Source organism: Candoia aspera, chromosome 1 (assembly GCF_035149785.1).
Source record: "Candoia aspera isolate rCanAsp1 chromosome 1, rCanAsp1.hap2, whole genome shotgun sequence".
In the NCBI taxonomy this organism is placed as follows: domain Eukaryota; kingdom Metazoa; phylum Chordata; class Lepidosauria; order Squamata; family Boidae; genus Candoia; species Candoia aspera.
In genome coordinates this window covers 87,767,932-87,840,020 of record NC_086153.1, presented here as the reverse complement: position 1 = coordinate 87,840,020, position 72,089 = coordinate 87,767,932, and the positions used below count along the sequence as shown (strand labels likewise).

The following is a 72,089-nucleotide window of genomic DNA, read 5'->3' as shown; positions in this document are numbered from 1 at the left end:
TGGTGTCTGGACTATTAATGAGGTTTTGTGCTGTGCTTCCCCTACTTTTCTCCAAATGACTGACAGAGCAGCAGGAAGAAAACTCAGGCTGGATCTGGCTTTCTCTTCTTTTGGTTTGACAACCTGAAGATGGATTTTAAAAATGGGAAAGGTACCAAAGAAAGCACATCCTAATTCTTCAGATTCTATTTCTAGGAAGCATAAGTTGAATTGGAACAAAAGTGGGTATCAACTCCCAGGAAATTTGAACTGAAGGGAACCTGTGCAAACGCTCCCTGTATATTCTTAAAAAGAGTTCCCAAGGGTGAGGGATCTTAAGAGATTTGGGAAGAAGGACTCAAGCAATTGCAGGGATGAGGAGAGAAGAAGAAAGTCCAATTGGATAAGCAGAAATTTCTTCATGGGTCATTGGGTTTTGCTCTGACATCTTTGATTTCCTGTCAGACAGAAATTAATTGGAATTTTCCATTGGTTTTGTAATACTGCCCTCTTTTAGGTGTTTCCATTATTGATTCCAACCAACCCTATAGTGGGCCTTAGAAGAAGGGGCCTTAGAAAAATGATCAAGAGTAGGAGGGTTTTTTGGTATTAATTTAAATATTTAAATAATATATTACAGTGAAATGGAACCAGTCTCATAAAGTTGATATTAGCTGTTATCCAGACCTACTAAATCTGGAGCAGTCTGTTTTTTTGTTGGGTCAACTAGGAATAAGTAGCTTATCAAATTACTGTGACATTGGAGTTCAGACGCAAGATTTTCCCTTTTGTCTGGATGAATATCTAGATCAAAGTGAAAACTGCAGAAAATGTGGCTGATCTGGTAAGTATTTAAACATTTCTTCAAAACTGAAGAACTGAAAATGTATTCATAGCAATGCTTTTAAAAAATTACCTTGTTTTTTAAAATTTTTATAGCATGTGTGTGTGTGTGTGTGAGGTCTAAGTAACCACATATTCTTTAACTTTTTCTCTTAACTAACTGAAGATGCCAAATAATTGTTCACCCAAAAGTTACAAATTGTTCACCCAAAAGTTACAAATAGTTTCCCCCCAGTTCTTTGTTTCCAAGATGATAGTTTGTTCCTGCAAATTTGTAACAGCCTGCAAAGACCAATGTCTGAAAGAGGAGTTTCTGTCATTATAGCTAATGGCTGTTATGCTTAGTTTGTTATTATTCATTTACATCAGGTTGTTTGCAGCTCTTTGAGGTAGTTAAAAGAGTGATAGCCATTCAGAGTTGCCTTTCTCAGAATCATTAATTTTCTGTTCCAGGAAGGCATTAACATTTTAATGCAATTTGTTCCTTTGATTTATGACCACAGCTAAAAATCTGCTTCCCTTCCCTTCCCTTCCCTTCCCTTCCCTTCCCTTCCCTTCCCTTCCCTTCCCTTCCTCCTCTTAGGATTTGCATCTAAAAATGGTATCTGTTGATATGGTGAAAACTGTGGGATCATTATCTGGAGTGGCTCGGATTGTTTGCGTTCCAACCGAACCATGCACCAACAGGGATGCTTCATGCTTCTCATTATGGGGGATGCTCTGAGCATGCAGTGCTGGTACACTTGAAATCTTTGAAAACACTGCCAGCAGTTGGCAGCAACGGGAACTGCCTGAATGGTTCGATTTGATTGTGGTGTGGTTTAAATCCAATAAATAAACAAACAAACTTCAGATCTGAAATGGAACCCTCTCAGGCACACCACTGATTCCTGTCCTTGGCTTTAAATGCCCAGATTACAACACTTTGGTAAAAAGCTACAACTGGTCACACTGCCATTTCTGTGAAATTATTAAAAGCAGAGAGGCCACTCAGGCTCTGAAAAATTTATGCCACTCTACTTCCCTAATCAACAATTCTGAAAAGCATCTCACTTCCTTTTCCACTAGCTGCTCCTTCCCTTCACATCTTGTCACCCTCTTTTGCTCTCCTTCCTGCATCTCTCTCTTCCTCCAGGTCTTTCCTCAGAGTCTGATGTCTTGCACAGCTGTGTCTTGCAAGGTTCACTCCTACACCTTCCTAAGTTTCCTCCTCCCTGAACTTTCCTACTCTGCCCTGGTTACTCCTGTCCTAATAGGTTTAATCCTAGCCAAATGAATCCTTTCCCTTTTCTTCAGTGAAACTGGATGGAGAGCTCCTTTTTGTCCTTTTTTTTGGTGGTGACAGTTTCATTTCCTCAGTAGTCTGGATATCTCAGATCATCATGTAGCATCATAGCAGCTTGGGCAACTACAGTAGTAACAGGGACTTCTTGACAGAGACTACACCTTTTAGTTTGTTTGACAAAACTTGTTCGCTGACACCTGAAAAGAGGCTCCTCCTGGAAAGAACATAACTTCATGAATGGGAATTCTTAGATAGAGGTATAACCATTATTCCTAATAGCACATCTTTGGCCCCACATTCTAATGCCACAGTCCTATTGTTGACTGCTAGTAATAGTCTTCGTTTTGTTTTGGGTTTCCTACTTATTTGTCTGAGGTTTATTAGCTCTTCATATTTAGTTTTCTATCATAATAGAAGTAACCTTTGCAGTATCAATGCACCACAAAGGTGAATAACAGCCAGTGGTGAAGTGTTGGGGTGGGAGTAGGAGACCCAAGTTCAAGTCCACCTTCAGCCTTGGAAGCTCCCTGGGTGGCTTTGGGCCAAGCAGTCTCTCTCAGCCCATTCTACCTCACAGGGTTGTTGTGGGGAAGAATAGGAGAAGGCAGCACTAAGTAAGTCACTTTGAGCTTCTGAATTAAAGGCGGGAGATAAATCTAATAAAGAAGTAAAAAACCCAACCAACCAGCCAAAACCAGAGAATAATTCCGGAGAAGAATAGCTGTCTCTCCTCCATGAAGTGTTTTGACCTAAGCACAGGATACTTTTGTTATTATGCTGAGAGTCTGGCTGTCTATAAAATACATTTGCTATCAATACACAGAACAAAAAAGAAAGAGAATGAAAGTCCCTATTACTAGTGGCCACATAATTTTTGTCAACATCCTGCTTTTTTCTTACATTCTTATAGCAGCAGCTATACTATTCATCACATGGATTATGACTGGGGACAGCAGACTGGGAATATAATTTTCTTCTGAGGCCTATATTATGTTTCAGGAATGACTGTCCTTCTTTCTGGCATTCAGCACCATTACAATAAAGTGCTGCCTCTGATTTCTTGCCTCAGGAAGGAAACAAAATAAAGATATGATCTGAAGGCAGGCTCCTAGTCTAATTTAAGTCAGTGTTGGGTTTCGACCTTTTCACCATACTCAGGGTCAATGGCTTCAAGAGGACCTCTTAGGAAGGGCTACTGTTGTAGCAGTAAATTCTCTCCACACATGGCCATTTCTTTTGTTCGGTGTTCTGAGCAAGGACATGATGCCGAAGACTGCGTATAATGTAAATCCATGGAAAAGCCCATCATGCTCTGGGAGTAAACAGTCTTGGTGATGGGCACCACATGTCCTGCAATGGCAATCCTTTGGCTTCTCTTGATTTGAAACCTACTCCTTTGGCAGAAACTGTGGTGAATGCCCAGCCTGAGTCAAGACAAATGCCACCCAAACACAATGACCACAGGAGTCTTCATTCCATTCTCAACTTTGGGAAAGATCTCATCCATTCTCAGGTGACACACAGACATCACCAAAAACAAACAAAGAACAAACCCCAAACATGGAGATTGTCTCTACCATTGGCCACTTCGTAGGGGCCACTACAGTTTTCAGATATTTAAAGGATTGTCATATAAAGGAGAGAGTGGGCTCATTCTCTGTTGCCCCAGGGGCCGGGCTAGCACTAACGGGGAGAAATTACAGGGAAGTTAATTCAGGTTAAATATTAGGAGGAATTTCCTGATGGTAAGAGCTGGGAGCTAGTGGGATAGCTTGCCCCATGAAGTGGCATGTTCCCCTTCACTGGAGGTCTTCAGACAGTCTGGATAGCCATCTGTCCAAAATGATTCAGCAGATCTTGCACTGAACAGAGGGTTGCACTGGATGACCTCTGAGGTGCCTTACAATGTTATGATTCTTTTATCTATCTTACCTGCTACATCCATATGTTTTCAGTGTGAAAAATAAAAGACACTTTCCCCAGTGAAGCATTTTCTTAAAAAGTGTTGCCAATGTTATGAACAAAAGCTATTCATCCACCTTCGATTTTTGTGGGTTTTGTTTTTCCTTTTAGTTCTCATAATGTTTCAGTCTTTCTTCTTTTTCTTTGTATTTCAGGAAAAGTTCAGCCATTAACTGTATTGCTCAGAAACAAATCTCACTGGGTTGGGTTAAACTTATTCCAAGTAAGCTCACAGAATGGTAGCCCAGAGGCATTCTGCCTTTGCAATACACAGATGCATAAATATACATTTGGCTAGACTGACCCTTCTCTGAACTTGTCAATAAGAGTCAGAACCCTTCAGTGAATTTCTCATTCTTTTCAGGTGGTATGATTGGTTCTACATCAGCAGACCTGGTTCACTTGAGTGAAAATAGTCGTGTGGTTAAAAAAAAAATCACGTTTCCAAGATTGATGTGTAAGGCCAGGCTTTTCATGAAACATAATACTGTACGTGTAGGCAGAGAAGGAAACTAAAAGCAATGTTGTGGTATCTTTTTTTAAATAGATACCTTAAAAAAAAAAGATATAGCCAGATAGGTGTTAAGGTAGCAGGCTAGAAAATGGGAGACTGTGAGTCTAGTCCCGCCTTAGGCACTAAGCCAGCAGGGTGACTTTGGGTCAGTCTCTGTCTCTTAGCCCTAGGAAGGAGGCAATGGCAAACCACTTCTGAAATCTTGCCAAGAAAACTGCAGGGACCAGTGCAGGCAGTCGCCAGGAGTTAACGCTGACTCGAGCGCCCCTCCTCCCCAAAAAAGCACAGAGAGGCATTGCAAACACAAAGAATGATAAGAAAATGTTAATTCTGGAAATGATATTGTTATAGAAATACAGCTGGATCTTTCCAACATAATCCTGTGCACACCTAAGAGGTAAATCCCATTGAATTCAAAGAGATTTTCTCCAGGGTAACTGTGCACAGGATTGTAGCCATGTAACACTCCACTACACATACACACATAGAAGCAAAGCCTGCTAAGCTCAGTAGGATTTATTGTTAAGTAAGTATATCCTTCCAAGGAAATCTGCTCCCATGAAAAACCAGTGCCGACAAATTGTATGTTTTATGCCATTTCAAGAACGGCAAAAATGCTGAAGTTAAGCACATAAGGATATTCATCACATTAGGGCCTGGATATAAGCCAAGGCTAATAACAAAGCTTGGAGGTAAAAGCCATTTGCTTTGACTGCATGCTAGGATAGGATTTTGCAATGTATTAAGGTCTCGCCAATCAGTGCATAATGATTAGCTATAGAGAAGTATGCAGCCATTTCATAAGCATGAATGGCCTGGTGGCCTCTCATTTCACTAGAATGAAGAATTGATTTGGTGGGTGTGATCTTTAGCGGCTCATCTGTAGTTTTGGCAAATGGTACCGCAAATTCTTCACAGCTGTCTACGGAAAAGTTCAAAGGCAAGCCAAGGCTTTTTGGATTTAACTTCATGGGGAAAATGGGGGAGGGAAGAGAGAGAGATTTCACAGGATGAACCTCTGTCAAAATGCGCTTTTTCTTCAGGAGCACTTCAAAGCACACCACCGTGAGTTCTGCACATATGCAGCAGGAGAGTAAAGTGCTTTCGAAGTGCTCCAAGGTTACTTGGAAACATGTTGAGCCATTCAGATCATATGTGGTTTAAACATACAATTACTCCGTCCTGTTTTTCCAATGGTAGAATGCATGTTTTGCATGAAGAAGCTCTCAGGTTCATTCTTCAGCTAGGATCAGGACAATTCCCACTAGAGACCCTGCCTGGTTCACTACAGCTAACCCCCACCCCCATCTTCTTGGTCCTTTCCCTGCTCTGCTTTCTCAGGCACAGACTGATGGGCACAACCATTGGGTGTATTTATTCTCTAGAGCTAATCTGCTCTCAAGGCACGCATTGTGCAAATTATTTAACATTGCCTGAGTTAAAAGGTGGAATAAAACAGTTCTACAAAATAAATATCCTTGGACTAAATACATTCTCCCTCACTATATCCCATGCTAGTGGCACTCCACCACTGGAAGCTTCTGACTACACTGAGGTGGATTTTCACTGGGCAGTGTGCTTGTGCAAGGGAGATTTAGTATTAAACTGATCTTCAACTAATAGTAGAACCTCAAGGGTAGAATTATACTGTTAATTCAGGTTTGTAATAAAAACACGAATCAACTCCTGGCTGTCCCTTTAAAATGTTATCTATTTTTAATGTTTCACAATGTTTAATCAATGCCTATTTTATTTAGTGTCAAAATTTCATTAATTTTTTATTTGAACGATACGCTTCTTCCCCTAGTAGATTGAATGGAAAAGGATAGAAACATTAGACATGGGTTATGCTTCCTAAGGAATTGCAGTGTCCAAAACTGAAAAGCAAAGATCATCTTTCAGAGTGAATAATATTTGCAGTTTTAAAGTCTGCTTCATTTCCCCTAGGAAATTTCATTTTTTAACACTGGCTTGAGGGCTACCATCCAAGAAGCAGGAAACATCTGGTGATCATGCTGAGAGCACATGGTCATCATATGAGAAATGAACTTACAACCCACGGCAGGTTTCTTTGTCCAAAGACTTCTGCAAGTTTGGGCACAAGGTCTTTCCCAGATTTATTTGTCAGAATTTCCTATTGGCTGTTGCACAACAGTTAGTAAAACAGAACCATGGCCAGCATTTCTTCCATTGTTTTATGGAGACTGGTATTTTCTGCCTTTGATGAGGGAAGCAATATGCCACAAGTGACATTAAATGACATTTGTTACCTGAGCCCAGTGCCTCTTTTGCTGCAGAAGCTATTACGTTTCTGTTTTAAGAGAGATTTGCTACTCACATTATGTATGCTCAGATCATTAGTTACATCATGAATTAACTTTAGTGAGACTGACATGATAATATCCTATAATATGTTCTTAGAAGTAAGTCTCATCAAACTGGCAGCTTTAGTCATGATTAACGTTCTCTGGATTGTATCCACTCTATGCAAAAGCTCTGAACAGGAAGAATAAACAAAAATTAAGCTCATGGTCTTTACTTTTTTATTTCATAAGCTCTAGCCAATTGCACATTTCCAGGGTGGTGGTCTAAGCATATTTGAGAATCTTAAATCTGAAAAACTTTAAAAAACAACAACAGTGTTTTATATGCACCCACTGCATTTCCCCATTTCTAGTGTCAATGCAAATTTCATGCAAATTTTCACATTAAAATGAATCTGAATATCTTGCTATTGGTACTTATTAAATTGCAGTCTGTAACTATAATGTGTTATTTTGAATAATTTAAAACATTACTTTTCCCCTTAAATGCTAGGTTGTTTCCCAAATGGATGAAAAATCTGAGATCTATGGCACCATGCCCAAATGTCATTGTTCAATGGCATATTTGTATATTTTTATGGTTAGACAGAACTAAAAAGAACTCCCAAATTCAACCCATTTTCTTTTATTATTATTTTTTAAAATTGTGGATAAACATACACATAGCACAAATTCTTACTTTAATATCATATGTGAGTAATCTGGCCAGAATGTGCCAAATGTGTCTATCAAATAGAATGTCATAATTGTAAAGTTATTTACTCATTGTATAGCCTTGCTGACCCAATTAATTCAGGAGCTATTAACAAATAATATAAATTAATTGAAGCCTTATGTAATTGTGCCTTATAGTGGTGATAATTAAACCACATGGGCTCATCATAACGATTGGTAGGGGGGTTGTTGCAGTTGGAATCTAATGAGATTGATCATGGATGTTCTCAGAGATAACTTTAGCATACCTCATTACCTCATGAAACAGTTTGGTCCTCCTACCTGGTTGTTTAAATAGCAACAGAATTGCCTTCTTACAGGGAAGGCAAAGCGTTCCATATTCATCCATATTCTCCATTACTATGGAGAATGTACTTGTGTTGTTACCATTCACTGAACTTCATTAATGATGTGATGATGCGATCAGACTGTCATCTGTCTTGAGATGAACTGGATGGAGATGGAGATGGAGAAACATAGTTTAAATAAGAAAGTTTACCATATCTCCTTACCTGCAGTAGATATGAAAAGGGAGTGCCTTTTTCAGCCAATTATAACTGTTGGGGGTTTTCTTAGATTTTTTTTCTGAAGCAAGACAGACCTTTTTCTGAAGCAAGACAGAAGCTGAGCAGGGAAAATGTGTTTCACACATCCATCTTAAAACAAACAAGCACTTCAGTGAACCAAAATCAAAGTCAACATCAGAGTACTTCATTTTGGTCATTGACCAGACTAGAGTAATACAGCAGAATAAAATTGATAAGATTAGATAAGATTAATGAGACAAAATAAGGATAAGAGTAAAATAGGACAAATAAAGGTGTGTGTGTGTGTGTGTGTGTGTGTATAATCAAATCAAACTATTTCTGGTAAGGTCCTAATGGATCTTGCCAGCTATTAAACTGAATTTGGTGATAGTATAAGGGAACACATCACTCTGATCAGCTATGAGGTAACTAAGGTAAAAAGAGTCAGGGCACACTATGATTTCCATTAATAAAGGTATAATAAGTTTGTGTTGCTACTTGTGGTAAGACTGACAATAGAAAAGTAGTGGGCTGTTGTTTCAATAGCTCCTGATTTGCAGTGACAGAGGGGTTTGTTACATAGAATCTTCTGGAACCTCCCTTTCAGAATGGCAGTTTGCAAATTCCCACGACTGTATCAGAGGTGTTAGGTAGGGCTGCATCCAGGCTTTGCTATTTTTTAATTTATATATTGACTCATTGATCGCTCACCTAGACAACATAGATTACCATCCACCTAAAGTGGCAAACAAACATCGTGGAATACTGCTATAAGCAGATGCTGCAGTAATACTCTCTGAGAAAAGCATTACACATTCTTCTTTCCTATTGTGACAAACAACTCCTTTAGTGGACCCAAGAATTCAGTAAAAGCATAGCAAGGGAATGCTTGACAAGAGAAAAATACACAATCAAATACATTTGGAAACAGTGCATATGAGAGTAAAATATTGAAGAAATATGGATAATATAGCTCTTTGGGGATATTACCTTTTGTATATTAGTAATGAAAGAAAGTGTTGATGTGTAGATGGACATTTAAATCAACAAAGATTTCACTGGCATGTTGCTATACTCTTATTATTTATTTTATTTATTAAACAAATTTATACACCACCCATCTCACTGTGCCAGTGACTCTGAGTGACTTACAAGTAAAAACAAAAAATAAGATCTGTACAAAAATATACAAAGTTAAAAGACGGGGAGAGTGTCCTCAAGCAGCCAACCACCCCCAGGGCTGCCTACCACTATTGGATCCCCATGCTAGTTGGCAGAGCCAGGTCCTACCACTCTTCTGGAAAGCCAGAAGAGTGAGAGCCAACCTCACCTCAGGGGGCAAGATATTCCACAGGGCAGGGGAAACAGTAAAAAAGGCTCTCCTCCTAGACATCCCCCCCCCAGTTGAAATTCTTTAGCCAACAGGGTCCATAGCATGCCTTCCCTGCCAGACTGGGTAGGTTGGGTCAATGTAATAGGGACGAGACCATTCCTCACGTAACCTGGGCCCATGCCATGAAGGGCTTTAACTTCATAACTTCATCTACCTTGTAATTTTGTGATGGCCACATGTATCTTCTCCTTCTTCTCCGATTCCTCTTTCATCAAATCCCTATCATATGCTTTAAAAGACTTTCCTCTTCTCCTTGCCACTCTACATGCTTCCCACCAGCTCTCAGAACACTGACTAATGTCCTTACCTATTTCAAATCCTCAATCAGGAGCATCCCTTATTTTAGAAACATTTCCATTTTTCTTTCTGGATTCTACACCTGATACAATCTTCTCCAGCTTGATACCCTTCAGATTAAATGCACCACATCTCCAATCATGGATTGATGGTAGTTGTAATTTAAAATATTTTCAGAGCATCAGTTGGAGAAGGCTGCCCTGCTGCAACTTGGCTTGTAACCAAGCCTAAACACATGTCACTAAAGTAATTGCATATTTGTCCCCTTCTTCCGCTCAACTCCTTGCTTCTGCTGTTTTCCCAGTGACAAATTAAAAACCATTTCTATGTCAGTGATTTATAGCATCTTCTAGTATCATCCAACATTGTTGTGTCAATATAGCAGTAATGGAGATAGGCTTCAATACACTGCAAAGACAGCTGGGTGATGGTATAAGATGCAGTGAATCCTTAGTGAGGAAATGAAAGGTGAGAGACAATTTAGCCCAAGTCCTAAATTGTTTTTTAGGTTTTCTTAAAAGGCCAGGTCTATACATGCACCATAATGAAAGTGAAAACAGATATAAATGCCATGATGGTAATGCTAAGAACCACCATTTCTGCTTTAAAAACAAATGCTGAGGAATATTAGCCTTTCCATCTTTCACCATAGGAAGGAGGAAAACAAATGATCTTTTCAAGGCAGCTTGAAATAAATACTTATATCACCTCTGATATAACTCAAAAAGGCAAAGCTTGAGGGATTGTAGCAAAAGTGATCTTTCCAGGAGTAAGAAACATACCCCACTCCCTTACCATCCCACCCCATTGTCAAAATATTTGGTATGGCTGGTTCTTTTGGTCAAGAAGAAATCCTTTCACTGTAAATGTCAGAAAGTGAGGTATGTGGACACTGCATTAATTTACACTGTGAAGCCCTTTTCCATCACCCTCCATTTTTTTCTTTCTCCCTCAATTGGTAGAGCCACATGCTCAGGGCAATTGCATGATATTCAAGCTGGAGACATTTATTATTCTCAGCGTACCCCTGGGCACAGAATTATTTATCTAGCATGTGCCTTCTCACAATCATTCTGGTTTTCCTTGAAGTGCAGAAGTCAAATAGAAAACTGCAAAATAAATATCAAAAAGTCGTAACTTATTTGATAAGGCATACAAATAGAAAGCTGTAAGCCACTCAAGTCTCGCATCCATGGTTGCTTATACTTAGTTGGATTTCTAGAACTTCTGAAAAGGTGGGATTTTGTATGCATATGGCTGTGTCCTCCTGTCAATAAAAGCACAGGAACTGAAATTACTGCGTTTACTGAGAGGTAAAATGTAATTGGTTCATATAGATACAGTATTTCCAGAGCTTCTTGGAAGGAAGGTGGGTCATAAATGAATGAAGATATTTTTTAGTCTGGTTTTGTTTATACTTCCTTCATCTACTAAACATTTCTTGGCATCATTATCTTCCTGGTCATCATGACATTTTCCCCTTGTCTTGTAACCTGGAAGAATTCTACATCCTTAAATATTTCCCCGCTCTTTGCATTGATTTTACCTGCTTTACTTATACTTGTTTTCCTCATCGTTTTCAGATTGTTAGTTACAACCATTGTGTACTTATGCTGTTTCATTTTATGCCAGACATATCTCAGTATTTAATTTTTTTTAAAATTCTGCATCTTGCATTTCAATTGCTTAATCCCTATTAAAACTGTCTTGCTCATCTAAGTCCTACTGTTACATCAATCGTCTCTAATCTAGCTGTGAAATTACATGGCCACAGTTCAATAATCACTTTGTATGTTGGCTCATTAGTGTTCATCTAATTAACTCGGCTTCTCCTTTATTGATTGTTTGGGGGGGGTGTACACTATATTGGGGCTGTGCAAATTTACAGTGGGGGGTCTTCACTTTGGTGAAGGTTTATTGGAACCACCCATTTAAAGACAATGCTCCCATATCGGGGGGGATGGGGAGTGGCGAAATCTGATAAATAAAATAAATAAAGAGCTTTGTGAAGCTACATGGCTTGTTTGTTCCAAACAGAGCACCAGAGCTGCTTGGTTGCACTGGTCGGCTGGAGGAAAGGGCATCAGTACATGCAGAGTTCAGAAGCTGAAAAGCCCATTTCTGACTAAGCAAAGTGCTGGTAGAGCGGTTGTACATCAAGCACAGTCCCTCAGCAAAGAGGAGCATATCACCCCTGCACCTCAGTGAAGCCAAACATGCAGCTTCCATAGCATGAAGTGCCTCATCAAGGGCGGGCTGCAGACCCAATCTGCTGCAGGTCCAAAGGAAGAAAATTAGAAATGGAGACTGAAAGTAGCCTGCGCTGGGGTGGTGTGGAGAGGAAGTTTGGGGGCTGGTGAGTGAGTGTGGAATTGTTGTACTGATAAGCAAAGGAAGATATGATGGAGTGACAGGCAGTTATGGGGGAGAGAACAGAAAACTTGGTTCCAACCTCACCTTCCAGCCACCTTCTGCTGAGATCCTGGGTGCTGAATTGCTGGAGGCTTGGACTGGAGGCTTTAAACTGCAGACTGGTTTTTTTGAATGCCTTTGTGTTCTTTGTAAATATGACCCTACTCCTTTATGATCTAGATGAGAATGTAATCTGGCACGTTCCACGAAGATCAGGCTAGGTCCCTGTATCTGATACTTGCCCAGCTGGGTTTCAGATACTATACTGGCCTCAAGACTAAGGAGGGAAGGAGGGGTGATGATGATAATCTATGATTAAATGACAATTATTGTGGGACCAGAAATATGAGGTCTGGTCCTGAATTGGACCTCAGTCCCTCCACAGTCATCCCAAGTCAACTCCACAGAATCCTCAAATCCTCCAAGACTAAGTTGGGAGTAAGAATTAAGAATCTGCTCCAGTGAGAACAAGGAAACTTTTATCTACCAAATGGGATGAGAGGGCATAGGTTTCTTTTAAGGCTTTTGAATGGTTTTCTGGAAAACAGAGCCTATTAGTTGAACTAACTGATCTATGGTATAGACAGGGATCAGTCAGACTCATGCAGGAAGGGAGGCAGCATTAAGGTGAATAATGCTCCCATGTAACAGAACAGAAATGCCAGCCACACACTTGGAGATCTGCAAGTCCAATGCTGCAGCAGCAAATTGATGCCAGCACCTGTACCAGCACCTGATGAATAACCACAGATGCCAGCACCTGTACCAGAGCACTGATGAATAACCACAGACCACTGTGGAGTTTCTTCAAGCCATCTAAAGTTCTTTGCTTTCATGATGAGCCTGATACCGATGGGTCTCTATGTTCTGCACCTGAATACCTGGAACCAACAGTTGTAAGTTTAGTCGGATGTAGTTTATTTTTTTCCTCAGGAAGGTCTTCTGAGAATACTTCTGTAGAATTTGTCTTCAGTGAGTCAAATATGGAAGGACCTCACGGACTGTGCTTCACACTATCTGAGAAGTTCCAAGTTCCAAGGCAAGATGACAGTATGCTCCACTGCAGATACCCAGTCTGTTCTCCTGTACATTTTCCCCCCTTTGGTATAGCTAAAAGTGAAAAGACCAGGGTTCTGCCATAATTATCTTTCTGACATTTTTTTAAAGATCAGATGTAGAATACACCCCAAGCTTTATTTTAGAAATGATTTTAACCTGAATAAATGAGTGAGCTCATGAATGAGTACCGATCAGATGCAGTTCTGATTATGTAACATGCTTTGTTTTTGTTGTTTCTGTACAACCACCATGCAAAAGTTTCTGTGCTATTTCCATTTTTAATGAATATCCCTTCTAAACATTCAATGGATGGAATTTTTTCTTTCCATATACTGTCAATGTCTGAGCTAGCCAGAATTCTGCCAGTCCCTATGCCCACTTGCCAAGAAGCAAAAATCAGGCTTCAAAACATCATTTTCCATTTCTTAGCTCGTCAAAACTGCTCTCCTGCAGTTTACAGCTCTGCGTGAATTCTTTAAGCTCTTCAAGTTCTCCTTTACTTCTTTGCCTGCTCTTTCCCTGCAATCTTTTTTTTTTTCACTTGAAAACTCATCCGCTCTACTTCCAAACTCTTCTCCCAGTCAGTTTTCTTAAAATTATGTTTTCATTCTTTCTACCTTTTTCTCTTGCAGGGAATGCAGTGGTGGCCCTTTCCTAGCACCCAAATCATGTCAATAAATGGAAGGATCCAAAGAGCTCTCAGTGGAAAGATGGAGCAGTCTGGCAAAATTGAGAATATACAAGTGATGACAGCCATTCTTCCTGAAACCATGGCAACACCACTGACACACACCAGGCACAGAACTGTATGCTGGTGACACAGATACACATCAAAAGGAATGGAAGGAGCTGAAACATGGATCAGAATCATGTGTTCCATTAACTATTACATCAAAAGGGCAGCAGCCCCCAGCTCTCAATCCTAGGGAGGAAATGGCTCAAATTTTTGAGCACCCCCCCCAAAAAAGTGTGTCTCAAGCACTAGTAAAATCTGACAGTTGAAACAAAATGTTAATGCATAATTCTGCACAATTGTTTTGTGTGAAAGAATCTTGTTATAACCTTCCAGTGAGTGTAGTTAATGAAGCCCCAGCCACATTCGGCCAGTTTTCAGCAGAGCTAACTCTACTGATAAATGCAGCATGAATACTTGTTTGCAGAGACTTCTTGGCCATTGGAATCAGGCTTTGGTTTTATCTATTAAAGCAGTGATTATTTCCATATAAAGGTTTTTGTTTTTTGTTTTGCTTCCAAGCAAGTCACAAAACATGTCCCACTAAATTATATGCTAAAATTATGTGGCAAAGTAGTTGCATAAAATAGCTTTCTATTAGAAATGTGTATGCATTTGTACATATTATGAGTCTTGCAGACAGAGGAGCAACCTGATATAAGTTCCAAGCTTAATCTGGCCTGAGGGAGAACAAGATTTTCATCTCTCGTGTTAAATTTACTGGGAACAGGAATTTAACTATTTGCAAACACGGAGTGCCTCTCTTGTTAAAATAATATTAAGCTGGGATAAGGCCATATATGTGATCTGACCAAGTTTAAGGTCCTCTTTTTCTCCAGAGATATGTTCCCAATATGAAATACCACATGGAAAGTACCTCAGGCAAAATCTGCTTTATGCAAACCTCTACTTTAAAAATGCAGTTAAGAGAAAAAGTAGAGGTGAACATACTTCCTTGCAAGATTCTTGTGATCAGCAAATAACAGGACTTACCGAAAAGCTCCAGAAGTTCATACACATTAACTCACAAGGCCCATGTCCATCTTGTAAACTTCTGATCTATAAAACACTTAGCATTCAACAACTGCCCAACTTCTGAGCAACTGGTTCAAAATATCTTTCAACTGGAGCACTATTCTACCTGAATTGCATCATTTCTCAGGTAGAGATCATGATGATGATGACGATGATGATATGATGATAATGATTGTGGGTTTTTGAATTGTTTGACTTCCCATAGTTCTTGGTATAAAATTTGGGTTGTAATTACTGCTGTTAACAAACCCCTTTGAATGGATACACCAGCCTCCTCAGTATTTTCCAGTTTTTTCACTAGGAAAACACTCTTACAGATCCTCATTTTATGAGGACTTTCCTCCCAAACATGCATTAGCACCTTTATGTTTACTTTCTAAGAGTTGATACGGAAATTCATTACATAAATGTATTCATCCTTTTAGTTAAATAGCATAATCAGATTTTGTGTGGTGATCACTAATAATCTAATCAATAGAGCAACTTGTTTTAAATTGGATTTTTAATAGATAATTACTATATTCCAGGCTATTATGTCATTATGCACTGGGGAAAAATTAAGTATTTTGAGCTATCACTTTTGTTGTTATTGGCTTGACAGAGTATATACTGTTTATCAGTATATCTATTGCTAAGTTCATTAAATGGCTAATCTCCTCCAATCCTATTATTCAGACCTAAAAAAAAAATACCAAGCCACCTTTAATGTACAATAAAGAGTGCAGATGAATACAGATGGGAATATTAATATATGTGCCACTTTTAGATCCCACCGATTTCAAACTGAATCCTATGTCCTCCTGAGGATTGTTTTCATTTTCGTACAGTGGTTAAATAAATACAAGCAATGGTGAAGAGACAGCAAAACATTTAGGCTGGCTCTACAGAAACTACAGATGAAATTTCTATTGTGAATTTGCTACAAGTTAGCATGAATTTGTCCTGTGACACCACACACATAATTAAAATGAACAGACCACATGGAACCTTCATCTTGTCAAAAATTATTTTCCATGCACTGTCAAGAACAATCTATCACCAAACACTTTTAATCCCTTATTTATGTTATGGATTGTAAATTGTTATGATTCAACTGCAACATGAGAACTACAAGTCATTCTTGCACAGATCTTGGATGCCCAACACATAAAACTTGCTTGTTGTCAATATTGTATGTTTATATTTAATTTAATGACCCATGCTAGCTCAAATCCAAACTCAGAAATAAAGTCAAATATGCAGTTCAAATCATATCCAGTGCTATTCTTGCATACAAGATGACTTTAACAAAAAAATAAAGAACAAAATGCAGATTTTTAAAAAAACAAACCAATGCATGGATAGTTTACAAATAAAAATATTTACAGGGGAGAATTGTCCTTCTGCAAGCAATAATACCTGTTTATTTAAGCCTGCAGTGCTTCTGGATTTTTCTTCCACTGCCACTAAGCATCCTTCCATATGAAGGGGTAGCGACTGATTTTGTAGTTGTCACAGATCAGGACCAGGCAATTATTCCAGCCTAGATTTTACAAATTTATCAAGATTGCTGCACAATGTCCATAGGTACCGTTGTTTGAATTGAACTATTTTCCATTTAAGCCACATTCATAAGTAATAATCTGTTTTAAAACATACACAGCCTATGATCCTGCTCACACTTAATTTGTCACCTGGATTACAATAGTTTATTGCACTGACATCAACATCTTTAACATGGTAGTACTGAAGCTTCTCCATACAGTAACCTGTTTTAGTATATGACTAAATTCTGGCAGCTTGCAAAATATCAGAATTAGGGAGCAACACGACACTGACAAACTAGATAGGACATTTGGGAAGGGCTGCCTGGATAAGTCTAACCTCAATCAGTCAGAACAAGACTTGGTCTAAAAGGTAAACCAAGATCTTCGGTTAGGCTATAGAGGATCTCAAACCTAGACATAGGGAATCTCTTTGAAACAAGCTTTCTTAAAAAAAAAACATGTCTAAACATTAAATAAATTGCATTTCATAGAACATATTACATATAATAATTGAGTGATAATTGAGCTGAACAATAAGTGTGTATCTTCCTCTGATATATCATTTTAACTGATATTTGATAGGATTGTAAATATGACTCAATACTGACAGAGGCAAATGTCAGTTTTCAACAAGCTATGATACATGTTTATTAAAGAAATGTGTAGACTGCAGAAATTCATTTTTTCCTTTTTGTCTTTCCATATTATTTCCCCAACTTTTAAAATATATTTTTGTCCCAACAACTAACTTTCTCCAACTGAAGAGCAGATTTAAATCTATTTCCTGCCACAAAATCCAATGGGAGAGCAAAAAGGACCAAACACCTGTCCTTCATAATCATTGCCTGTCTCACATTTACAGATCTATAGCAGTGATAATGTTAATCCACCTGGCTCTACCCAGTAGATAGTATTGTTTCCATGAAAACTCATCCTCTGAAAAGCATTACAAATTTTGAAGGACTGTGCAATCAAGACTTAAGTGCAGGGACCCTTTTGACAGCCAACTAGCATGAACACTCCTACTACATGTTAACCTTTCAGGTATAGAATAAACTAGAAAACAAAATAGTTCTTACTCCTGGAGATTTCACATTGGAATCATCTAATAGAAGCTTATGTTTCTGGAACATCAAATCTACAAAACAGGATTTTCTTTTTAAGCACTGGAGATAAAGTTGACTAGTGGTTCATTTTGAATTTACTGTATATACTTGCAGATAAGCCAAGAATTCTAGATGTCAAAATACACCCCCAAGATTGGGTTCATCTTATCTGTAGATGGGCTTATCCACGAATATATATGGTAATATTTTTTAAAAGTACCCATATGTCCTGTATACACTCAAATATAATCCTATCCACAGATCAGCAGATGTCCTAACAGCCAGGAAACACACTGAGACAAGGAACTGGTCTCTAATATTTATTGCTAGTACTTAACAGGAATCCTAACAAACTGAAGAAGCGTGGGGAAAACCCAGACATATAACCCCCAAGGGTTAAGGCGGTCCCGATCTGTGTCTCTTTGAATGGCTGACCAATTCCTCAGTGCTACGCATGCGCTTGACAGTCTGGGTGGGAGCCCCCTGCTCGCCATCCTTACTCATGACAGCAGACCCTCAAATTTTTAACCAGAATAGCATGAAAAATGCACCACCCGTGGATAAGGCACTTGTGAAAATTAAATCATGAAAATGTTGAGGGTTGGCTTATCCATGGGTGGGCTTATATGTGAGCATATGTGGTAAGTTTAAAATAAGAACTCCAATATTGTAAAATAAAACTTTACTGTCACAAATCAACGTGTTCAGATGACAAAGTGTTAAATTTCTTATTTTCTCATTACAATTTTCATATAAAATAACCAAAGAACCCAGACCGTGCATGTAGGTATGTGAGAAGAAATGGCTATGATTTATTATTTTGTAACAGTTTCCACTGTGAAGCATAAAACCAGGAGTTTGGTAGCACTTTTTCTGACTAACAAATTTTAGTAAAAGGCACACAGGCTCTCATGAGCTGCAGCTCACTTCATCCAATGCACAGAGTGGCTAGACTGATGAAGGAGTTAAACTGGGGTGAGGCAAGAGCGGGGAAGGGAGGGGAAGACAGGTGAGCCATGCAGATACAGGATACACGTGAGACAGAGTACAAGTTCCTTATCAATTAACAACTGTAATGCATAATTCAGCTCACAAAAGCCTGTACCTTTTAATAAAATTTGTTAAATGGAAGAGATAGTACCAAAGTCCCTCTGATTTTTTGGCCATCATAGACTAACACAACTCTCCTCCCACACTGCGGAGCACAACAGAATTGTTTCTTTTCCTTTACACAACTGTTATATTACAGCTCCCATCACCTCAGCTTCCAAGGTTAGCCAAGATGGGGCTTATAACAAATCTGGAGGATTTGACATTGGAGGTGCTGCTTGCTACACTTCACATTGCTCATCTCTATCAAATATGCTGTGTGGGTCAGAATGTTTATGAAGTTTCATATGCTTAGCCATAACCAGATAATGAACGGAGTGCACAAATGGGCTAAATCTGCAGTTTCTTTCCTAGGGTAGCTGCCAGGCTATGTGTATTTGTATAGGCATATGTGGAGTTCTGTTAGAAAATCGACAATAATGCTAAATAATTGCTTGTGAATGATAGGAAGCTGAACTCGGCTTCAGGCAGTTACATGTCCATGTCGTTTTCTTGGCAGCAGTATGGAAATGGTTTGCCACTACCTTCTTGTAGATACAGCCCTGGCATTCCCCAGAGGTCTTTCATCAAAGTACTAAGCAGGCCTGACCCTGCTTAGCTTCCCAGCCCAGGTCCTGCAAAGGGCTGAGACATGAAGGAGCGGGCAAACTAGAATTAGTCTGCCTCCCAAACAGTAATCAATGTACCAATCAATGTGAATTCTCCTTCTCTAAAATGGCTACATAATCATAATGTGTCCTGACTGCTGCACACGCATTCACTCAAATTTTCATCCCGCTACTTCCTCAGGCAGTGGTAGCCTTTTGGAGCTAAGGCCATGATTTCTCAGAAGTATGAGCCTGGCGATGCTGCTAGCAATTTTTGCTGCTGCTGCTAAGGCTTGAACGAGGAACGGAGCGGCCCAAATTTCTGGAAGAAATCCTCCTCGGCACGGACCAGAGCTTCTTCATCAATGTAGATGGCTGCTCTTCTGGAGGCTACGAAATACTGCACTTTCCTCAAGTTCCATCCCAGCACATATTTTAACCAGCCACAAATTGCAGCTGTGGACCTACCAACACCTGCATTGCAGTGAACGTAGACAGTGTGCCCATTCTCCAGCAGCCCATGCAGGAGGTAGACAGCCTGAGGCAGCATCTGTACTCTTCCTAGGATTAGAAACAAATCGCTGTCAAATGCATGCTCTCCTTCAACTCATTCCTAGACCACCCCATTCCTCCCCAGTTGTTCTGACCTTACTTGCAAAACTTCCCACTTCTTACTAGGCAGTAAGTTTTCCTTTTTTCTTTTTTGAGCAGCAGGGCATTTCAAAACCACAGTGGCCTCCAACTTTAGACTATCTTTATTTTCTGTGAATCCCTCCTAAGCCACATGGAGAAAGATTTTGAGCAGTAAGGATGTGCAGCACATCTGATTCCACTCCAAAAAGGTGTTTTGAAGGGTAAAAAGGTAAAGGTTTCCCTTGACGTAAAGTCCAGTCGAATCCGACTCTAGGGGGCGGTGCTCATCTCCGTTTCTAAGCCTTGGAGCCGGCATTGTCATAGACACTTCCGGGTCATGTGGCCAGCATGACGACTCGGAATGCCGTTACCTTCCCGCCGAAGCGGTACCTATTGATCTACTCACATTTGCATGTTTTCGAACTGCTAGGTTTTGAAGGGTATAGCAGCATAAATATAGCATTGGTAACCGGAAACCACTTATGGACTTTTTGCATAAAAATGAAAAAAAATGAACTTGTGATTTATGGTTTTGATGATTAGACAGGACAGATTATAGAAAGAAGAAAGTCATGATATGAGAGAGAGGTTAAAATATAATTGTACTTATAACTGCTGGGAAGAATATAGGCAGCTACTTCCTTATACCTTTATATCTTCCATTATATTTTTCTCCTTTTTTCTCACTTTCTTCTATTTTCTTTTCTTATTGCACTTTTAACTTTTTTGTTTGTCTATTTTTCTTTTTTCTCTGTTCTAATTTAGTTTGTATTAAGTTATTATTATTGCTCTTAAAACTCTCTACACACACACACACATACACACACACGAGAAAGAGAAATATGGCACTTATCTGCAATTCTTTTAAACAGCCGTGATATTTCCTAGGATCACATGCCTGCCTTCTGCATCTGCTATGTGACCCCAGGAAAAGGTATACTGGCTTTCACGTGGTGCAAACAGAGGCCACATTTGTGTCCCTCTGCACCATGGAGCACGTTTTGGAAATGAATCTGAAGTACTTCATTGCCTTATTGAGAAATAAATAAGTGATAAGCACTTCAAACTACCTGAAATAACATATCTTGCTCCCCCCTCCCTCTCGGGTATCAGCAGGACATTTCATAAACATAAACAAAAAATGCTATCTGTGAGTGACCCCACTTTGCTAGTAATGGTATCAGTGGGTCAGGTAGGCAGAACAAGTACTAGGATACAGCCTGTCAGTCCAATGCGAAAATATCCTATCTTAATCAATCCACTCTAGCCCACAAGGGATATCTAGGAAACACTGATTTATGTGTCTCCCAGATTTTAGAAAGGTTAGTTTAAATCAGTGTTTTTCAAACTTGGCAACTTTAAAATGTGTGAACTTCAACTCCCAGAATTCCCCAGACACCAGGAATTCCCTGGCTGGGAAATCCTGGGAGTTGAAGTCCATACATCTTAAAGTTGCCAAGTTTGAAAAACACTGATTTAAATCATGTTCTGTTCTCTTAAACAATTTCACCATTTTAAAGAGTTGTGTTTTTGTTTAAGTGAAATGAGAAGATTGTGGGGTTTTATTTTGTTTTGATCATTTCTGATACTCCACTGGCACAATTATTTGCAGGTCTCTTCCTAACCACCTATGTGCTGCTCCAGTAAATTCTGATATGATTTCAGGGATGAAAGTGTTTTATTGTTTGGTTTGTTTGCTGAATGAGTAGTGAGAACCAGACACAGTCAAATAACCTAGTTTCATGATCAGCCACCACCTAGGATGACTTTAAAAACACTGAATGTTGGAGCCAAACAGCTGAGAGGGACCATTGCTCTATTTCTGCTAGCGATTCTTATCAAGTATTATCAATTGTTGGCCACATAGGGGTCTTTAGCAGCCTTTCAACTGCCCCTCTCATGCTTCACTTTGCTTACAGAATAAAAGAACTGGCAGAATTGTCCTATATGCAGGTTGGAAACAGCCTATGGTAGCTTGAAGAACTGCTGTTCACATTATTTGCACAAAGAAAGTGAATCAAGCAACAAGCAATCCTAGAAGAAATTGCTCCAAGTAGAAGAACAGCAGTATAAAAGTACCCCAAATATCTACACAGTGGTTTGGAGGGGGTTGGTTCCTTCGAGTCAGTCTTGACTCCTGGAGACTGTCTGGGCAAGTCCCTGCAGTGTTCTTGGCAAGATTTCAGAAATGGTTTGCCCCTGCCACCTTCCTAGGGCTGAGAGAGAGTGACTGGCCCAGGGTGGGACTAGAACTCAGTCTCCCAGGTTCTAGTCTAGTGCTTTAACCACTACACCAAAGATATCTACACAAAATGTGTAACAAAAAAGTTTGCAGTTTCTTCAAGAAACAATTTTGTCTGTGGATTCAAATATGAATGCATTTAAATTCCTTTTAGCCATCTTAACATTTTAAAAGAGAACTAGATCTTTTTTTTTTTTTACTGTTAGATTATCCTGCTTCCAAGCTGGAAATATATTGTGAACCAAACAAGGCAAAAGTGGGTGACTTCTGAGTGAAAGAGGCTAGAGTGAGGAGTAAAGGCTGGTAAAGGCTTCCCTACATACGCTGACTTTTACCTTTAGAGAAAAGGCAGGATATAAATGATATCTATCTACTGTCTGTCTGTCTGTCTGTCTATCTCACACACCTACACAGACAGATAACTTTGCATGCACATATTCTTCTTCCTTCTTGTAAAATGGGCAATCTCTAGTGATGGGTGACACATTGTAAAAAACCTGGAGACAGCATATCGTCTGTGGATTGCTATCTTCGTTGCAAAAGAATCAGATAAAAACAATGCTAATGCTAAATAATTCCAACAGATCCCAAGCATTTGCTTACTTTAATGTAACTGGCAGGACCAGTCCACAGAGTTTTCAAAAAACAATTTTGCTTGCAAATATATGCTGATTAAAGATATTTTAGATATATGAATTAACATTTTTACTAGTGTGTTAATACATTAATTCATTAATTCACATTAACCAAAAGACTCTACACAGAGAACACGTGTTTCCTATTCAATTATAAATTAGATATTCTGTGTGTTTAACGCAAATTCTGAAATTGTAAATTAACCATGATCAACTTCTATACTATTTTCCATCTAATAAAGCAAAGTGAGAAAATTGTGGAGTTTTGTCTTGATGAATGTATATATGAGTTAATACACTTGTTGTAGAAGTTCTTATTATTTTGTATAACTTTTTTTATTTGATGAAGTACAAAAAATGCTTTTCATTTTAAACTGTTTATAAATTCTATTTCCCACATTTCAAATGATACAGTATGCACTTTCCAACTTCATAGCTAGTTTTGTGGCATAATTAATGTTCAGATCTTTATTATAAAAACTGAATCAACAAAAGCTTAAATATTCATAGACTTTTTTATTGTATAAAACTTTGTCATACTTTGTAATGGTTTGTCATGAAAGCCAGCTGGGTAACTTTGGGCCAGTCACCCTCTCTCAGCCCACAATGTAAGACTCAGGCAACAAGCCTGTTGGTCAGTTCCTGTCGCAACCAGCAGATCAACATTTGGTGATCTGAAAAAGTGGACCCTGCATTTGTGGGGAAAACGCTAGGAAGAAAAAAAAATACTTTGTAATGGTATGTAGGAATAACCTTGGGAGACGGGGAAGAGCTGCAGCCAGGGCAATTGTTGGATAAGAGGCAGCCTGCAGAAGGGTGTGGCAAATGTCTCAGAAGGGACCCTCTGCAAATTCTTGGGCTATAAAGGTGACGGGGAAGAAATGTACTTTCAGACTTGCAAGATTGATGTTTGCCTTGAGAGGTAGTCCTGACAAGAAGCACACCCAGAAGACCTAGCTCTACTTTATTGTAAGGTTACATTAACAGAATCTTGCACGTCTGAAAGTACATTTCTCCCCATTGCTTTTACAGCCCAAGAAACTAGGGAGGGTCCCTTCTGAGATGTTTGCCATGCTTGCCTCCCTTCTGTGGACTCAGCTGCCATTTATCCAACTGTTGCCTTGGCTGCGGTTCTTTCCCCTGTCTCCCAAGGTCATCCCACACACCATTACCTTGTACGGTTGACACTCCATTGTAAGAGAGGAACTAATCTGTCACAAGAAACAGCTGGCAGGAGCTCGTTTTCTCCTTCCTGCTGCAAAATCCAAGCCCAGTTGCTAGTTATCCTGTCACTGCAGAAGCAAGAGGAAAGGACATTCTGGTCCTTCCTATCAGCCAACTAAATAAGAACCATGGACTAGTGGAGCAAGAAAATCTCCAAGGAAAGACCTACCTTACCTGTATTAGATAGAAATACTTGCTAACAGCATTAACAGTTTGTTTTGACCTTGCAAAGACTGATCCTTTCTTCTCTTGTATGTCTTGTCTTTTTCAATTTATAAGCTTGATGACAGGATTCACTTACCTATCTCTCTGTCTGTGTGAGAGACAGAGAAAGAGAGCTGCTTTGGGAGACAAGAATTGAAAAAAGCAGGAAAAAAAGTGTACTAAATAATGAATCTTATAATACAGCAGGCCGTTAAAAGAGCACCTATGGTGCTGGTAAGCTAATGAAAGGAGCATGTATTTCAGACTGATGACAGGTATAATATTCTGGGAAGGCTGAATTTAGGAGTAGTTTCAGTAATGAATCTGCCCAATCTATTATGCATAATGCCACTTTGCTCTAGATTTGAATTGGAAAATGCAACAGAATAGGAAATAAATTAATAGAATTCTACAGAGAGAATTCTTTGTTCATTTTGCTGAAACCTTCAACCAACATAAATACAGGCTCTACTAATGGACATCACCTGATAGACAATCTCACAATCAAATTACTTTATGGGAGACTGAAGAAGGATAAATGCAATCCAAATGACCACAACACTTCCAAGTGCAGATTGTGGACAGAACATGAATTTTGGTGTTCAATATATATAAATAAATAAAGGTAATAGGTATGCTAGCACCTGGGGGACACAGTCTGAATGCAAGATTTATTTTTATGTATTGGATTTATATCCTGCCTTTCATGCAGGATTTGAAGGCAGTGGACATAATGCTCCTTCCTTCGATTTTTCTCCACAACTACTACCCTGTGGTGTAGGTTAAGTTGAGAATGACTTACTTAAAATCACCCAGTGAGAAAGGTTAGAAAGATGGGAAACAAGTCAACAACTAGAGAAATATTAACAAGAAAAGGAAAATGAGAATTACTTTAAAGATTAGTGAAATCTTTATAGATTGCCAACAGCTATATGTCAATACTTATATAAAAAGGGGTGTGGCCTAGAGCTTGGAAAATACTAGTGTATATACTTATATGGAACAACGAAGATGCAGGAGGAAGTGTGTATTACTGAACCACTGCACCAATTCTTCAAGAATGAAAGTTCTATTTAACATCTTACAAAGAAGAATAGAGTCATGCAGTATATGGAAACAGAGATAATAAATGAATAGGCAAGTTTGAGCAAAGGCAGAGGGGCATGAGATCACATTGCTAATACGAGATGGAGCATACTGGAGCAAGCTAATTGAATAAGTTTTTACTTTTACTCAATAAATCAAGTTTTTGATTATGCAGATCATGCCAGAGTTATGGATTTGAAGGCAGTTACTTAGAACACCAGGGTGCAAGAAGAATGATCAATCAGGTGGTCTTTGAAGAAATAAAATGACTGCTCCCTTGAACTGATTATTAGCAAGCAGAAACCCATATATTTTAGACATGTGATGCAAGCAGAGGATGGACTAGAAAAAGTTATTATGCTTGGCAAGGTTGAAGGAAGTAGAAGATAATGTATTATGTGGATGGACAGGATCAGAACTATCACTGCAAGTTTTATAGGAAGCATCACTCTATTTTTTATGCATATTTTTTAGTCTGACCTTTTCCCCTATGCCAGCCAAACTAGACATTATAATCAGTTATGTGCAATAAATTTTCCCAAGATTTATTTTTAATGGAAAGGTTACAAAGAAGGTGAGAAAGCAGGAAATGTATAGCACCTAATGCTTTCCACGGCTACTCTTTTTCAACTCAAACTACCCTCCCAAGCACTAGGAGCAATTCTAAGCCAAAATAAAAAGCTGACCAAGGAAAAGGTTAAGCATTTCACCAGTGTTGTTCTGCTTACTGCAGCTTCTAAAGTCTGTTTTTTAAATGTTTTAAAAAGCACACAGAACAATATTAATTTTAATTTTGCATAACATCTAGTTTGGCTCAAAGAGGAATTTGAATAGGAACTTGTGGTGAAGGAAAAACACCATGTATTATTTGCCATATCTGCTATAAAACTATTGATGAAAAATATAAAGCCTCAAATTCTGTTTTTTATAGAGTTTCAAATGAGTGTCATTATTTGTAATAAAACAGTTTCCACAGAAACTGTGTTCTTCATATTTCATTTCAGAAGATCAGACATGGCTGGAAAAACATGGTTTTAATAAAGTGATTGAAGACACGGAGAATGAAATTCTCTCAGAGGATAATGTTTTGTTGAAAAAAATCCTCAGTCTAAAGGTCACACTAGCTTAATTAATTTGAAATGGTAAATGATCAACAAAAATAAAGGGAATATTTTCCCCTTATATTGTCATTGAAGGAATGCTCCAGTCCTCTTTTCCCAATTGAGATGTGAAGAATAGGTTTAACAGGATTGACATGACCAGCAGAGGCACTAAATGTTAAACTCCTTCAGGGGAACACTATTCAGTTTCCTGCTTGGCAGTTAGACAAAGGCTGTACTTTTTCGGAAAGCAAGTTGGGCACTTGATTATCTTCTTGGGCTCCTTTTAAGGGTTTATTTTGCTGAATCTTTTGTTATTCTTGATTATTGTGATTTTATTAATTATCGGCTGGCTATTCTGTCTGTTAAAATTTAATTGTTTTCATTATCTAGTTGGTTATTCTTTAGTTTTAAGGTACCTCTAATTCAAGAAGGTGAGGCACAACTATTTTAATAAGTAGTACACAGATAATAAAAATCTGTCTTGGTCCTGCAACCTGGAATAACATGAACATGAGAAGTGTTACTAGAAGAATATTGATTTAGCCTAAAAGCTATTTTAGGAAAATAAAGAATCAAACTGAAATTAATCATGTAGCATTTTAGAAACTCAATAAGGAGTAGTTATGACCCTATTAGTTGGTTGCCTTACAAATACCCAGAATCTTATGGTGCTTAAAAGCACAATACATTTATTGTGGCATGCAATTTTGAGTGCATAATTCATATGCACAAAAGTGACCTTGATTAAGTGATCTTAATTAATTGTGATCATTTGATAGTTTTATGGAAAATATCCCTGGGGCAAAGAGAATATATGTGATGAAACAAATCAGTTTACTTTTGAGATTCTTCCTGCTGCTACATTTATATATTCAAAGTAAATAACTATATGCTTTGAATAGTACTGATAGAAATTAATTATCTATTGGTATACATGTTTTTTTTTAATCTTTACAAACAACACCATCATATTCTCTGCAATAAAAACAGGTCTTTTCTTTAAATATTGTTGAATATTCAGTTCATTCTAAGAGCACAAAATGCAACTATTATGCTTTAAATGAGCTCTTATGTATCAGATTTGCTTGTTAAATTCTTAGGATTCTCCACAAGTACTATAATGCAAACATCTGAGATTACCAGTACATTTGTACGGCTACATAATTCAACTATATCGTTGTACAGTTGTTTTCCTAGAGATGGGAGTGTGAATATTACCTTCAGTACTCATGTCTGGTGTTGGCATCCAGACATAAGCAAGGCCTTCATCTCTGTACAGCTTCATGAGAATCTCTGGACTCATTGGTTCTGGATAGCGATTGCATCCCCAGGAATTCTGAACCACATCCCATTCGGTCTGGAAGTTCATTATAGCTGTAATACCCAACTCATGTTTTAGCTTGACAGTGACATGCTCCACTTGACGAGGACAACTTCCTAACCACAGATTTGGCAAAATCCTGTTCAAAGAGAAAAATCTTGAACTAACGAATGTTAAAAGACTTCAATGATTTATTTAAGTCAGTAATATGATTAATCAATGGGTAGCCATTTTCCACAATTCATGTTTAAATACAAACTTACTAAAAATCACAAGGAACTTGAAATTCAAGGAAGAAATTAAGGAAAGAATCATTTATCCAGGCTTGAATCAACTCCCTCATGCTATATAATGATTAGGAAAGGTTTTTATGAAGGACAAAGAAAAACATATTCCTCTGATAACAATTTCTAGCATCCTAAGGAGTCCACTTCATACTTTGGCCAGATAATTTCCCATACATTATAGCAACTACTACTTACTGGACACAAAATGTAACATTGCACATAAAAAATCTGCTGCCAAATCTTGCACAAAGAAATCAAGTAATGGACCAATATATGGCTACAAAAATATTTAGCTGAACAATCTCCTTATTGACACTGAGTTTAGTTATTTGGACATCTAAATTAGACTGCCAGAGAATTAGTTTGGGTATTATGAAACAGGTTATTTATCACTTGTATTCCATTATCATTCACATTCTAGCCATTTACTCAGAAGACAATGTTCTTAATATCGACTTAAGAAACCCTCAGAGAGTAACATATTTGTCAAATCACCTCACTCTTGTGAGGATTGTCACTATATGTTATGATAACAAATTCTATCATTCTTCCATAGATACAAGTCTTGTCACATTTGATTGTATTTTAATGATGTTAGTTTAAATCTTCCAGAAATGTGCTTCTCTGTAATGGCTTTGCTTTCCCATAGTGGTAAGTAATATATTAAGCACTGGGTGATAGGGTTTTAACTAGAAGGCCATTTATATGATATATCAGCCTTGTATGTTTCTTAAATGTCTAATTCCCAGAAATTCAGCTACTTTAAGAAAATAATACTCTCATCTGTGTCTAAGATAGTGTTTGACTAGACTGAGGAATTGATTCACTTCAGAAAGTAGATCACTGAAAGTATAGTTTAAAAAGCCTTTGATTTGGCCTGAAACACAAGGACTGCCAACTTTCAAAGGCTTAGAGACAAGTTGGGGAGGGAATCAAGGTGAGAATAAAATTGTTTATTATAAGAAGATAGATGATTTTATAGAGTTAGAATTAGAGATTTGATTGTAGATCACTATCCTGCGACTTCTGAATATATTTTGAAAAAAGGAAGTACTTTTTTAGGACCCAAGTATTAAACTGATTTGAAATGAAGTTCAATCATTCCATCATAATACATATCGATTGTATCAATCAAGACGATTAATATATTTTAGGAACACATATCTCCTTATTTTTATTGTTAGAGAATCTGTTTAATTAGGCATGACCAATTCTCTTGACAAACTTGAAAAACATTGGGATGATGATTTGGGCACTGAACTTGAATCTCATTGGAAATCTTTGTGGCACAGAATTACTTTTAAATCTATGTCAGCAGCTTTCAAGAAAAAGTGATTATAAAAATGATCCATCAGTGCTATTACACTCAGTCAGATTATACTATATAAATTGCAACTCTTCTAGATTATCTTGCCAGAGATATAAACAAATTAGTAGACATTTTCATCAGGTTGGCAATGCTTTTGGTCAAAAACTTGGAAAATCACCAACAATCTCTTACAAGGAATACTCAGGATGCTTCATTGTATGTTTGTTAAAGCATATAAACTGAACAAGCACAGAAAACTAATTCAGCTTTTATAGTTAGTCACTAACCTTGTTATTGCAGAACACTGAAAAAAAAAGAAAACTATTTCATTTATTATATCTTTTTGTTATTTAAAAGTGTAGAAAACCACCATGGCTGAAAAGTGACTAATTCAACAAAGTACTTTGAAAAACTTTATAATGAAGAACAATTCACTTTTAATCAGTATTTATTACCAAGTTAATTTTTTTTTACAATTACTTTCAAGTATCATTTTGGACAGAAATGTTTAATATGGATGTTTAAATTGTTTGTATTTCTCTTCAATAAGATATATGTATATGTAAATGTTTTCCCAAAAAACTGTCTCCCCATCCCCAAATATTGCTCTTTGGGTTTGCTGTGTATATATTTTACTTTATTATTCATACTTTTTATTGTAGTTTTAGTTTATTTTTCAACTCCTCAGTCGGGTTACAGAAAAGGACATCAAATTTGAATTGCCTGAGTTTCTTCCTTTATCCTGGCATATGCTTTGTTCCTGGTTTATGCAACAGTAATCAGAGACTGCGAGGATAACTATATTTTTACTTTCCTTGAAGTTTTTGGATTTTTTGTCATCTTCATCCTTGTGCTCCAAGCCTGTTAGCTCTTAGACAGCAAAGACATTTCAGTCCCTACACAATGGTACTCAAGATTTGATAAGTGCAGGACAAAATTATGCTCCTAGCCTGATTTTGATCATAATGCATTTCTAGCCTCAGTGATTCCTGGGACCATGTTCCTCTCTCTTATATGATGCCTGTGGAATGATCCAAATGGTTATCTTCAGTCAGAGTAGTTCCGTACACTGTTTTAAGTGACAAGGTAATGTGGAGCTTACTTCTAAAACTCACATTAACAGTTGGTATATATTACAGAGATGGGAGGGGGAAACTATAAATGATTCACACTTTTAAAAAATTCTTGTAGTATACCATGAGAAGTGGAATTTAGGGAGTTATCCCATGATCAAAGTCAAGAGTTCCATAAAATTATTAGAATTTACAACTCTCATCCTTATGTCAAGAGAAAGAAAAGCATTAAGTGAGTAAATTGGCTGACACTAAAAACTCATAAAAGACAAGTATACACCAGATCAAATTGGGTACACAAAAGATTGCAAATGACAATGTTGTTTAGACCTTATATCTAGCTGAAAATATTAATTACCCATGGTTCACTGATACTAGTGGAAAATGGACAGCCCTGAAGAGATAAGAAAGGCCAAAGACAATCATCTATATCCATTCAGTCTTGGGTGCCATGAGAAGTAGCCTGTAAGTACTTTCAATTAGATGTCCCCATGTGAGGGGTCTGAGAACAGATTACAATACATATCCTCCCAAAGACGACTTATTTTCACACCTCCCTTACCTATGGGCGACATGTCGGCCCATTAGGTAGACCAGACCAAGAAATCAACTCTAAGGAAGGCTAAAACTACTCTTACTGCAATTGGCTGTAATAAAAGAGTCTTGCAAGTCAGATCATGCTGTACCTCCTCTCCCTTCAGTGAATTAGGGAGGTGTCTATCTGAGTTGCTTACAAATATTATATGTATTAAATGTTTGTTGTGGACTCAATATATTCTTCATCTCTCAGCATCCTAGCAATGGATCTTGTATATCTCCATCAAGATCATCTTCCTTACTCTTTACATAATGTAACAACACCAAAGGGATTGAGGCTGGTTCTAACAATCTGAACAGATATTAAGAAAACATGAGATTTTAAAAAAGCACTTTTACAATCACTATTCCATCACTATACAGCAAATTATTTTAATGATACCAATGCATAGGATGCGTGGATGATTCCCTTCCCAACTCAGCACATTCTTAATTAAATTTGACAATTCACTTTGGATGCAGATGAAACTAGAAGATTCTTTCATTTAATTGTGTGAATTCTGTTCTTACCTACAGAGTCATTACAAGCCTGGAATTGTAAAACGTCATTGCTTTTTTGGCACCATTTTGTACTGTGAAACATTAAAAAATTACTAGCCTTGTAACCATCTTCTAGTTTCACAAGTAACTCAACCATGTCAAGAAGCAGTGTAAAAGCAAGCCTCTGTAAGTAGATTTCAATAAATTTAACTTGTTTATCTGTAATGAAGCTCTCTATGGCTGTTCCTTATGATTAAAGCTAAGAACTTGACAAAATTAATCTACTTTGCTAAAGAAACTAGAGATAATGAAACTCACCAGCCATTAATTTATATTGCCAGTGTTGCTTAGATGGGTGCCTGTGCATTCTCTTCTTAAATCCAGCACTGATTCCTGTTTTTATTATCTACTTAAACTATACTACACTTTCAAGACTTAAAGTTCACTGTACTTGCCCATCAAGTGTTCTGATTCGATTTCACAAAAGAAATTCATGATTGTCAGGACATTATCACTACCTTTCCCAATTGTCTAGAAATGTTAGGGCTATATCTCCCACAATTCCCAGGTAGCTGGGAAATTGAGAATTGTATTCCTAACACATCTAGAGGGTAAACAGTTGTGGAAAACTAGTTTTATTGCATGTTCAAAATCTGATCTTATATAACATGGATCTCAGTAGGCTTAGATATGCATAATACCGCATAGATCTGTCCTGTGTAGTATTTTAAAAGCAAGTAATACATAATGCACATACAGCAGGAAGCTGTGATTAATTCTGTATTCCTATTACATATTTATATTGTTCTACAGATGTTCATTTTTCCTTCCAAGCACACGTTGACTGAGAGAGATCCAACAGGGAGAAAAAAAAAGCGATGCTGCTGGAATATTTCTCCTAAAATGGAGAGGCCACACATTCATTTTTCCAAATCAAAAAGCAACAATGGCAAGGGAAGCTCAATTTCAAGTGACAGTCCAGGCAATTGAGAGGGAAAAGAAGATAGCTTCTGTTATCCATCCATCCATCCATCCATTCAAAGAAACCCTGGGTAGCAAACAACAGAGCTCCCATAACTAACATCCCAGCTACAATGCCTGGAGGAAGAGCCAGGTCTTCATGGCCTTCTGAAAGGCCAACAGAGTCAGGACCATCTGTATCTCAAGGAAGAGGCTGTTTCATAGGGTAGGCACCATAACAGAGAAGTGACCCATCAGGTGACTCTGCATGCTCACTCTGCTGGATCTGGTGGGATGGGCAGAAAGTATATGGGAAAGGCAATGGTGCAAGTATCCTGGTCCTATGTCATGTACGGCTTTAAAGGTGACAACCAGCATCTAGAAATGTACCCAGAAGCCTGCATGTGCTGCTGCATTCTGGACAAGCTGAAGCTTCTGAATGCTCTTCAAGGGCAGTTCCATGGAGAGCTTGTTGCAATAGTCCAATTAAGAGGTGACTAAGGCATGAGTGACTGTGAGCAGTGCCTCCCAATCTTTGTTCATGGGACAGTTGGGAAAGTAATGGAAAGCAGAGTAGCTCAAAACAATCAAGATAGAAGCTGAGTCCATTGGCAACTTATCTTATAAATGGCATCTCAACCCAGTTGGCAAGAAACCTGGAAAGAAGAGCTTTAAATCATTCAAAGATGCTTAATCAACTCATTATAAACAAGGGTTGAAGATTCCTCTTACACTTGCCAAGACTCTGCAAGACTAGCATTCAAGGTACCTTACTGAAGTCTGTGTAGTTTTTGCTCCCTTGACCTTGCCCAGCTGCATGGGGCTGGCCAGTTCCATTCAATACTATGGAGGAGCTGATGGGAGCAGAAATCCAAAGCATACAGAAAGCACCAACATATTAGCACTACATTTCAATTCCCTGAATAAATGGAACACAATTAATTAAGCTGATATTTTTATTGGGCTAGCTTCATTTAACTATAATGATACTCTGAATTCATAAAGGAAGATACAGGCACTTGCCAGCATCTTAATTAAAACTATAGGCAAACTGTATCATTCTCAGTAGACCTGCCAAGAAAGAACAGCAGCAATCCAAAGTATTATTGAAAAGAAGGCTGGTTCTTATTAGGCAGAATAAGCTGGCCATCACAGGGAGCAAATGCTGGTGGCAGGAAGCACTGGAAGGAAATTGGAAGCAAGCTGTGATAGGAACCTGCCTTTCACCCATATGCCTAAAGCAATCTCCAGGTGTTATGGATGATGTTGTACCATTATCGATACTGAGCTAAGTTCTTCTTGTCGGCACAGCTGATTGCTCTACTTAGAATTGGGCAGGTGGCATCTTTATCCTTGTGCTAAAAGAACAAATAGTCTTGAGCTAGTCCTTAGAGTAGGTACAGATAGATACAGACATAGATAAGGGGGTATGTTTTCAAGCACAAACACCTGCACGCATATGCTTATTTTCATCTGAAACATGAAATTAGGAGGGGAAAAATCAGTATATAGAAATTATCTTATAAATTAGTAATAACTCTGTATTTTAACTCAATTCTACTCCAGGGCTTTCAAATGAATGGAATCAAGAGGCTATTACACTTTTTCTATGTGCACTTCCCATTCCTTTCTTATGCAGCACCCTGATGAAAAGAAGTTAAGTAGTTAAGCACAGACAATTTTCTTCGTAGATGTAATATAGTCTATTTATTTGGGGTTCTCAGATGGGAACAAACTTGGCAACCGAAAGGAGATACAGTACTCATTATTACTGTTGAAAACCACACTACAGGTAGTCCTTGACTTACAACGGCAATTGGGATTGGAATTTCCATCGCTAAGTGATGTGATCATAAAGCTACAGTAAGTGATGTGGTCGTTAAGTGAGGCAACTTCCTGCTGGCTTCCCACAGCCAAAGTCAGTGGGGAAGCTGACAGGAAGTTGCAAGTCCCAGGGCTGGCACAGCGAGAGTGCAGCTGGAGCGCAGAGGGGCTGGGGGAGGTTGCACAGGTGGGGGAGACTTACCTCGGTGACTTCCCACCTTCCCTGCCAGCTTCCCCATTGACTTTCTGGGGAAGTTGGCCAGGAAAGCTGCAAATGGCAATCTCATGAACCAGTTGTAAGTGCGAACAGGTGGCCAAGCACCCAGATCGTGATCACATGACTGCAGGGGTGCTGGGACAGCTGAAACTCCAAGGACCGGTTGTAACCACCATTTTCAGTGCCATCATAACTTCAAATGGTCACTGAGTGAATGATTGTAGGTTGAAGACTATCTGTAGGGGTGTGTGTGTGTTTGTGTGTGTGTGTATTTCTTACCATGGAATGCAAAGCTTTATGCTTATGATTTATGATAGTCTTTGTGCTGCAATCTGAAGTCTGATTTATCAGTCTACAAGTGAGTGGTCTATTATCATTCCTCCTAAAAATAAAATAGGCACACACACTTAGAGATAAAGAATAATTGAGATATACTAGCATGCATATAATAAAGGTTGAAGCATATGGATAAAACTTTGAGGTGACAATCAAATTGAAGAATGTGAAAAATAATGGGGAGATAATTAACCTACTTGTCAGACTGAAGGCAATGCTTTGGTGTTATCCTATCATACATAAGACAAAACTGTAAAGACAGCCCAAGTTATCTTGCTCCCTAATATTTATGATTAATTACACACATGTGAAAAAAATTCTCATTACTTGAAGTACAACACAAAGACTCAATTTACCAAGAAGCTTCAGGGGCATATCACTCTAAGTTACCATTTTGGTAGAAACAGTCATCCATATTAATACACTCTCATGAAAATTAATATGCCAGAAGATACTTCCACATGACTTTTTCTAAACAATTTGTCTTTTTATAGGAAAAAGTTTCACATTTCTGTGAAGCAACTGCTATCAACTTGATATTTTTTCTTGGGTTGAATTTTAATGAAAGAAAATACTTTTTCTCTCATATGTATTATGTTTTTAAAAGTATCATATGGGAAAATATGGAATGAAACACATAATATCAATGGTTAACCTTCTGTGTTATTATCTAGTAAAGGGTAAATAAAATAATAATAATAATATAATATATTTGAGTAGAGGGGCAAACTGTCAGAACACAATTTCTATCCTGCTTCAAAGAACATTTTACAACATTTTAGCTACTATAGGAATTGTAATTTAAGCTCTTGAGTATCACAATAAATGAGCCTTTTAAGTATGTTTGTTATAAGCACAGCCACAGTTCATCTGTTTGGAGTTTGTTATTCTGAGAAACAAAAAGTCTCCTGAGAGAAGAAAACAGTAATTTTTTAATGTTTGTTGACTTTTAGGAACTAGAAAAGTTTTACTATTTTGTTTAGGCAAAATGATGGGAATCTGCAAGTTTTTCTTCTGATAAGTTGTTTATTACCTTCCTACCTAAAGTGTGAAAGCTTTAGATAAGCCCTATGAAAAATGACACCCAAAGATATGTTGCATCTACAGGCTTTTCAGTACATAAGGATTTCTGTGTCCTGATGGAGATATGCAGCCAACTGTACTGAGTCATCATTGGCCTTATATGCTGACACAATATTGCTCAAAGCAGCAAAGAAAGACAAAGGATATTGCAGATGATGCCAGCACGCACCTCTGAGTTCACATACATTAGACATTATGTGTGCATCAATACCACAGGTGTTTACAAATGTAGATGGTATAGCCCAAGTTTCTGCCTTAGATAAGATTAGGACTGACATACTCTAATACAGTAAGAGTTAATTGACTAATTGATAACAGGGACTTAGGCTATGGACCATCACTTTGAAAAGAAATCTAAGGTACACAGAAAATCTGTTTTACTAATCAGAGTAGCAGACACTGGCACTGTCTCAAGATGTTAGTGCAATTTACATCATGCAGTCCTTCCTTAGGCATGAAAGCTGACTGGATGACTTTCGGCAAGTTATTCTCTCTCAGCCCAACCCACCTCACAGGGTGGTCAATGTGGGGAAAACAGGAGCATTAAATATGCCACCTTTTGTACAAAGTAAAGGTGGTATATAAATGTAGTAATAAACAAATAAATAACCATACATCTAATGCATATGTAATATATGAAGTATGTTCCAAATCCATGGATGTTTGGGGGGAAAAACTGACAGAACTACCATTGTACTGCTTGGAACAAAAAGACACTGCGTATTAATGAGGTATAAAGATCTACAGTTTGGCAGGAAAAACATGAAGGTAAGCAAGCATATGTCAGCAGTGGCCACAGATTAAAAAGGGTATTTCAACAATTAACCTAGGATATAACCAAGGGGATATATATTATAAGGAACTGTGAGAAAGCATATTTTATCTGGAGGCGATAAACCTGAATAACCCTCTATGGAAAGTTGTTGAACAAAGATACTAGCTAAATAAACTTCTATTAAAATGAACAACAAATTTGTGCATTTGATAAGAAAACCATACTCCAGGTGAAATCTCTCCAAACCCAGGAACCTCAAGAAGTGAGTCCACTTCCTAGTTTAAGATACATGGGTAATTGGTTTATATGCAACTTCTATAGCATTAGTATCTCTGCTGAGAACATAACCATATGAACCGCATTGTGGAGAACTGGACTGACACTGATGGAGAGAGAGAAGATCCAAATGCTGAGAAAAGCTAGAGTATATCAAAGACAATAATAGGAAGAAAAACTAAGACTGTCTTGATCACAAAAGGCTTACTAAGATAAATGGACTATGGACTGTCTACAACTTTGGCAATATTTTGGGTTAGCAAAATGAGTGGAAATGCATAAAGTAGAGATATCCTTCAATTGAGGAGGAACACATCTTGGTCTCTTGGATCTTGCCACCTTTGCTACATACGTGAAGATATTAAGCATGGTTCCAAGATGCAAAAAAATCTATCACTGGTTAGCTCCAAATATTGAAGATATGGTTAACGATAACTGAAGATTTCATTCATGCCATATAGCTGCTATCCTGCTGAAATGATCTGCTAAGTCACTGTTGACATCTGACACATAGCTGGCTGCTGCAAAGTTGTTGAGTTTGATCCATCAGCTCCAGAGTCATCTTGACAAGAAGAGAAGTGTGGAGATATATGTTTTCCATTGTTTAATGATAACCCCGGTGTTGTCTGCGGCCACCTGGATTGCATGGACCTGAAAGAGTGGTTCGTTACTGGTAATTACTGTTTGAGCATACTGATATAGAACTAACGTTCCCTTTGATCTTCAAGGCTGATGAAGTTCCCTGAGTGGGAACTCCATCTGGGGAAAGTGTACCTGAATTTGGAAGGGAAAGAAAAACAAAAACAAAGGGAGAAACAAGCCAAATAAAGATGACAGAAGGGAAAGAAGTGACAGGGAAAGGACAAGTCCTGGACAAGCCCTGCCTCTCTTGATACACTCCGGTGATCTAATTGTTAAGGCATCCACACATTCTGTAATAATGTGTACAGCACGGAAGGCATTGTTGCTGGAAGCCTGGAGTCCTCTGAAGATGTTCATCAGCACAACTTGGGAAGGGTGGGGGAGCCCCTCCCTATTGCTTGCATGATTAATACTAACTCGTTTTGCAATTCTTACGCAAGGCTTAGATTGTTTTCCTTGCATGAATAGAGAGTGAATGTCTGCACTGAAGCAGGAGAGAAACTGCTGCCATTACTTCTGCCAACAAAGATTTTAAAGTTCTCACTACAGTGAGGCAAAAGAGCTTCTCCCTTTCTAGTGTCTCCTCCCTTTCACTATCTGCCTCTTAAATAACTTCTCTCTGAATATTAAAACACCACCCAATTCAAAGACAATTATTTAAGAATTTCTAATCTCTTTGTGAAGTCAATGCATATAGGACTGCAGCCAAAATGATTTCAGTTTAATTTTAGTCTCTTATTTATTGATATTTAATTCATTTCAGTGTACTATTCATACTTATCAATGTTATTTTGTGTACATCTCTGAAATATATATAGTACCAAAACAAATATTTTAGACTGTGCGTTGATATACACATATAGGCACACAGAAATACTAAGGCAAGAGAATTTTGTATTCTTACTTCCCAGAGGGTCAACCTGCAAATTATCTATAAGCATCTTAAGACAGCTGCTTATTGCAGCTCATCTGTTTGCATGTGGTGTTTAATTATAAATGATATATCAGGGTGAAATGACAGTGCTTTGCTTTGTAAAGTGACTTTTGACACTAATTGCTGGAGGGATCCACTTGAAAACAGTGCCTCAGCATGGAAAAAGTAAGATGCTCCTCCACTTCCTCTCAAAAGTGTGGAGGCAGGCTGCCTTGATCAGCAGTCAGTTAGCTTCATTGGAAATGGGTGTATCTGCAGCCAGCACAGTGCCTAATTTTATGTGGCACAGTGGTTTCAATGGGGCACTTAAAAGCGGGTTCACTTTGTGAAGCAACTTCAAAAGGATGCTTCATCAAAGCCTTTATCAAAGTAAAGCCGCCCGCCCTTTTGAGGCTTTAGACCTAGTATTTATGAACCATTTGAGTTTCGAAAGAGTGAAATCAGCAGCTAGCTTTCAGCCAACTTCAAAAGGTACAGTCTAAGCTGACTTGCCTGTGTTAGAAACAAAGATACTTGTTCCCGTTTTAATTAGGACCAGTAGTCAGACTCTTAAAAAAAAAAGTATAATCAATTATTTTTATTCTCTAACTCATCACATTTTACCACAATGACTGATGCAGCTGATAATGAATTTCTATTGTATAAGATTAAGAACTGGACCTCAAAACTTAGTTCCAAATGTAGGAATCACAACAAATGTAATAACTCTGACAGCAATTTTTTAACTACAGAGCATCACTTAGGCTTTCCGTTCACATCACACAGCAAACTAAACTCCAGTTAAAACTTGTCCCTTTTCCCCTTCCACAATTCCATGTTATAATTTTGAAATAAAATCTGTCCAGACACTTAGCATTCACATTTTCCTTTAAACATTTAAATAGATTTTACTTTTGAACTTAATTCAAATGTAACAAAAAGCGGTGACGCAGTGGCGCTGCGGGTTAAACCGCTGAGCTGCTGAGCTTGCCAATCGGAAGGTCGGCGGTTCGAATCCGCGTGACGGGGTGAGCTCCCGTTGCTAGTCCCAGCTCCTGCCAACCTAGCAGTTCGGTGTCTACGGACAAACGCCGGCTCTTCGGCTTTGAAACAGAGATGAGCACCGCCCCCTAGAGTCGGACACGACTGGACTTAATGTCAAGGGAAACCTTTACCTTTACTTTAACAAAAAGCAACAATAACGAAGCATTTTAGTCCCCTCTTCCATATTCTGAATGAATAATTCAGTGTAGATATTAATGGCAACCAGAAATTTTAATGACTGTCATGGATATGGATGAATATGCACCAACTGAAGCTTTTGGCTAGGACTTAAATATTAAACAAAGCATGTATCCTTGCTAGATATGATTTTTTTTAGCCTTAATGGGCTAACCAATATACCTTTATCCTTTGCTTTAATACTTTCAAATGAACAGTATATATGTCTTTGAGCATTGTATCTGTTAAGCCAGGTCTTGGGTTGTTAAATTGCATTTGGACAAGCTGGATCATGGATTGTCATAATGCATTTGGTTTGCCTGCTTCATCCTGACATCTCTGAGTTAATAAATGGTTCAACCTTGAGGCAAAAGTCTGAACTTTCTCAAGTCTGAACCTTCCCAAAAGGAACAAAAGTCGCATACACGGATAAATTATTCATCCTGCATAGGCAGTACTTTTAGTGATATGATTCCTGTATTATACATTGGCTCTTCTATTAATTTGTATATTATTTCCTGCTTTTATTTACTTGCATATCACAAGGTAATGGAATTTTAAATAACACTCAGAATGATTTCATATGTTTCTCAGTTTGTTAACAAGTGTTGAAAAACAGTTTCAAACAAACTACTTGGCAGTATATTGTTAATCCCATAAAGACACATAGAGAAAATATTCTGGACATGCTGTTAGAGCTCTCCAGTTGGAATTATGTTTTATTCCCCAACTTCAGTTGAACGAGCAAATGACACTTTCTAAGCTGTTGGAAATGAAGCAGTCTCCTGAGAATACCATTTATGACTCTTTAGATTTTGTTACCATAAGTTAAAGCATAAAATAACAAATTTCAGAACAACAGTGAGGAATCCTGGTTCTAGTCCTCCCTCAGATACAGAAGCCATCTGGGTAATTCTGGGCCAGTCATTCTCTCTCAGGTCTAGATTAAGAAGTTAAAAAACATCTATCTACCAACCCATAATGGATCAACCTGATAGATTACAGTCCATAACTTTCAATGAAGAGGCCTTCACCTTGCAGTGGACTGATTAATAATAATAACAACAACAACAACTCAATACATTTCGAGTAAAAGTCTTTTGTTTTTGGAGTAGTTAAAAAATCTTGAAAAACCTCTGCCTACTTTCAAGCTGGCATTTCCAATTAAGCTTGGAATCTATTTTCAAAGTTATACTTGATGTACTGTAGTCCCATGCTGCCCAGATTTACCTCTGAATAGCTGTTACACAGATCTGCATATGGGCTGTATGGTGGACAAAACAAGATGCATCTCTGGTTGCTATTGCCAGCAGTTCCAGGGACCTGACTATGCTGGGCTGGGTGACAGTTTTCTGGTAAAACTGACTGAATTTCATTCACATGCTGGTATCTCCCTTCCCATAATAAGTACAGGTAGTTCTTGTTTAGTGACTGCAATTGGGACTGGCAACTTGGTCGTTAAGTGAAGCAGACACTAAGTGAAATTGCAACTGTGCTTATGATTTTACTTCAGCTTTCCTTTGCTTTACAGACCTGCAAAGGTTGTAAATGTGAGGACTGGTTGCAAAATTACTTTTTCATCACTGTCTTAACTGCGAATGGTTGCTGTATGAGGTAGCTGCTAAGTGAGGACTACCTGTAGATCAATTTTCCTGCTGCTTTACTAGATAGGTAGATAGGTAGGTAGGCAGATAGGCAGGCAGGCAGGCAAACAGACAACTACATTTCACAAATATGCAAACAGCAAACCCTGGCATATGCTTTTCTCGTAACTCCATCTAATTTGTTCCATGTTAGGCAGCTTCAGCCACATCAGGGTCGCAAGGAAGCAAGCTGCATGTGCTGCCTGCCAGTTCAGTTTATGAGAATCAAATTGTTATTTCCAAGGGTCACTGTATCTTCTTTTAATCTGGTACCTATTACTGCCCGGCTTTCTGACCCCTACTGCTGCCTTTTTTTCCTGTGGCTACTTTTTGTTTTGGTTCTTTTCTGCTTGACAGTGAATCCCTTATCTCATATCTTTGCCTCTATCTTATTCACCTTAGAATTCAATACTTGGCAACTGCTATTACTGCTGTTAGTCAAGAAGCTGAATGTGGAGATCAGCATCTACATACAGATATTTGTAGAAAGCTGCTGAGGTCCTTGTTCACTAAGGCAATGCATGTTTTAATTCTGGAGTACAGAAAAGATGATGGCTTGCTAGTGCAAATAAAGCAGGCAGTACTCAATATTAAAAGTAATTGCTGAGTGTCTTAAGCAGATGATCATTCAACAAAATGTCAGGTACTGTTAAAAGTATATAAATAAGTTGACTGGCAGTTTTTCATACTGGCTTTTTCCAATTATTAATTTTTCCAGTGGCCTCAGGAATCAAAGCAGATGGCAGCACCTAGCTGGCCTTGGCTGATTCCAAAAGAACTAAGTAGCCTTGATTAGTTCTTCGATGGGAGACCACCAGGAGCTATAAGTTAGACTGGGAAGCTGAAAAAAACACCCCTAAATAAAGCAGTTGTGAGCCACATCCATTTTGCTGCCCAAAGCTACCTGTGTCACCAAGAATTAACCTTAATTTGAGGGAGTTTTGCACTCTTTTTAGTATTGGTAAAGCAGATTATTTATCTAAGACCTGAAACATGCATACAAAAGAGATCTCTGCATAATCTAGAATAACTAGAAATTGTGCACAAACTTTTAGAGAAGGAAAAAGAGTTCACAAAATGTATTTTCACTTTACATTTAATTTCTCCTTACATTTAATTTAATTAATTTAATTAATTTGATTTAGACACTGCCTGACTCCAAACTACTCTGGGTGATGTACAATAAAACCAATCACACACACACCAAAAAAACCCAGAATACTTATAAAAGAATAAAAGAAAAAACAACAAAACCCTATGGTGGATCTGGCAACCACACCAACCACTTTAACCCAAGGCCTGGGAAAACAGCCAGGCCTCTGAAGCTTTCTGGAATGCCAGAAGGGTGGGAGCCACATGGATATTGGGGGGAATCTCATTCCAGAGGGCAGGTGCCATGACAGGCATACTTCTGTGGCCCTGACAAACAAAATTTAACTGAAGGGACCTGGAGGATGGCAACTCTGTTGGATCAAACTGTCCAGCTGGATGTAGGTGGTCCTTTAACTAACCAGGCCCTACACCACGTGAGCTTTATAGGTTATAACCAGCACCTTGAATTGCACCCAGAAGCATACTAGTAACCAATGCAGCTCAGGAAGCAGAAGCATCACATGGGCACACTAAGCCATGCCCCTCACTACCTGTGCCACTGCATTCTGGACCAGTTGAAGTGATCTTCAAGGGCCCATGTAGTGCACTGCAACAGTCAGGCCATGAAATGACTAGGGCATCAGTGACTATCTGAAGGGCCTCCTGATCTAGGAAAGGGTGCAACTGATGTACCAGATGAAGTTGTGCAAAGGCCCTCCTAATCACAGCTACTACCTGCTCATCAAGGAGCTGTGAGTTCAGCAGTACCCCCAGATTGCGTGCCACTCTTGAATGGGGAAGTGCAACCCCACTCAAGGCCAAAGGTAAAGTACTTCCAGATCTAGGTGGCCACAACTGCCACAGCCACTCAGTCTTGGTAGGATGAATCAGAGAGAGTTTCTCTCCATCCAAGCCTGTACAGCCTCCAGGCCCTGGGGTAGAACCTCAACATCTTCCCTTGGCTGGTCTGGGGTTGAAAAATATAACTGTGTGTCATCAACATACTGATGACACTAACCCCAAAACCAGTGGATGACCTCCTCCAGCAGTTTCATGTAGGTGTTGAATAAAAGGGGAGGCACAGTTGAGCCCTGCAGCACCCCACAATGGAGGGGCCTAGGGTACGACCTCTTCTCCACAACAAATACTGATTGAAACTGGCCCCAGAGGAAGGAACAGAAATACCACAGAACAGTGCCCGCTACCCAAAAAGGTGCCCCCTATTCCCAAACCCCATCCCAGGATACGATCAATTGCAGACTGACCACCTCCTTAACAACTTTCCCTAAAAAGAGAAGGTTGGAGATTGGACTACAGGTATCTAAATATGTTGGGTCCAGGGTGGCCTCTTGAGGGTGGGGCACCCCACCCCGTCCCTCAAAGAGGCTGACACCATATCATGGACCCAATCACAGGTTACTTGCCTGGCCACTTTCACAACCCAGAAGGGTGCTGGGTCCAATAAACAGGCAGCTGAACTGACAACCCCGTCTACTTTTTCAGGAGTCACCAGTTCAAGCTTATCCCAGATTGCACCACAAGATCTAGCCCCAGGCACCTCAGCTGGACCTGCTCAGAGTCCAAGTTACCTGTGCTCAGTCAGACTCACTCTGAGTCTTCCTCCAACAGTACTCCAGGCATTTCTTCTGGCACTTCATCTCCTAGAACTCCTGAATAAACCAAGATGCATCCCAGGGACGCACAGGGAGAGGCAGTCCAAGACCCCAGCCACCTGCCCATTCCATGCAGCAACTAAGGCAGTGTTTCTCAACCATGGCAACTTTAAGATGTGTGGACTTGTTGGCTGGGGAATTCTGGGAGTTGAAGTCCACACATCTTAAAGTTGCCATGGTTGAGAAACACTTGACTAAGGCCTTAGCTGAACTGTCTACCAAATCTTCGGGGAAAACTTCAAGGTCTCTCTAGAAACTCTTTGGTTCCATGGATCACCTGGGATTGGCTGACTGAACGGGCCCTATATCCCTCCAGGGAGGGGTGACCAAAAGAATCAGAGAGTGATCTGAAGCTTTCTTCTTTCTTTCCTCCATTATGGAAGAAAAGTTGTAATAAAAACTGTAGAATGTACTTGGACTGATAATATGAACAGCCCTCTGGCAGGAAATGTTTCAGACTACACATGCTTAGCATTGTTTTATATAAGTCCCCACCTAAGCTACACCTCATCTCTGTTAACACCTAATTCTCCCTGTAGTAGATTTTTGTTCCTTTGTTACCTGGAGCAGTGAATAGCTTGATGTCCAGCAATATTAAAATAGAAATCAGTAGTATGTTTCATTTCATCCGTATGCCCAGAAACTTCAATCCAGTGCCCTATTGGGAGGCAGTAAACTCCATCAACTAAATTGCATGGGTTATAAATGCTGCATCGATCATGGTGGGGTCCATTACCTAAAACAATAAGAAAACACACACAGCGCAATTCAGCAGAACTCATAAATTAAATTATATTTGGAAAACAGTATCTTCCCATCCCCTGTGCAGATTAAAAAAAAATTATTGCAGCCCATTTTTTCATGTTTGCACACAATAGACCAGTTAGAATATATATCAGTTTGTTTAAGCCATAGTAATAAGTTACTTTTCCCAAATTAGTGCTTTACTGGGGCCAGCTTACATACATAAATATGTAATTTTTAGAAGATATAAAACAAAATCTCTTTTAACTATCATTAAGAATCACATCCAAGGGACGCGGTGGCACTGCGGGTTAAACCGCTGAGCTGTCGATCGGAAGGTCGGCGGTTCGAAACCGCGCGGCGGGGTGAGCTCCCGTTGTTAATCCCAGCTCCTGCTCACCTAGCAGTTCGAAAACATGCAAATGTGAGTAGATCAATAGGTACCGCTTCGGCGGGAAGGTAACGGCGTTCCGAGTCGTCATGCTGGCCACATGACCCGGAAGTGTCTATGACAACGCCAGCTCCAAGGCTTTGAAACGGAGATGAGCACCGCCCCCTAGAGTCGGACACGACTGGACTTTACGTCAAGGGAAACCTTTACCTTTTAAGAATCACATTCTGAGTAACCTATTCACTATACACTTTTTTTACCTATACCATTATATCTTAAAATGTTTTATCTCATTTTTAATATTGTTATTTTTCTTATTCTAAACCCATTGCCATAAGAAATAGATACAGTTAGAATTCCTCAACAGACAACTGGTAAATGATGGTCTGAATTGAAGTAACTTGAATTTTTGCAACTATTCAGCCCCAGAAATTTTAACACTGTGACACAGGCATAATTTCCTCCTTGATTTCTTTCTTATGGGCATTCACAGTGCCATCTGCTGCATGAAAAATGGCTCATGCTATGATTCGGAACAGTTTACTTTTGAGGCTACTGTTTTCAAATTCAGAAGGCTAAAAAATCATGTTCAGAAGGCTAAAAAATCATGTCGGTACAAAACAGATTTGTATCGCCTCTCAGCTAGTCAAGCAGACTAGCTGAGAGTTGGTAAAAGTAAGGCGCAATCTCGCAGAAATGACTAGTTATACCAGAAAGACAGATTTGTGTTTGTGTGTTATAGATGTGTATGTAATATCAAAACAGATTAAAACAGGCAGTGCCACAATCCTTACAAAGGAGTCAGTCTTAACCCAAAGATAAAGAGATTGGAATTATATTGAGATCCAGTATAACCCTCCCATACTTTATGATTCCCGAAGGATATCTAGGACCATTAACAGAATGTAAATTCAAATGGAACATTTATGATACAGTAATGATCTCTTTTGTTGCAGAACACATCTCTCACCCAATATTCACTTAGAATTAAGCCTGAACCCATTAGGCTCTTCCTTTTAGGAAATTTTTCAACACATTTTTTCCATAAATCTTTTAGGAATGTAATCCATCACTGTTAGGGGTTATAATATGACTTTAGTTCTTTTATCATTTACTTTCTGTAATTTCATTAGAATTGATTGTGTCACATTTCTTTTGTCACTCTCCAAACATAAAACATCAACCAAAGTGACTGCAATGATTCTGTTGCGGAACTAAGTTTTAAAAAATTATGTCTACTATCACACTTACGAAAAATAGTTTCTTGGTTGTGATTAATAACAGAACCTATGAACTAGAGGTCTCACTCACTTTAGACAAGAACTAACATGGTAGCCTTAGATAAAAGATTATATTCCCCAATCCATTATATGAATAAAAATACTAGCCTACTTTACAGATTATTTGTAAAGATTGCTCTGTTATTATGTAAGCAAACCAAGGAGTAACAACCATTCCCAAATTCAGACAACAGCAACCCTTAGTGTAGTTCTAATAGGAGGAGGGGGGACTATAACATTAATTGTGATATCTACCTGTGCCTACTTGAACATGGGAGCCTGCAATTTCTGCTCTTGTTCTTTCACAATGCATTCCATTTCTTCATTAAATAGCTATTCATTGAATTATTAATTTATTAAAAACCCATTCATTTTATTTTATATTCACTGAAATTACATTTCTTCCATTACACAGTTTTCATCGTTGTTTGGTTTTATTTCTTTGTAAATTTTTGGAGGGTTTTGCCACTGTTGGTCAAAATTTAATCTCTCATTCACATAATAATACTGAATGCTGGCTTGTTGTGAGGAACATTTTGAAGAGGGAGTAATATGTACACTGCCTTTTGCTCCTGGAGCAAGGGTGGGATATAAATCAAATAAAAATAATAACTAAATAACTAAACAAGCATAAATATCAATATTAAAAATATTAATTCAATTTATACCTTCCCTTTCTACCTAAGTAAAGACTCAGGGTTGATAACAAAATGTTTAAAAAAGGCCCCAAACTTAAAAATGTTAGTTAAAATTAACATTAAACTTGATTAATAATTAAAAGCTGGGCAAAAGAGATACATTTTTATAGTTAATAATGAGCAATGGGGACCAAATATAAATTGCTAGGGATTTTGACATTGACAGCATCTTCAGAAGGGTCCGTTCTGCAGACAACAATTGTCAGATAGGTTATCAACAGAAGAAGCGGTCCCTCAGACTGTCAGGCCTTAAGCTGTTTTAAGATTTTAAAGGTTAATATCAACATCTAAAATTGCACCTGTTAAGCCACTGATGACCTGTACATATCTTTCAGTATTAGCATTATGTGATCTGTATACCTATTCCTAGCTTAGCTGGTGCATTTTCCACAAATTGAAGCATCTCACTTTTTATAGGGATAGCCTTAGAGTACACTGTAATAATAAAGATGGAATATAACTAAAGGAACGATCAGTGTCGTAAAATCTGACAGCTAAGGAAGGATCAGTTAGCTATTTTCAAACAAGAGAATGGTGATTGCTAAGAGTGGCTACCAAAACTAGAAGCAACTAGAGTAGCTTCTCTGATTTAGTTATTCATTGATTCACCAACTCCGTAACAACTCTGGGTGACAAAAAGTGTACAACTTGATTACTGTAAAGAAATAGTAAACTCCTGCCTCTGTTGCTGCTGCTAGACGCAGGTTATATACCCCAATTACTCAACATACCCATTCCTACATCTTGTTTCAGAAGAAATGAAAATAAAACCTAATGGGATCAATCAATGATAACTGATTATTCATTCTGTCCCATATTGAACATGACCTCTTAAAAATGTGTACAATACATGCTTTAGAACCCCCAGCTATTCTTTCATTTCCACATTTTCCCTACTTCCATTGACAGGTTTTAAAAAACACACACAACATTAATAATAAAAGTTTCCATTCACTTACTCTTGAACTGGCTAAATAATAAATGAAATCATAGTAGAATAAAGCAATAGTCAAACAAAGCATGCTCAAATCAGTTGACAAACCCATTTCTATTAATAGCTTTAGCTCTTCAATTTGAACAAATGTGAGTTTAAGAGGGATTTTGTTTACTAAAAGAAAGCATTCTCCTAACATGAAATAAAAATTTCTCATTATCACCATCAAGACAATATTTAATCTAACTTCATTCACAATTATCTCATAGACTGGGATTTGGATAACTGTATGGAGTTCCACCCTTCTCCAAACAGCCCCTTGCACCACATTCCACATTGCTCAAGAGAAGCTTCCAACCCTGTTGAGAGGTTTTTCGGGGAGAGGGAATTCGAGATTCAGTCTCCTCCTGGCTGCTCCTAGGCTTGAAACTCCATCCCAACCTATTATGCTTTCACTAGCATGCAAAGACTTTCCAGTCAAGATAGACTTGTGTTTCCCTGTTCTAAGAAGCTCTATTTACTTGATTTTGGAATCATATTTAAAGGTCATCCTCAGTTATCGACGGTAATTGGGACCGGAATTTCCATCGCTAAGTGATATGGTTGTAAAGTACGATGTCACATGACCACATCACTTAGTGACAGCAATCCCAGCACTCCCCGTTGCCATTGTTAAGCAAGAATTGTGGGTTGTTAAGCAAGTCCCAGGCAAAATAATTCTAGTTCTCCTTAGTGTGTCTCCTGCATAGCCACCCACTGTAATTAAAACAAAATACCCTGTTGTGCTTAGGCTCCCTGCCTTGGCATTGCTTGTTGCACTCCCTGCCAATTATTTAGTGAATCATAATAATCCAACTTTACTTTTTAACCAATTCTATTTATAGGAATACTGTAGTTTACCAGGGTAAGGGTCAGGAATGAATATGTTAATCAAGAATCCTTCTTTCTATAAATATTCATGGTAAAAATAAAAGTTTTCAGTTTCAACTATCAGTGCTACTGAACTGGCTTTCTATTAAATTAATCTTCAAACTAAAATCTACTCAGTGCATAACACATCTCTAAAAAAGTGCTTTTCATTTATGAAAGAAAACATCCAATATCAGCCTGGATGTCTGATATGGAGAGTTATTTTCATGTCTAAAAAGATCAAAATAAAAGTAAATGGCAAACTTTAGAAAGCAAAATAATGGTTTCCTTCAAACATTTCATTATATTTGAGATTACTTTTTAAAGTCTTTATTGTTATTCCACTAATGTTCAATCATTCTTCTATGTCATTTACTTTCACAGCAACATGTTAAAGAACAAAGCAGTTGCAAATGTCTGCCTTACAAATCGATCTTTGCAAATAGCTCTCTTTTCAGTGCCTAAGGACTGCTCATAGTCATAGCATGAAGTGTAAGAAAGATGATCAAGCCGGTATATGAAAAAAGCCACTGGCTTTATTGCAAAGCAGATTAGAACAAGGATCTCTGAGCAATGTGTAGCCCATATAGGAGAAGAACAAACATGAATATATCAAGAGAGAAAAATATGATCAAAAAGGTAAACTAAAGTAGCCAAAATCTATCATGGAAAAAGAATATAAGTTCTAACAGGAAGATGGGGGGGTGGGCTGAGAGTCAAAAGAGACTCAAGTATATAGCACAACTGTGTTAAATCTTATGCATGGAAACCTGTACTCTATAGTGAGGGCCTGGGAACAATTCCACTATCTATTGCCTTTTTTTAGACTCCTTAGATCTATTTCTTTTTTAAAAACTGAACCCTATCTTCATGGTTGCAAAGACAAGAAAATGGCATAGATGGCAATGTTTCTGAAGGAAACATTAAGCAATACTGGTTAAAAAAAACTTTTAATTGGATTAGGAGTCATAACAACTAGTAGTAAATAAATTTTCCTGTTTGGTTGTGTATGTTTGTGTTTCTGTGTGTACATATGTGTGTGAAAGGTGAAAGGTCCCCTGTGCAAGCACCGAGTCATGTCTGACCCATTGGGGGGGCGCCGCTTTCACGACATTTTCTTGGCAGACTATAGTGGGGTGGTTTGCCATTGCCTTCCCCAGTTGTCACCTTCCCCAGCAAGCTGGATACTCATTTTACTGACCTCGGAAGGATGGAAGGCTGAGTCGACCTGAGCCAGCTACCCGACAGAGAATCCAGCTTCCGCTGGGATTGAACTCGGGTCGCGGGGAGAGTTTCAGTTGCAATACTGCCGCCTACCACTCTGAGCCACATGAGGCTCGTACATTGTTATTCGTTTAGTCGCTTCCGACTCTTCGTGACTTCATGGACCAGCCCACGCCAGAGCTTCCTGTCGATCGTCAACACCCCCAGCTCCCCCAGGGACGAGTCCGTCATCTCTAGAATATCATCCATCCATCTTGCCCTTGGTCGGCCCCTCTTCCTTTTGCCCTCCACTCTCCCTAGCATCAGCATCTTCTCCAGGGTCTGTCTTCTCATTATGTGGGCAAAGTATTTCAGTTTTGCCTTTAATATCATTCCCTCAAGTGAGCAGTCTGGCTTGATTTCCTGGAGGATGGACTGGTTTGATCTTCTTGCAGTCCAAGGCACTCTCAGAATTTTCCTCCAACACCACAGTTCCAAAGCATCGATCTTCCTTCTCTCAGCCTTCCTTATGGTCCAGCTCTCACAGCCATATGTTACTACGGGGAACACCATTGCTTTAACTATGCGGACCTTTGTTGTCAGTGTGAGGTCTCTGCTCTTAACTATTTTATCGAGATTTGTCACTGCTCTTCTCCCAAGGATTAAGCGTCTTCTGATTTCCTGACTGCAGTCAGCATCTGTCATGAGTAAGGATGGCGAGCAGGGGGCTCCCACCCAGACTGTCAAGCGCATGCGTAGCACTGAGGAACTGTTCAGCCATTCAAAGAGACACAGATCGGGACCGCCTTAACCTTTGGGGTTTATATGGCTGGGTTTTTCCCACGCTTCCTCAGTTTGTTAGGATTCTTGTTAAGTACTACTAATAAATATTAGAGACCAAGTCATTGTCTCAGTGTGTTTCCTGGTAATCAGGACAGCATCTGCAGTAATCTTTGCACCAAGAAATACGAAGTCTTTCACTGCCTCTACATTTTCTCCCTCTATTTGCCAGTTATCAATCAAGCTGGTTGCCATAATCTTGGTTTTTTTGAGGTTTAGTTGCAAGCCAGCTTTGCACTTTCTTCTTTCACCTTCATCATGAGGCTCCTCAGTTCCTCTTCGCTTTCAGCCATTGAAGTGCTATCATCTGCATATCTGAGATTGTTAATGTTTCTTCCAGTGATTTTAACTCCAGCCTTGGATTCCTCAAGCCCAGCATGTCGCATGATGTGTTCTGCGTACAAGTTGAATAGGTAGGGTGAGAGTATACAGCGCTGCCGTACTCCTTTCCCAATCTTAAACCAGTCCGTTGTTCCGTGGTCTGTTCTTACAGTTGCTACTTGGTCGTTATACAGATTCTTCAGGAGGCAGACAAGATGACTTGGTATCCCCATACCACTAAGAACTTGCCACAATTTGTTATGGTCCACACAGTCAAAGGCTTTAGAATAGTCAATAAAACAGAAATAGATGTTTTTCTGAAACTCCCTGGCTTTTTCCATTATCCAGCGGATATTGGCAATTTGGTCCCTAGTTCCTCTGCCTTTTCTAAACCCAGCTTCTACATCTGGCAATTCTCGCTCCATGAACTGCTGAAGTCTACCTTGCAGGATCTTGAGCATTACCTTACTGGCATGTGAAATGAGTGCCACTGTTCGATAGTTTGAACATTCTTTAGTGTTTCCCTTTTTTGGTATGGGGATATAAGTTGATTTTTTCCAATCTGATGGCCATTCTTGTGTTTTCCAAATTTGCTGGCATATAGCATGCATTACCTTGACACCATCATCTTGCAAGATTTTGAACAGTTCAGCTGGGATGCCGTCATCTCCTGCTGCCTTGTTATTAGCAATGCTTCTTAAGGCCCATTCAACCTCACTCTTCAGGATGTCTGGCTCTAGCTCACTGACCACACCGTCAAAGCTATCCCCGATATTGTTATCCTTCCTATACAGGTCTTCTGTATATTCTTGCCACCTTTTCTTGATCTCTTCTTCTTCCGTTAGGTCCTTGCCATCTTTGTTTTTGATCATACCCATTTTGGCCTGGAATTTACCTCCAGTGTTTCTAATTTTCTGGAAGAGGTCTCTTGTCCTTCCTATTCTATTGTCTTCTTCCACTTCCGCGCATTGCTTGTTTAAAAATAATTCCTTATCTCTTCTGGCTAACCTCTGGAATTTTGCATTTAATTGGGCATATCTCCCCCTATCACTGTTGCCTTTTGCTTTCCTTCTTTCTTGGGCTACTTCTAGTGTCTCAGCAGACAGCCACTTTGCCTTCTTGGTTTTCTCTTTCTTTGGGATGTATTTTGTTGCCGCCTCCTGAACAATGTTGCGAACTTCTGTCCATAGTTCTTCTGGGACCCTATCTACTAAGTCCAGTCCCTTAAATCGATTCTTCACCTCCACTGCATATTCCTTAGGAATATTAGTGAGCTCATATCTAGCTGATCTCCCTAATTTCTTTAGTCTGATCCTAAATTGTGCAATAAGAAGTTCGTGATCTGAACTACAGTCAGCTCCAGGTCTTGTTTTTACCGACTGTATAGATGTCCGCCACCTTTGGCTGCACAGGATGTAGTCAATCTGATTCAGTGTTGTCCATCTGGTGAAGTCCATGTATAAAGCCGTCTCTTAGGTTGTTGGAAGAGAGTGTTTGTTATGCAGAGTGAGTTGTCTTGGCAAAATTCTATCAGTCTATGTCCTGCTTTGTTTTGTTCACCCAGGCCATGCTTACCTGTAATTCCAGGTGTCATTTGACTGCCCATCTTAGCATTCCAGTCTCCTGTGATGAAAATAACATCTCTTTTAGGCGTGTTGTCCAGTAGGTGCTGCAGATCCTCAAAGAACTGCTCTACTAAAGCTTCTTCAGCATCTGTGGTTGGGGCGTATATTTGGATCACTGTGATGTTAGATGGCTTGCCCTGAATTCAAATTGAGATCATTCTATCGTTTTTTGGATTGTATCCAAGCACTGCTTTAGCCACTTTACTATTAATTATGAAGGCTACTCCATTTCTTCTGGGGTCCTCTTGTCCACAGTAGTAGATCTGGTGGTCATCTGATGTGAACTGGCCCATTCCAGTCCATTTCAGTTCGCTGATGCCCAAAATGTCTATCTTTAATCTTGACATCTCACCAAGAACCACATCCAATTTGCCCTGGCTCATAGATCTTACATTCCAGGTTCCAATGGTGTGTTGACCCTTAGAACGTCGGATTTGCCGTTCACCACCAGCACCGTCAGCTGCTAGCCGTCCTTTCGGCTTTGAGCTAGCTGCGTCATCATGTCTGGGACTAGTTGAACTCATCCTCTGTTCCTCCCCAGTAGCATTTTGACCATCTTCCGACCTGGGGATCTCATCTTCCGATGGTATACCAACATATCTCTGGTTGTACTGATCCATTTAGTTTTCACGGCAAGAATACTGGGGTGGGTTGCCATTACCTTCCCCAGGGATCACATTTAGTCTGACCTCTCTGTCATGACCTTCCCATCTTGGGTGGCCCTTAGCTCATGGCATCACTGAGGTGCTCAAGCTCCAGCACAACGACAAGGTAACAATCCTTTGCTGAAGGGCTCGTACATATGTGTATATATATATAAAAAAATGAAATAGACTCAATCCTAGCAACACTGCAGAGGAAAAGAAATTAACATAAAAAAGAAAAACATGATTAATAAATTATTCTTTTCATCAAGCTTTAGGAATGTATTGCCAGAAATGGCTCAAAGGCTGGAAGTTATTCAGTTATACAAGGGATAATGGATTACTGGCCAAATCTAGGCATCTGTGTTCCAGGCTGGCAGGACTATCTGCTCTGCAGCTGCCTTCAGTTGCATAACACCTGAAAAAATGAAGACTATTCCAAAATCATAGAGAAGTAGTCTCCTTACATTTTCATTAACCTGAAGATATGTTGGGGCTACAGCTTCTGGAATGTTTAGCTAGCATTGCAAACAGGATGGGGAAAGCTATCCTCAGAGGGTAGCTCTAGACAGTAAAATTTCATAATAAATAAATATATCAACAAATATATAAAAAGTGATCCAACAAAAACTTTCTAAAATTGTACCAACTAAGAATTCTATAATGAACAGAATTTGACAACTCTTTTTATTCTGATATACTTTTTCCTTACATTTCCCTTTTTCTGATACACATTTTTCATATATTCTGATATTTTTTCCTTACATTTCCTTACATTTTGATATACTTCATCTGTACATCCTTCTGATATACATTTTCCTTACCTTTACTGATATACATTTCCTCACATTTTCAGTAGGTAAAGGTAAAGGTAAAGGTAAAGGTTTCCCTTGACGTAAAGTCCAGTCGAGTCCGACTCTAGGGGGCGGTGCTCATCTCCGTTTCTAAGCCTTGGAGCCGGCGTTGTCATAGACATTTCCGGGTCATGTGGCCAGCATGACGACTCGGAACGCCGTTACCTTCCCGCCGAAGCGGTACCTATTGATCTACTCACATTTGCATGTTTTCAGTACATTCCATAAATTTGTTTTACTTTTTCCTTACATTTCCTTACAGAATTCCTTACATTCTGATACACTTTTTCCTTACATCTGTCATCTTTTCCATTTGCTCTATCACCTTCTATAGTCCACACGTGGCCAATTCTACATCCCTTTCCTTATGTTTTGCTTATTCCACAATGCCTTCATTTTTCTTCTACCTTACAGTAATTGATTTTCCTCTCCATTTCTATGAGTAGGCATTCTTTCTGTCACCTTATTTCAGGACTTTCTCTTTTTAATTCTGCCCCATAAATGTAAATCCCACCTCCCACCCAAAATGTGTTAGTAAACACATTTTCATACTATCCCTTAGGAAATTTTATTAACACTGGTGTGGGTCAAAGTCCAGACAATTCAGCCAGCATTTCTATGGATTTCCAAAGAGAAAAGAACAATGTAAACTCCCAAAGGAAAAGGGACATTTTAGAAGATGATGTTCCCCCAAATGGGACATCACAGGCTCCCCAGAATAATCCAGTTTTCAGCTTCCTTACAGCACAGTTCTTCAGAGATTATTAAAATTTAATTCTATCAAGTTAGGTCAGAATTAAGCTAAATAAACTTCATAAAATACAGTCACTTCTCATTATTCATGGTAGTTACATTCTATAAAGTTGCTGCAAACACTGAATTAGCAAATACTGAAACCTCAGCTAGGAATGTGAGCATCCTGCAACTCAATTTTTTTGCCACTCTGCATGTCCACGAATGACTGTGAAAGTGGCAAATATTGATTTTGCAGTTACAAATAAATTTTAGCAAGTAGGCAAATTCTCAAATATGGAATCCTCAAATAATGAGAATCAACTGTATTAAGTTCATTTTATTTCCAAGTCAAACTTACTGAGAAGGCTATAACCTTGCTAACCCATCTAATTCAATACTGGCTTCCCTCACTTCTTGCAATTTTTGCTGATCCATAGTTCCCCATGCCAACCATGACTCATCTTGAAAAGCCAAGCAGGGTCATATCTAGTTAATACTTGGGTGGGAGACCACTAGAAAATCCAAGGACTGTGGGCTAGATTGGGAAGTCAAAAAAAGCCTCCTGGTTTTGGTAGTAGCAAACCATTTCCATACAGTTACCAAGTAAACTATGTGGACATGACCATGAAGTCACCAGGATTTCAGCTCAGCTTGAAAGAAACTTTGTTTTTACCTTACCCACTCAAGTTTGTCTTCTTCTCTGAAAAGCTCCTAAGGAATAGGGAACCCTCCAGAATAAAACAAGACATGATGTGAAGTATCATGGGTGGTAAGGGAAACTGACAATAATCAGATGCCCCAATTTAATTACAGAGAAGCATTTTCCACTAAAGCAAACCCACCACATGATACAGCTCAAGATTTTTAGTTCTGTCCCCCTTTTCTTTTATCTAGTGTCATAATGATGAAGGGACATACAATGCTAAGTAAGGACCAATTTTCATTTCTTGTATTATTTTTAGCTGTTCTAAATATTTGGCTTCTATACTGATATTTGAGTCTGTTATAGATACCTTCTGTCTAACTGAATTCACTATCAAGTGACTTGGAAAGGTGTTTATTTCAATCAAAGCATGACTGAATAGTTATTGATTGTTAGTATAGAACTATGAATATAAATACAGATGGCTTAAACCACTTGACAGTAAATCTACTTGACTTATATAACTCACATACAGCATTTTTTAAAAAGTGCTGTAGAGCTGTGGTTGATCACTGATTTGTGCTTTTCAGTTGTTTCAGTGGTGGTGGGGTATGTATGTATGTATGTATGTATGTATTTATATATATCTATTTATCATATTTCTCCACTGCCTATCTCATGCAACAACTCTGGGTGGTTTACAAATGAATAAAAGGATAAAAGATTCATTATAAAATATAAATATGCATAAATATAAAAATATAAAATATAAAGTCCAAGATGGTCTTAATGAGATTTTCTGAGATTTTTATAATGATTAAAGCATAAAGCACTAAACCTCATTTATTTATATTGGTTAAACATAAATAGATAGATTTGCTCTCTTGAAAAATGTATTCTTTATCATATTACACATGGTTTATATATGCAACCCTAAGTCACAGAAATAAAGATTTCTGAAGATATGGAAATCTTCTAAAAAGAGAGAGAAAGAGAAGCTTTTATATATCCTGGTACCAGAGGTGACAGTGGTGATGGTAAGATAAATCTCCTTTACTGCTTTGATTTACACTAGCATAGCCAAAGATAAAAATCAAAGGCTTGATGACCATTTTTTTTTTATTCAGGCATTTTGGGAAAAAAAACAGCTTCTAAGGTGGCTTAGAAAGATCAGTAATAAGACTGATCTCCTACCTTCAGTTTTGGAATGCAAAAGGAAAAACAGGAAAGGAAAAAGGGCATAGAATAAAGAAAAGCCAGGGGGATAAATTCTAAAAAATTACTAGCTGGAAGGAAAAACAATTCAAGGAGCAAGGCAACCAGAATGGCTTCTCAGCTAAGCCAATGGAGTGATTCTGCTCTCTGACTCGTCTGCCCTTTGGTACAGCCAGATGGAATGGCCACAGTGTGGTAAGAGTCGTCAATGAGAAAGGGCTGTCTTGTTTGCAGAGCTCTCTTTCTTCCTGAAATTTTGTTCCACAATGTTTAAGAACACAGGGATTGTCCTAATGAATTGTGCCAAACCTCTATGAATAGGTCTCCCAGAAACTCAGAAGTAATATGGGACAGCCCTCTTCTGTTGTTCTCCCACAAATCACCTTCCTATAGCAAATTTTAAGGAGGTCTCTTTTGTCTATCATGGCCAATTCCACTGAGAAAACTATCCACTATATAAGTTCTCTCTCTTTTTAATTTAATAGCATTTAATCTAACTTAACTATTACCATGTCTTGTGATGATGAAGAATTACAGAAATTAAGCATGGATGATGTGAAGCAGCATTTCCATTTCTGTACTGCTAATCAGTTTTATAATCCAATGGTGGCTTTGCAAAAGCATAAAGTACTTAAGCTCATGCAAGATGAGACATCCAAATTTCACCAAGTGCTCCCTTCCCCACCTACTAGATCTTTTTGTTTTACATTTACACTGTTCTGTGGGTTCCTAAATCTCAGAAGCTTTTCAGCTGACAAAGAAAGCATCTATAGCAGGTAAGCATAATCGATGTCAACAAGGTGCCTTTAGTGCCACTGTTTGCGATACCTCAGTACTCAAAGGAATGTCTCCATATGAAAATAGTTTGGGCACCCAATCTGGTACTCTCTTTATTGACTGGGAGCACAAGAACAAAACTTCTCAGCAAGCATTGCTAAAATCCCACTACATATTGAAGGCCTTGCTGGGGAAAGCTGCTCATATTTATGTTTCCCATTAAGGTACAGGCAGACAACCTGTAGAGCAGAAACAGCTGAAGCCCTTGAAAGTCTTGATGCACTGCCTAGAAACGGCCCAAGCATTTCCACTGAACTGAATTCTTAATGTGACAGAAGAGGAATATTAATAAATAAATAAGGTATAATCTTATGTATTTATTTATTTAGATTTGTTATAGCCGCCCACTCTGGTAGACTCAGGCTGGCTCACAAAATCCAAAAACACTATAAACAATTAAAAAACACAACAACACTGATAGCCTGGACTAAAATAACCATCATAACAACAAAGAATCACAACAGAGGCCCCACAACACATTAACCCCAGGCCTGAGCAAGGTCTTGAGAGCTTTTCGGAACTCCAGGAAAGAGGGCGCTGTCCTTATGTCTGCAGAGATGCTGCTCCAGAGGGTGGGGCCACAACACAGAAGGCATACTTCCTCGGCCCTGTGAGATGACAACATTTAACAGAGGAGACTTGGAGTGCACTCGCTGTGCCCAAATGTACCAGGTGGGCAGAAACAATTGCAGATAGGTGGTTCCTCAGCAGCCCCATGTACAGTGCATTGCAATAGTCATGAGATGACCTTAAGGTGAATTTGAAAGTATTAACTTTTCATTTTAACTCAGGTAAATCAAATTTCATTTTTGCCTTGGTTCTGCCCATTCTTTTGCCTTGGTCCTAGCTACTTTTTGGAAAATAACCCTTGAGTTGTCTTTCAAACAGCATGTGTGCCTTGCCTCTCAGCCAGTCAGACATTTTCCCCCTAGAGTCAACCAGAACATTCCTCTATTAATTATATACTTTTCCTTACTATTACCCCAGTGTATCTTATCTTACTATAAAAAATATGGCTCTTTGTTATATCAGCTAATCTTTTGTTTCTTTCTTGCTCTATACCTTTTCTGAGGTGGGATGAAAGAACTTCAGCTACATCAGTGATTATACAACAACATAACATGACTCACAAACATGAAGTATACAAAGGTTTAAACCTTTTCACCAACAAAAATGCTTGAAGTTAAATTTAGCTGTTTATATGTTACTAGGCAATTAGTAGTTGGCTGAACTTTATTTAGTATCTGATTAAATTTAATGATCATAGCTCCAACTTTCTTAATAATGCCCATGCATTGCTCTTCCTTCTCTACAGCCCATATTTATAAGTTCAGACTGTAACACTTTTATTTAGATTCTAGCAAGCAAAAATAAGTAAAGTTATCCTTCAATCTCCATGCTATACACAGGGAGGCCTCAATCTTCTTCTTTTTTTCAATCATTATGGTAAACACCCTGCGTATGAGTCTGAGGCTGTGTAATGATGACTGAAATGTTGAAGGAGATGCTGCTGGGTTTGAGCTGTCCAAAGAAGGAAAAGGAGGTCTCCCAGACCACTGGAGCCACTGAGCTGCAGAGGAGATCATTGCTCCATTTGGAAGACCCTTGCAAGAAAAATGGCAATTGTGGTAGGGTGCATTTAAAGGAGGAGAAACAGAGAAAATGTAGGGACTGTAGAAAAGGGCTTCACAACAAATGCAGTAACTGGGACAAATTTGGGACAAATGCAGTAACTGAAAGAGTGGGCAGGGGAGTGGGGAAGAGAGGGTTTTATTGGATGCAGTAGGAAGCTGGAGAGAGATGGGGAAGAAGAACTGGACAGAGGGAGATGGGAGTAGAAAATAAAGTTGGAATTTGTAGAGAAAAGTTGTGGAGATCTTAGTCCAAATAGGGCTTGATACAACCCTTAAAGATGGGCTAGAAGGATACCAGGATCAGCTAGAAGGTCCTATTAGAAGGTCTAGTAGGACCAAGGGGGATGAACTCCTATCTAGGTCCCGATAAAAGTCATGCACAAGAATGAGCAATGCCATTTTGGTCCCATGCTGGGACTGACTGAAAAATATCTAGATTATCCACATCTTCTAGGACCCTCTGTAGATGATGTCTACCACCTACTCCACAGCACTGATACTAAAGGAGAGGTTGGAGACTGGGTGAAAGTGGTCAAATACCTTTAAGGTGCGCAACACTACACCCTCCCCTAGAGAAATGTTGGCTATCTCCCTTACCCAACTGTTCATGCCCTACCTGGCAGCCTGCAGGAACCAGGACAGACATGGATCAAACTGGCACATGGTAATGTTCAGACTATAGAGGATCATATCCACTTCCTCTGGTTTCACAAGCCCAAAAGAATCCCAGAGTGCATCAGAAGAGCTTCCTCACTCTCCACAGTTAGGGGTCTGCTTGCATCCTGGCCACCGTGTTGCCTCATAGAAACCCTTCACGAGTTCCTGGACCTGATTTCTTGGCTGGCACTGGAATTTCCCTAGTTACTTTGTGGAGGCTAAAGTTAGAACACGGACAACAGTATTACGTTTCCTCTTCACATGATCACTCTTTAGAAAGTTGAGCCAGAGTGAAACCAGAGAGAAGCCATATTCAGTAATCTACTTAGATAACCTGCTTAGAGAAGAATTCTTAGTAACTGTCACTTCTGTGAAGCACTATTAACAGATTCTAGACAGGTTTGAAGGAAGTAAGCTAAACTAGTATGCATGTTCAAGGGACCTTCCCAATATACAGTATATTTGACATACATACAATCAATACATGTCCATGATCTAATGACACAGAAATATACAGTATATGCTTAAGAATAATATAATGAAGCTAATGAATGATGCATAAAACTATCTATACAGCTGGGGGATGGGAGGGCTTGTCTGAACTTCACTGCTGAAGCTTGAAATAGAGTATTCCTTCCTTCCTGGGACATTAAAAAAGTGAAGCTTCAATTACTTACTCTGCTTTTCTTATTTCTCATTGTGGAAAGAAAATCAGTAACTAGTACTTGGGGACTTCAGCCTTCATGCCTAGACAGGTTCTAGGAAGGACCAGGAGTTCATAGCCTTCATGACTACCATGGGCTTATCCTAAGTAATATTTAGCCTGACACACACAGATGGATGCATGCTACACCTTGACTTTACTTTGGAACAGCTGATGAGTGATCTGGATATGGAGGACATTAGACTTGTATCCCTTATGATAATCACATAATTCCTGGTCTAGATGAGATATCTCACTACCCATTCCTTCTGTGGGATGGATGAACTTATTTGGATGTCCCAGGCATCTAATGGATCCAGAGGATTTCAAAAGGCACTTGGGGAGTTTCCCTAAAAGGTGGCAAGCACTTCTGCTGGATATCTAGTTCTGGAATTGGGAAATTCATGATTGCTTTCTAACAGTTTCTCTCTGTGGTCCAATTCTGGGACCTCCTTGCTTTATGAGAACCTCCAGGAGATGAAGCTGTAGAAGAGATACCTGGAGCACAAGTGGAGGAATATGGAAAGTGAATCTGACTGAACGTTAGGTAGGAGCTCATGTTCAAGCCTATAGTGTAGCAATAACAGTGAGAAATGACAGTGAGAAATGGCACTGGACATTCAGTTCAATGACTGTTATATGGGTCTGGACGGAGGGGAGTGACCATTGTTTATCATCCTGTACTTCCTACAAGGACTGGGAATTTCAGGCACTATGCTCCAGTGTTTCCACTCCTTCCTGGCCAGACAGTCCCAGTCAGTAGCCGTGGGGAAGATGAGGTCTCCCCCCTGCTCTCCAAGGGGCTGCCTTTGAAGGACCACCCAGAACTGCAATTGGTTCAAAACACAGCAGCCCATGTATCAGTGAATCAGAGTTGCTACAATCATATAATACCTATTTCACAGCAATTGCACTGGCTGCCAATAGATTTCTGAATGCAACTGAATTTTAATGTATAATACCCTTTATGGCTTGGCTTAGGTAGCTTCAGGACTGCTTCCTGCTTCAGACTCTTATCAAAATCTGTTGACAGTTCCCCAGGACCAAGAGATACGGAGGGCATGGACTTACAGGCAATGTTTCTTGGTTGCAGTTCCTGCACTTTGAGAGGGCCTCCTTCTTAAGGCTAGGCTAGCATCCATGCTGCTGGCCTTCAGGAAATTATTTAACAATGAGTTATCCAGAAGGCACTGAGGGAATGATGTGGTCATGACTATGCTTACTATATTGTTTTAATTCTTATTATTCGTTTTACATATCAGCTTGACTTGGGACTCCACTGGAAGTTGCTTGGAAGTACAGCAGTATAAAATACAATAAATAATAAATATATTGCTTTCCTTTAATTATTTCTTATACATAACTGAAATAGGCAAAAGAAAAATAGAAAGAATGTTTAGCATTTATCTTTTACCATTCACTACATCAATGATATACAAAAGTGATTAAATGCTGGTTCTGCTATGCTGGAGAGAGACTGAGATTTTCAATTCCGGTAGAACAGTGACACTTAGTGGATTTAGTTTTATATATTATGTTTTTGGGAAGATTTAGGAAGCTCACTTTTTGAAGGATCTCCTTTTAGGGTTAAAATTCCAAGTGAAGCATCTTAGCCAATCCAACTCTAATATTCAACCTTTTTTCTTGTCTCTTCCATTATTTTGTTAGCACAGTCACAAAATCACGTTCAAGAGGTATATTATTCACCCCAAATAACTACCTATGAATGTGGGAGGTATTTTTGTTAAATGTGGAGGGGCGTGGGTGATGTGAGGGAAGATTCCCTTCTCTACACAGGCTAGAAAGAAGAAACAGGCCAATCAGCAAACCTGGGGAAACAATGGAAATGTGCCTCCTTCAGCCTGTTGGGCATTTGGACCTCCTTCAGCCTGCTGAGTGGAGGGCAATGGTGAAGGCTGAAGCAAGCAAGATTTTTTTTTCCTTGGGGAAATTGCTTTTTAGACCTTTGGGGTAGGTGAAGCACACTCTTTGTTAGTTTGCTCCCCCATCCTGCATGCCATTAGAAAAGCTGCAAAGACCAACCAGTGTACACAAATGAAACAAGGAAAACATGTTCCATTGGTTTGCTGTTTCACTCAGCTCTTTCTCCTTACATGGGGTTGTGGTAAGGTAAGCAGTATTTCTTGCTTACTTGGAAGTGATGCCTGGCTTTGGGCCTTTTTAATGGCTTAGGAGATGAAGCAAGGCAACATTTCTCTGCTGATCCTGACCTTACATGCCAAGTAAAATAAAGGTGAGTAAACTAAGCAAAGGCAATGGCCAGATGATGCAAAGGAAACAATCTCTTTCATCCTGCTGTGAAACCGCACTTTTCTTTCTAATATTGATGGGGAGAAGCTTGAAAACTGAGTGTGAACCATGGAAATCTTAGATGTGATGCTTGCTAACAGTGACCCAGCCCATCTGCACAAAAAGATGCAACTTATAATTCTTTTGCCCTGAGCCGACCTCCCCAGGTAACAGACTTGAACAGGGTGATCTTACCAAATGTCTCAAATGATTGCTTGAATAGGACTTTTGAATTTAGACCAAGGGCTGCAGGTTACTCACCCCTTAAGTTAGAGAAAGTAGTATCTTGTCTCCCCACCCCACCCCCAAATCAGGGCAAGGTCAATTTAGTCCATGGTGTTATCTAGTGTTATACAAGCAGGCATCTCTGCCGACTGACTCATACGCTCTAGATTTTATTTATTTAATTTTTATCCCACCTTTATTATTTTTATAAATAACTCAAGGCAGCGAACATACCTAATACTCCTTCCTCCTCCTATTTTCCCCACAACAACCACCCTGATGTTGCATCATTCAGAGTTAGTTATGAAAAAAGCAGTCAATTCATCTTATCACTCACTTGCATTCTAACATGGTGATGAGGTGAGGAACTAATCCTACCTGTCACATCAGCCAGTGAAAGAAGACTAGAACCATGACCAGGTAAATGTGAAGTGGCAGGGGATCCTTGAACACTGCACCAACAAAGATCAAGTCTGAGTATTTTCCTCCCTGTGGATCACAGAACCATAGGGCTGGAAGGCCGTCTAACTCAATGCTCTGATTGCTGCAGGGTCCGGTACAGCATCCAGACTGTAACAAAATGAAACTTACTTCATGCTCTGCTGGCTGACAGCTCATATAATCAGGAAGTTCCTCTGATGTGTAGCTTGAACCTCCTGCCTTGTAGTTTTAACCCACTGATTTTGGTCCTGTTTTCTGGGGCAACAGAGAACATGTCCACTCCTCTTCTATGTGACAATCTTTTAGAGATGTGAGGATTACTACCATATCTCCCCTCAGTCATCTCTAGACTAAACGTATCTAGAGCCTGTAAATGTTTTTCACCATCTTGGCAGCCCTCCTCCTCCTCCTTTTTGGACTGTGGTGCCCAGTATCCCAAATAGGGATTGACCAGGGCAGAGTAGAGTAGACCAATTACTTCCCTTGCTCTGGATTCTATGTTCCTGTTAATGCATCCAAGGATTGCATTTGCCTTTTCAGTGGTTGAATCACACTGCTGGCTGATACTTAGCCTGTGGCCAGCAAGGACACCATATCCCTTTCACATGTACTACTGCCAAACCAGGTCCTCTTTATTCTATACTTGTGCCTTACATTTCTCCTACCCAGGTGCAGAACTTTATAATTCTCCCTGCTAAATTCCATCCTATTCATTTCAGCCCACTTCTCAAGCCTGTCTAGATCTTTTAAAATCTTTTCATTCATCTGAAGTATTAGCCACCACTCTCAGCTCTGGGTCATCTGCAGACTTTGTAAATATCACTTCAACATCCCCACCCAAGCTACTAAAAAATGTTGAACAGCAGAGTTCTGTGCCTGTCCATTAGGTATATCCCCCCCAAGCTGGAGCCATTAATGAACTTTCTTTGGAGTGGTGATTTACCCAACTGTGAATCTGTCATCTAGCTTATATTTCAGCATTTTGTGAAAGGGAATATAATCAGCACTCCATCCAATGCTTTGCTGAGTGCAGTTAGTCTGTCTACAGCATTCCGCAGATTTAGTATGCTAGTAATTCTATCAAAGATGGAAATAACTTAGTGTGGAAAGGTTTGTTTACAACAAATCTATGCTGGGCCCTGTTAATTGTAGCACGCCTACCAACTGTTCATAAGCATGATGTTATGGGTAGCTCTTCCCACTGTATTGCACAGAGCATGGGAAGCATACTCTAAATACAGCATTCCAGAAAGGAAGGACAGGTAATCAAGTTTGGTGTAGTGGTTAGACTAGGACTCAGGAGACAGAGGTTCAAGTCTACCTTCAGCCATGGAAGTTCACTGGATGAAAATGGGCTAATTACTCTACCTCAACCATCCTATCCAGCAGGTTGTTTTGGAAATATACCGTATGTGGAAATATAGGCCACCACCATGGGTTCCTGGAAGAAAGGGAGGGTACAGAACAAATAAATAATCACGGGGAACAAACATTGTTTGCCCAACTACTCTTACAAAAGAAGAAAAAGCTAAGTCATCGTTTGGAAACAGCTGCAGCTTCTCACACATTCTCTGTAGAACATAGGCTTCTGGGGGCATCTGGGGCCACCTGCCAGTATAGGGCAGCAGTGACTCCTCGTATTATTGCTTGATAATTTCTCTTCTGAGGGCATCATATATCACATATGTGAGATGGGTGGCTATATAAATGTGACGAATGAATGAATCAATCAATCAATCAAACAATCAAACAATCAATCTGGGGCCACCTGCCAATACAGGACAGCAGTGACTCTTCCTATTCTCTTTTAATAACTTCTCTGGGCCTCATAATCAGCTCCTTCAAAGAGAGGCAGTGAGTAGCAAGCAAAGCAGCTGTTCTTTCTCTAGGCAGCACTGTCATCTCAATTCTTCCTACTGTGGTGCCCCGTGAAGCTGTGCAAAAGGTAACAGCAGAGTAAGTGCACACTTTGCACACTTCCAAATTCAATTCCAAAGGTAACAGCAGAGTAAATGCACCTTTGCACACTTCCAAATTCCTGGTCACTCTCTAGACTCGTAGAGCAACAAGAAGCGAGCGAGGGACCTAAGGGCTTCCTGGCATCCTTCTCCCCTGCCTATTTGTTTCCAGCTTGTGCTAACGGAGCAAGAAATGGAGGAGAACGGCTGTCCGTGGCTTATCTGGGCGCCTCTCATCCTCGGTTCTACTCGCAGGCGCGCACGAGACTTGAGAGGGTGTTACCTTCCCAGACGGCGTCTCCTGTCTCGAGCCGCCTGAGGAATTTGTACCAAAATGTGCTCGCGGCCTCTTCCTCGGGCACCGCCACCTCGGCGAGCCACAAGACTGGTTCTTGAGCAGGTAAGGGAGCCAGCGGCCGGCCAGGCTTCATGGCCAGCGCACGCTTGGGGTCCCATTGACCCAGCTCCGGCCGAGACCCCGACACGCAAAGTACCGTCCCGCCTTCAGCCAGCCGGGCGGGCAGAATCACCCCGAAACGAAACAGCATGGGCGCCTTCGGACCCGGGAGACGGAGAGCAAAGACCCGGAGGGGGAGGGGCGCGCTCAGGGAGGTCCCCGTTCCACGGCGGGGTGACGGCTACGTCTCCGGCCGCCGCAACGCTCTATCGAGCGAATAGGGAGGAGAAGGCGACCTTGGGGGAAGGCGGGCGGGATTGGTCGGGGGAGGTCACGTGGTTTGGCCGGCAAGGAAACTTCAGAAGGGGAGCGCTTTTCCAAGCTCTCGCGTTTGTCCTCGTCTGTTTATCTCCTTTCGGTCCCAGAAGGATCAAGTTCGGGCGAGTCTGTATGATCTGGTGAGGCCGCCGTGTCCTTTAGCGGGCTCCGCACCGCCTGCAGAGGGAAGGGGAGCGAGGAAAGAAGTCTCCCGCGTTTCCCTTTCTTCGCCGACCCCTGGGGGGACACTCAGAGGGCGGTGAGTAGGCAGCCGCCAGGAGATTGAACCAGGCTGGACGCTGCTTAGATTTGTTGAGATTAATCAAGCGGACCTGGAGATGCCCTAGCTTTCCCGCTTCCAAACGGGATAAATGCCTGGCTGACAGATATGAAGGAAGGCTCCGAAGTCAGAAACAGAAACTTCGCGGATCCCAGAGCCCTTCCCAAAGTTACCAGTGGTAATTTTTTAACGTAACTGGGAGTTTTTTAAAATCCATGGGGAGTAAGCATCCCAATTATGTTTAAGTTGTTAACATTGAAATGTATTTTCCTAAACCCGCCTACTTGTTAAAGGGCATCCCTTCCTATGTCATTTAAAGGCCAAGTATGGCCCGTTTCCCCCGAACTTGCACACACCCCAAGGAAACAAGTCAGTTCTGAACGATGGCAATCTTTATTCTACATAAAAGTTATTTTATTTTTGTAAAGCTGAGCTTGCAGAAGAATGAAGATACCATCATTTAGTGTAATAGGCTTGTGTTTCCCCCAATTAATTTCAAAAAGTCATGGAGACCTGTTGATGAGGCCCAGTTTACAGTAAGTTTCTTGGAGCCTTTCTTCCCCATAGATTACTGGACAAAGCATATGCTATTATTTCACAGTGTATTCTCAAACAATTTATTAAAATCTAGAGTGTTGTGGAGGTATGTAACAAATCTTCTTATGAAGCCAGGAACTTACTTTGCAAATCTAATACAGTAATAGATGCCATTTATCACATGTAATTTTTCATAATTCTGTCTTCATAAGATTGCATCCAAATAATTATGCATTTTTACTTACTGTACATTTGATTAAAGAGAACAATATGTTTATATCCTATTTCTTGCTAAACATCAGTATTGGATATTATACAAGAATATTATTAATAGAGGTTGAAGGGTCCAAAGTTAAATGTACCTGACACTTAACACTTCTTGGCAAAATAACACCTTTGGTTATTTGGACAAAATTTTGTTAAATTGGTAAACAGTGAGACATCCTTAGGGAGATGCAGAACCAATATTGTAAAATAATGGAAAATTTACACCATAAACTTTTGGACTACTACCTAAATCTGAATTGTCAAACCCCCACAAAAATTTTTAGGGCCAAAATAATTCCAAGCCAATGTGTAGGATTGATCACTAAGTACTGGAAACATTTGAAATTCTTGCTGCTAAAGGAGGTGCCAACAGTTACTAAAACTTCATTTTCCCCCCCAAGAATGACTGCGAATATTGGCTGTTTCAATAAAGTCATGACCCAGGACATTCTTTTGTGTAGTGTTTTTTTTAACCAGAATCTTTTCATATGTTAATAGGACTTAGATGATTACATGGTAGCTCACTCTGCTGCAGGATTATGAATAGTTCTAAAGGATTCACAAATTTAACATATCAAGTCTAAATACTAATTGCTAGATTATATTGCTTTCACCTTCTGAAAATATTTTTTTTAATCTGGTTTCAAAACCTATAGCATTATAACCAATTTATAGCAGCACTCCCACAACTGACAAATCATGGGAAGGAGCTTTTAGATAGCTGAATGATACAATATAAGTAGTAGATTCTAAGAAGCAATATTGATAAACTGTAATGCTAGTGTAAGGATGGAAAAATAATATATTTAGAAACAAATGCTTTTAAAATACAAGTTTTCTTCACAAGTTTTAATTAAATTTACATTTTCAGTTAATGACACACTAAGCTATGAGAAATGCTCACTCCAGCAATACAAAATCATATTCGATAGTGCTGTTGCTTCATCTAAACTAAGTAACTAAGTGGAGATTTACTAAGGAAAAAGTGATTTTCCAGATTATAAATAAAAATCATGTACTAAATGAAGAAATGTCAAGTGTTTTTATTACAGTTATGCTAAACATTGCAAAAAACAGCATTAAGTGAACATTAAAACAAGGTAATGGAGTGTCAGTAGAGAAAGAAACAGCTGTGTATGTGAAGTACTGCAAAGGCAATTCAAATGGAACCAACTAGAAGAGGTTTCAGTATAAGTTTAATATGGAAAGTATACTATTGTAAAGGAAGTCAAGTACTGACAAACTAACTACTACTTCGGAAAACTGCACAGCAGTATAAAATACTGATATCCTATATTTGTATTCCTGTTTGTAAGAATATATTAAAATATTCTTTACAGCAATAATTTTTAATAACTCAGAATTAAAACAAGAAACAGCATTGGAAATTGAAGGCAGAAATGCAAGTAATATTGAGAATGAACTGTTCAAAATGATTAATGTGAAAAAATAAACCAAGCATTCATTACAAGTTAATCCACACTTTTTTTAGAAGCCAGAGATTTCTCTAGTACTGTATGAAGCCTTTAGAATTACAGTATACTCCTCACCTAAGGGCTGAGGTATATTTTGCCCATCCGTTCTTGAGGAAAAAACAGAATTACGTACTGGTAAAATATTTGATGGGTAACATATGCATAAACAGCTTGTAAAACCTGTGGAATGAATATTCTTGGTTGTTTCAGGCTGATAGTTCTTTTTCTGAAGACAGGCATAAGTGGCCAGAGATTGCAAAATAAATTTCTGTATGTGTCAGGTCAGGTTTCCTGGCTATAGGCATAACCTCTATGAAAAGTCCAATATATTATCAAAACTAATATAATGATGTCCGTGTCATTCTTTTTTGAACTACTGAAATTAGAAGTGTTTTAGCAGCTGAAGATTCCACTGAATTGCAGGAAACTTCTCCTCCTATCCTCTTCAAAGGGAAAGGCAGCTTTGTGAGAATAGTTAACTGATCCCAAGATCCAGGCATTATAGAAAATGGCTATATAAAACATTCCTTAATGATCTAGCTACATGGCACTAGAGAATGAGGCTTAGCTTTTTTTTTTTTTTAATAGAACTGCTTATTGATAAAGATAATTATTTTCTGGATTAAATTTATATGCCAACGTAGCCTTGATCAAGTATACTTAAACTATTTAATTACATATTACAAATATATAGCTATCTTTCCAATACTTTCTTCTTTAAAATGGAAACACTGTATTATTTTTAAATAAACTTGGTTTCTTAAATTTGTGGCACCAAGCTCAATAAACTAGCTGTATTAAGTATTAAAGCTTCTGAATTACACTAACAAAGTAAAGGCATTTTGTAAATAGAGAAAACATTCAACAAACCTCATTATGGAAGACTATGGAAAATATGGAGTTATGAAATAAACGTTTAAGATACACTTTAGGCAATGAATTAGTTCTCATCTTATGAAGATGGCATATCAATATCGCTACCCTAAACACATTTGCTAGGACAGAAATTCCAATGGAATTTAAAGTGTGCTCAGAATGAGTCCTGAACCCTTTAAAATAGCCTTGAAACCATACAGTACATCCACAGACTTGTTAATGTAATAGAATGCATCTTAACACCATAAAACTTAAGCCCTTTGTTAAATGTATTAATCGAAACATTACGAATCCTGTATAGCTAATTACAGCAAACAATTATGATTTTTTCAAGATTACCTTTTATTAATACCAAACAATGAAAAAGGGAAGAAAATGTATCATTCCAAAAGTCTAGCCTAGGTATACTTTAAAGTCTGAAATAAAATTGAATTTTGTTCCACTGAACTGCTGATAGTAGCAGTTTGTGTTGAATATCAAGAGAAGGTACTTTTAGAAGAAAACTATTCTATCTCAGGATTTACTTGATGGGAGTTTGCTGCATTAAATTAGAAGTTTTGATCCTAACTTCAAATACTTGTGGATTATGCTCCTATTCATTTGCATTAACACTAAAATCACACTTCCTAATCTTAACAAGAAGTTACATTAAATAGCACTGAATCAGCTTATATGAACACAGCAATCCATAGAATGAACAGACTGATTGAAACATATGCTGCTAAATTTTGACTAGTGTTCAATGTTACACCTGAATTTCCAAAGAGACAAAATTATACAAAGAAGACTTCTTGCCTGGATGAGCATGTCTCTTGAACTCAATAAAAAGAAATGGATACAGTTAGTCAGGGAAACCCCAAAAGAAGAAACTACAAACGATAAAAAGTCCCCTGACCAGCAAGTTCCATTTTTAAGGCAGTTTTTGTTCATTCTAACCAGATCATATTATAAAAAAATAAATGCACCTTCAAAACATTATGTACATAATGACAAATTTATCCAGAAATCATATTTAGTAAATTAATAAAGTGTCACAAATTATCATAAAGAGGTTACTTCAGGTGCTTGAATGTGCAATTAGAATTATTCTTCGTCTTTAAAGTACAGGCTTCAAGACTGAGCGCAACGACCGTCCTTCTTTTGTTAGTTCTCTTGTAACACACATACACGGCAGTGGCACGGCTTCCTCCCGTTTCTCTATGGCATTGAAACTGCATTTTTTCAAATGATCAGCCATGCTTACAATGTCAGCAAATTTCCATTCATTTACAGTACAAAAAGCTGTGCTGAATCGCCATACCTAAAAAATAAATTTCTCTTAGCATCATGATGTATATATTAGATCTTACTCACATGTAGAACTGGCATTTAATAGCACAAATGTTAAGCACACAGTAGATTTTTTAAAAGAATCTCCAGCCTGCATTGTTTACTACAAACATCTTTTCCTATCAATGATAATGTACAAAAGTGTGCTACAAATTTAAGTATGAGCATTAAAAAAAACCCTACAAACTGATATAGAGATGTGATGAAATACATTTTAAGTATATTCATTTAGAAAATGATACAGACATTAGCTGACAAAGCTTTGAAAAAGTGACCTATCTTCCCAAATTTCAATTTGATTCCAGGGTTTTGCCTTTTTTAGGGCATACATTTTTGGTTGCTTTTATTCTCTTGATTAACTTAAGTCATAATTAGCTTATCTGGTACTGAAAATCTGGATAGGGATAACAGCTACTGAATATTTTAGGGTAGATACCTGTATGCCCATCCCATGAAAGCTGAACTGAATTATTTCTTATATTTACTATTAATTATATTTTATATAGTTATACTGTTGTCCTAGTTGTTTCTATCTTACTGCTCCTGTACTCTAG

General features: G+C 38.9%; 2 protein-coding genes across 4 annotated transcripts in view; both read right to left on the bottom strand.

The window, feature by feature from the left end:
• Positions 1–18,497: 18,497 nt before the first annotated feature.
• Positions 18,498–66,669, bottom strand: EPM2A (EPM2A glucan phosphatase, laforin). The gene is made up of 4 exons (XM_063309007.1): positions 66,340–66,669; positions 44,817–44,991; positions 27,752–27,993; positions 18,498–19,967 (listed from the first exon to the last, which is right to left on the bottom strand). Exons 1-4 carry the CDS (start codon positions 66,602–66,604, stop codon positions 19,693–19,695), a joined length of 957 nt encoding a protein of 318 aa, XP_063165077.1. The 5' UTR covers positions 66,605–66,669; the 3' UTR covers positions 18,498–19,692.
• A 3,498-nt stretch (positions 66,670–70,167) lies between these two features.
• Positions 70,168–72,089, bottom strand: part of FBXO30 (F-box protein 30) — a 22,241-nt gene continuing 20,319 nt past the window's right edge. For all 3 annotated transcript variants that reach the window (XM_063309112.1, XM_063309104.1, XM_063309096.1), the window contains one exon: positions 70,168–71,506. In XM_063309112.1, the coding sequence (XP_063165182.1) occupies positions 71,303–71,506 (204 nt within the window). In that variant the 3' untranslated portion in view covers positions 70,168–71,302. The remainder of the gene's footprint in view (positions 71,507–72,089) is intronic.

Bases quoted from the DNA above. Each gene is read 5' to 3' on its own strand.
- EPM2A (XM_063309007.1), bottom strand. From the start codon at position 66,604: ATGCTGTTTCGTTTCGGGGTGATTCTGCCCGCCCGGCTGGCTGAAGGC. The intron at 44,992-66,339 runs GTAACACCCTCT...TTATTGTTTTAG, and splicing joins AGGAGACGCCGTCTGGGAAG to GTAATGGACCCCACCATGAT. The intron at 19,968-27,751 runs GTAATATTCACA...TTCTAATCCTAG, and splicing joins ACCAGACATGAGTACTGAAG to GAAGAGTACAGATGCTGCCT.